This window comes from Salvia miltiorrhiza, chromosome 1 (genome assembly GCF_028751815.1).
Source record: "Salvia miltiorrhiza cultivar Shanhuang (shh) chromosome 1, IMPLAD_Smil_shh, whole genome shotgun sequence".
NCBI lineage: Eukaryota > Viridiplantae > Streptophyta > Magnoliopsida > Lamiales > Lamiaceae > Salvia > Salvia miltiorrhiza.
The window spans coordinates 34,702,198-34,774,286 of record NC_080387.1 but is presented as its reverse complement, the minus strand read 5'-3'; the positions used below and the strand labels follow the sequence as shown (position 1 = coordinate 34,774,286).

The 72,089-nt window shown below is 37.4% G+C and overlaps 5 protein-coding genes and 1 non-coding gene across 10 annotated transcripts in view; 2 read left to right on the top strand and 4 right to left on the bottom strand.

Moving 5' to 3' along the window:
- LOC131022148 (serine/threonine-protein kinase Nek5-like) overlaps positions 1–2,030 on the bottom strand; it is a 4,497-nt gene extending 2,467 nt beyond the window's left edge. Inside the window, exons 1-9 of one of the 4 annotated variants that reach the window (XM_057951590.1) lie at positions 1,773–1,985; positions 1,502–1,611; positions 1,311–1,377; positions 1,128–1,180; positions 709–774; positions 558–604; positions 419–464; positions 212–292; positions 79–121 (exon numbers count right to left, since the gene is read on the bottom strand). In XM_057951590.1, the coding sequence (XP_057807573.1) occupies positions 79–121; positions 212–292; positions 419–464; positions 558–604; positions 709–774 (283 nt within the window). In that variant the 5' untranslated portion in view covers positions 1,128–1,180; positions 1,311–1,377; positions 1,502–1,611; positions 1,773–1,985. Of the gene's footprint in view, positions 1–78; positions 122–211; positions 293–418; positions 465–557; positions 605–708; positions 775–1,127; positions 1,181–1,310; positions 1,378–1,501; positions 1,612–1,698 lie in introns of all 4 variants that reach the window. The other 3 variants (XM_057951582.1, XM_057951566.1, XM_057951575.1) reach the window with 3 other exon arrangements.
- Positions 2,031–32,178: 30,148 nt separating this feature from the next.
- LOC131022133 (uncharacterized) lies at positions 32,179–35,263 on the top strand. Of its 2 annotated transcripts, none has more exons than XM_057951548.1 (4): positions 32,179–32,620; positions 33,150–33,406; positions 34,251–34,702; positions 34,780–35,263. In XM_057951548.1, exons 1-4 carry the CDS (start codon positions 32,496–32,498, stop codon positions 35,050–35,052), a joined length of 1,107 nt encoding a protein of 368 aa, XP_057807531.1. In that variant the 5' UTR covers positions 32,179–32,495; the 3' UTR covers positions 35,053–35,263. The 2 variants fall into 2 exon arrangements, with proteins under 2 accessions (XP_057807531.1, XP_057807539.1); XM_057951556.1 differs by having other exon boundaries at positions 32,335–32,565.
- Positions 35,264–44,300: 9,037 nt separating this feature from the next.
- On the top strand, positions 44,301–46,288 carry LOC131022123 (protein CLAVATA 3). Its single transcript, XM_057951536.1, has 3 exons — positions 44,301–44,554; positions 44,645–44,691; positions 44,767–46,288. Exons 1-3 carry the CDS (start codon positions 44,497–44,499, stop codon positions 44,932–44,934), a joined length of 273 nt encoding a protein of 90 aa, XP_057807519.1. The 5' UTR covers positions 44,301–44,496; the 3' UTR covers positions 44,935–46,288.
- On the bottom strand, positions 45,304–46,939 carry LOC131022116 (pentatricopeptide repeat-containing protein At1g05750, chloroplastic-like). Its single transcript, XM_057951523.1, is given in 2 exon segments — positions 45,304–46,139; positions 46,141–46,939. Coding segments are annotated over 2 exon segments (1,527 nt in total). The 5' UTR covers positions 46,876–46,939; the 3' UTR covers positions 45,304–45,347.
- Positions 46,940–49,859: 2,920 nt separating this feature from the next.
- On the bottom strand, positions 49,860–53,104 carry LOC131022109 (receptor-like kinase TMK3). Its single transcript, XM_057951511.1, is given in 6 exon segments — positions 49,860–50,429; positions 50,507–51,065; positions 51,067–51,702; positions 51,704–51,850; positions 51,852–52,622; positions 52,802–53,104. Coding segments are annotated over 6 exon segments (2,589 nt in total). The 5' UTR covers positions 52,847–53,104; the 3' UTR covers positions 49,860–49,998.
- Positions 53,105–53,700: 596 nt separating this feature from the next.
- Positions 53,701–53,772, bottom strand: TRNAE-UUC (transfer RNA glutamic acid (anticodon UUC)). The gene has a single exon. It is a non-coding gene; the product is annotated as a tRNA-Glu (tRNA).
- Between the last annotated feature and the right edge of the window lie 18,317 nt (positions 53,773–72,089).

The following is a 72,089-nucleotide window of genomic DNA, read 5'->3' as shown; positions in this document are numbered from 1 at the left end:
GGATAACAACATCAGTTTGTGCATCGAGGTTTCATTCAAGCTAAGCTAAAAAACGACCAACTGTGACTTCAAGCTTACCTAGACGAATATCTTGATCTTTGGTGAGGAAGATGTTGGAGCACTACCAAGAAAGAGCAGAGATAATAGTCCATATAACCATTTAAGCTTGATCACAAAAAAAAACAACTGGGTTTAACACTGAGATGCTTACTTTGAGGTCCCGATGGAGAACAAAACCAGAATGAAGATACTCAACTGCCAGCAATAGCTGAGTGAACCACTTCAACAGTTTCTGCATCATGATTATAATATAATTTAACTGGCTAAGACAAGCCACGACAAAAATAAAACGAAGAAAACCATATCTGCGAAACAGCATAAAAGAAAGCCTAATCTTCGGAGTGGAAAAAAATAAAACCTCCTCAGGAAAGTAGTGCCCATTGGCTTTCTTCATAAGCTCAGCCCTATTGCAGTTTCCATGACCAAACAACTGAATTAAATTCGCCAAAACCGTGCATAAATTTCCAGCAAAAAAAACTACATATGCAAATACTTACATGTCACCACCTTCACAATAGCCAGTAACTATGCAAACAAAGCAACCCTGCATACAAGTAATAACTATTGAGGAAAGAAACTTAGCTAAAATGTCTAAAACATACTAATCACAAAATGTATCTTTTTGCTGACAGTTAGTAGCTGCATTACCTTCTCCACCCAAGCTTCCTTGAACTCGACGATGAACGGATGCTGTAGCTGAGCAATTAGGGCCATCTACACATTCAAACAGCAAAAATGCAAGCACTAGTAAACACCATAAATCACATTTACATCAAAAAAATTACACTTCAACTTATTAAAGGAGATAGAATTTTGAAATGGCCCTTTTGCCAACAATTAGTAAAAACACCATAAATCACATTTACATCAAAAAATTTACACTTCAACTTATCAAAGGAGAGAATTTTGAAATGGCCCTTGCCAAGAACTAGTAAACACCATAAATCACATTTGCATAAAAGATTTACACTTCAACCTATCAAAAAAGATTAAATTTCGAAATAACCTTTTTGTCAAGAACTGGTAAACACCATAATTCACATTTACATAAAAAAATATACACTTACATCTGATCAAAGAAGATGGAATTTTGAAATGGCCCTTTTGCCAAGAACAGTAGCTAGAATACAAAATAGGCACAGAATCAACAGAAAAGCAAGCATAGGCCTCAAGAATCGAATGGTTTAAATTCAATAAAAACAAAATAAAACAAGACAAAGTCAGATAAATATAGTGAAACATGAATGCACCTCCTGATGAGCTGATCTCCTGCAACGTTCTGTTTGTCTAGCCAATCGAATCTTCTTCAGCACATACCTAATAAATTACCAAAAAAAAAAACATATAAAATCTACATTTTTTTCCATAATAAATTGAAGAACCACCATTCCAAAATCTTCGGAAATCAATAAATTTAACATAAGGTCTAAAAATAAACTACTTTTTTCTTTCCAACTTGTGATTAACCAAAATGGCTGCACCAAAAGCTCCACGCCCAATCTGCTCCATGATCTCATAATGGTCCATCTTTGACTCCATCTTCTCAGCAATCTGTCCGCATAAAAAACAAAAATAAAATAAAAAAGGGAAAAACTCTTGAGACGTTGAGACTGCAGATATTCTGCGATATTTATTAACCCCGAATAACTGAACTGCTGCAGGCAGTGGCTATGTGCATGAGCACAATAAATGAGAATGTGAAATTAATTAACCTAATCTTTGGATTTTCTGCTGCTTCTTCTTCTTGTGTAGATTAGTTTCAAAGATTTTGTTGAATGGCATAAAGAGCAGAATTAACAGACCAAGAAGAAAAGCATGAGCACTAAATTTTCGGAAATGAAGTAAGCATTGAAATGATTGAAAATGTAGTTAAATCTTTTTTCATAAAATGTACTTAGTTAAATTTTGCACTAAGAAATACAGGTATTTTTTTATGGGTTGAATTAAACTAAGCTGGGAAAAGTGGGCCTGAAAGAATTTATGCTCCTATTTGAGTTAAATTTATGTAAATCTTTACTTTATTAGGGTTGTCGCATTAACGCTTTTTTTATTCTGAACAACTGTGTTTTTGTTCGCCGGGGTAGTTTTGTCTAAGTTTTAATTGGGCTTTAAATTTAGATTTAATTATTTCAAAGGCCCTGAGCTTTTAGGTGTTTTTCAATATAATGAGATACGGTATTAATCATCCATCAAATTTTTAGACAATGAATCTAAGGTGTTTTGAAAATTAATTAACACTGAAATTTTGTTTTTTGAAAAGTAAATATAAAATTTTCATTCAAATTGTAGAGTACCAGAAGTACTCAAAATAAATATCTCAAACAGTCTTGATATCAAAAAAGGAGAAAGAAGAAACTAAAGATCTGTTGGCATACAGTTGATAGGATGTGAACTCCACTCATGCAGAGATGCACAAAAAGATGCTAGTTAGTGAGACTTCAACCATTTCCATGAGCAGAATTCAATACTCTCCACGATGTTCTCAACGATCGGTATTGAGTTTTTGAAAATCTTCTCATTTCTTGCCTTCAAAATTGTCCACACAACACATTGCCATATAAGGCCAAGAATTTTCTTCTTCACGTTTCCCAAATCAAAACTCACAAAATCCCCGAAATGCTATTTCAAAACAGCCGCATAAAGCAAATGAGTCATTCACATACCTTAGACCACATAAAGAGTGCCTCGTAACATGTAAGAAGAACATGTCACGAAGATTCATTTTGAGCCCAACACATAGCACAGACACCGTCTTTTAGTGAGAGTAAAATTCCTCTTTTAATCAAGTTATCCTTCGTTGGTAATCTGCCTAGCATTGCTTTCCAAACAAAAGGCAAAATCTTCAACGAGATTACTTTTCACCACAATCTTGGCCATTGATCTGTAGCTTCTTCCTCACTTGGAGCTGCATTTGCAATGGCGAAATACAGGTCCCTTGGATGAAACATCCCATCGTTTGAAATCGCCCAAATTCGAGAATCTGGTCGATTGTGATCGAACTCTAATTTGCAAATGCAATTCCAAAGCTCCAAAAAGTCATAAAAATCATAAGCATTGAAGACACGAAGCTCCATTAAACTGAAAGAACTCATTCACACTACAATGTTTTTGCCTAGACAAAACATATAAACCCCTAAACCTTTTGCACAGACTGCCGACTTGTTTCAGCCATGGATCTTCCCAAAATTTAATAGAAGACCCATCACCCAAAGAAATATCAATGTTATTACAAAATAAGACCCCCTCTTTACTTCTCAATAAACCCATCAAGTCTCTTCACCACAATGACCTGCTATTAGACTCAACATTAGACGCCCAAGCACTACTAATGGGTCCATATCTTGATTTGAGAATCAATATCTAAAGCGACTCTTCACCCGACAACAGTTTCCACAACCATTTACACAGAAGACTCACGTTAAAAATTCTAATATCTCTCACTCCTAATCCCCCGACACTTCTACTTTTGCACACTTTGTCCCATTTTGACCCAATTAACTTTTTTAGGACTTTCTTTCCCCCCCCCCCCCCATAAAAAATCCCTCTGAAGCTTGGTTAAAGTTTTCAAAATGCACACAGGAGCTTTAAAGAAGGAGAAGTAGTAGAGTGGAAGAGCAGCCAACACGGAATTCAAAAGAACAATCCTTCCTCCAAGAGATAAGAACCTCTTTTCTCATCCCAAGAGCTTCTTTAGGAATTTGTCGATGAGTGGTTTTCAAACTTTTTTTTTCCTGTGATTCGCTCCAATCGGTAAACCAAGATAGGTGAAGGGCAGCTATCCGATTTTACACTGACATTTTGTTTTGAAATACTTGGACAAAAGCATTTTCTTTAGATGTGGTCTTGGGTACACCCGAGTTGACCGGTACCTAGATCCTGACCCGTATCCTAATTCAAACCTGTATCCTGACTCAAATCGTGTAAATGACACTATTCGGTTATACAAATGACACTGCATATAAATGGCACTATTCTGTTATACAAATGACACTGCCTATAATTGACACTATTATGTTATACAAATAACACTGCATATAAATGACACTATAACATTGTAAATGACTGTGTGTATAATTGACACTATTTAGAAATATAAATGACATTTCCTATAATTGACACTATAAGATTGTAAATGACACTAATATTTTAAATAACACTAAAAGATTGAAAATGACACTATAACATTTTAAAATGTTACAATGTCATTTATATAATTGAATAGTGTCAATTATAAGCAGAGTCATTTGTATAATTGAATAGTATCATTTACACAATTTGGGTCAAAATGCGAATTTGGATTAGTATGCGAGTCAGGATTTGGGTGCAGGTGAATTTGGGTGTACGATACATCTAAGTGTAGAGGAGATTTTGTGCTTTTTAAACATGTTTCGATTATTTCTATTAGAAGTTTGATTGATATCTCTAATTACTGTATACTGTTCAATTAAGGAGATATTAAACGAGATTATACGAAATAACTATTTTTTGAAATAAGAAATAGTCCTTTGTATACAGTTATACAACATAAACATTACTATACATTCAATGTAATTCTATTTTTATTCTTTAAAAAAAATTATTGTGTGTGTATACGTATCATCATTTTTTTTAGACGGTATATCATTATTATTACTTGATAGAATCCTAATATATTTTCTATTTTTTTTAAGTCAGAAAATCATTAATGGATCTTTCTTAATTACGTTATCCAAGTGAGCAGGGTGGAAGTAATATTTGCCTTTATATGCCATTAATAAATGCATTTGTTTCTTGTGGTGCTCCATTTATTACCAATTTGAACAAGCAATTTACTGTACTCACTCTATAATATGGACTAATATTTTATTCTATATTTCTCGCACTATTTGCACACTTATGAGATCATGCAAAAACAGCTGAAGATGAAATGCCATTCACAAATATAAGGATGTCATACATTAAATGCTACCTATAAATAGCTCCCAAACATATGTACATTTTTTATGCATGAATAAATAACCCCTCAAAGAAAATAACATTCTATTCGATTTGTTGGTCCCATATTGTAATTGAACAAAGTTACAAAGTTGCTTGAAATCTAAGTAAACACGATTGCAATAGCATTATAGATTCAGTGGGTCCGTCAAATATGTTTTGATTTATTAATGAAATTACCAAAAATAATTACGTTCTATGGCAGTATCATTTTATTATTTTCTCATTCACCGTGGAGCTTTAAATAAGTAGAACTATGCGAACGTTGTTCAAGATTTTGTTATTTTAACAATTAACTATAATTCCAGCCTCAAGCACAACACTTCTAGTATTCAACTTATTATTAATTGACAAACTCATTTGATTTATTTAGTATAATTTTTTCTCGGATTGATTGAGCTTGAGTTCTGTACAAACTTAGGGATCTTCAATTCTTCACATCTTGTAATGACTGCGTTTGAACACACGAATCTATATGTGTTATGCTTGGCAATCGGTAAATACGTCGTATTTTTTGCCATGATATTTTCTGCTTCTTCTCTGTTAAATTTATATATTTTTGGTCAAATAAAAATTCTCAAATTTATTTTGCAGTTATTGGCAATTGATTTATTCTTATTCTTTTGATATTGAAGAAATGCGTAGGTCGAATAGTTAGTGGTGAAGTACGCCAATTGGCGCACTTTAGTTTGGAGCGTATGATATTGGCAAGCCGGAGTGGCCATCATTGCTGGGCCGACTCTCAAGTCTCACCCCTTTTCGGTGGGGTTGTCTGTCATGCGCACATGGTGTTCCACGACACGACGCTGCCGTCTGCATTAAATTTAACACAAATTCTTGCGTGCACCATCGGTGGACGGTGCACTCGGGTCAAATCTAACCCGAATCCGTAAACGATAGAATATTTATTAAATGGCCTAGAGCATTTACCAATTGAGCAATTAGCTAAGCTGGTTTGGACGTATTCTCATATTTTTGAGGTCGAGTGTTTGATTCTTAGTAGCCGCATTTTAGCAATTTTATTCTTTCTTGTTTTTTTTTTTTCGTTCTTTTCTTCTTCTTTTTTGTTCTTTTCAATTTTCAGTTTTTTTTTTCTTTTTATCTTTTTCTTTTTGTTCATTTTTTTTTTAATTCTTTTCACTATATGAAAATGACACTAACATTATTATATTATATAAATAATACTATCATGTTCCACAAATAACACTATATAGAAATGACATTAACATTATTATAAAGAAGATGTTTCTATTATACAAATGACACTAACACTATATAGTTCTACAAATGACACTGTATGAAAATGATACTAACACTATCATGAATGATGATGTATAGTTTTACAAATGACACTATATGAAAATGACACTCTTATCTTATATAAATAACACCAACACTATTATATTTTACAAATAGCACTATATAAATGACACTATCATGTTATAAAAATAACACTATATAAATGACACTATCATTTCAAAATCTTAAAGTGTCATTTTGAAATGTTAAAATGTCATTTGAAATGTTAAAGTTTTATTCGTAATGACGTAGTGTCATTTCAAAATCTTAAAGGTGTCATTTCAAATCTCAAAGTGTCATTTTGAAATGTTAAAGTATCATTCCAAATGTTACTAATCTTATATTGTTGTTTGAAATCTTAAAGTATCATTCCAAATGTTTTAGTGTTATTTGAAATATTATAGTGTCATTTCAAATCATGTAGTGTCATTCGAAACGTTATAGTGTCATTCGAAAGGTTATAGTGTCATTCCAAATCTTATAGTGTCATTCGAAATCATGTAGTTTCATTCCAAATGTTATAGTGTCATTCGAAATCTCATAGTGTCATTTAAAACATCATAGTGTCATTCGAAACGTTATAGTGTCGTTCCAAATCTTGTATTGTCATTTGTATGTCGGAGTAGTGTTATTTGAAATACTAAAGTATCATTTGAAATATTAAAGTATCATTTAAAATATTGTAGTGTCATTCGAAATGTTAAAGTGTCATTTGTATATCGGAGTAGTGCCATTTGAAATGTTATAGTGTCATTTGAAATCTTGTAGTGTCATACTGTCATTTGTATGTCGGAGTAGTGTCATTTGAAATATTAAAGTGTCATTTAAAATATTGTAGTGTCATTCGAAATGTTAAAGTGTCATTTGTATATCGAAGTAGTGTCATTTGAAATGTTATAGTGTCATTGAAAATCTTAAAGTTTCATTTCAAAATGACATAGTTTCTTTTGAAATCTTGTTGTGTCATTTATATAACATGATATTGTCATTTAAAATGTTATAGTGTCATTTGAAATGTTATAATGTCATTTGAAATCTTGTAATGCTATTTTAAATGTTAAAGTGCCATTTGAAATCTTGTAGTGTCAGTTGAATTGTATAGTGTCATTTGAAATCTTATAGTGTCATTTGTATATCGGAGTAGTTTCATTTAAATTGTTATTTGAAATATAAATTAAAAGTGTCATTCAAATATAAATATTGTATCATTTATTAATGTAGATTAGGGGTGAGAAAAACCGGACCAAAACCGACGGACCGGACCGAATCGATCGGTTTTTTCGGTCCGGGTCGGTTTTGGTCCATGTATTGGTCCGGTCCGGTCCTATTTTCTTGGACCGAAAATATTTCGGTTCGGTCCTGATCCCGGGGAGGCCAAAATCGACGAAAACCGGACTAAACCGAATATATATATTTTAAATATATATTTAATATTTTAATTAATATTATTAATATATTAATATTTTTATTAATTTCTAATATTTTTATTAATTTCTAATGTTTTTATTAATATTTTTTATTAATTTTTAATATTTTAAAAATGGTCGGTTTTGGACCGAACCGGACCGAGAACCGACGGCGGTTTCGGTCCGATTTCGGTTCGGTCCTAGGGTTTCAGTTGGTCCGGTTTGGTCCAAAAAATATTGAAAATTCGGTCCTCGGTTTTGTCGGTTCGGTCCGGACCGACTGCTCACCCCTAATGTAGATAGTGTAATTTACTAAGAAAAATAGTACTCCCTCCGTCCCAAACGAAATGTTCTGTTTTCCTTTTTGGGCTGTCCCAAACGAAATGTCTTGTTTCCTTTTTTGGCAATACACTCTCTCTCTATACTTAATATTTAAATAATTTCCACCAACCCACTTTATCTACTTTATACACATTTCTTAATCTCTGTGCCGAAAAGAAATAGGACATTTCGTTTGGGACGGAGGGAGTATCATCATACATAAATTAAAAGTGTCTTTTAAATAAAAATATAGTATCATTTACAAAGAAAAATAGTGTCATTTTTAAATATATTAAAAGTGTCGTTTACTAAAAAAACTAGTGTCATTTGGATATATTAAAAGAATCGTTTACTAAAAAAAAATATTAAAAATGTTATTTACTAAGAAAAATAATGTTATTCAGATAAATTAACACTGTCATTTAATACGAAAAATAATGTCATTTACTAAAAAAATAGCGTTATTTAATAAAAAAATTAATGTCATTTTAAAATATAGTATTAAAAGTGTCATTTACTAAAAAAATAGTGTTATTTAAATATATTAAAAATATTATTTGTAATATAAATATAGTACTCCATTCGTCACACTGTATTTGAGATTCTTTCTATTTAAGGAGTCTCACTGTAAGTAAGACTCTTTTCTTTTTTGGTAAATAATTTACCCTTTAAACACATTTTCACTTTTTCACCTACAAACAAAATACACTTTTCTTAATATCCGTGTAAAAAAAAGGTCTCACATACAGTGGGACGGAGGGAGTATCATTTATTAATGTAGATAATGTTTTTTATTAAGAAAAATTGTGTCAAAGAAAAAAACGAAAAAAAGATAGAGAAGAAAGGAAAAAAAATCAATTTAAAACTGTGAAAAAAAGATAGTAACTGGACGAAAAAAAGAAGAAGAAGAAAGAAATCGATTTAAACAAGAAAAAAAAATGGAAGAAAATTGTAGCAATACAAAATAAATGAATAAAAGGCGCTGGGGGAAAGCCCAACAAGCTAAGCTAGTAAGCAAATTATTACATAATCCATGCTTTTTATAACTGATGGTTTTTTAGTTTTGATGCGGGTTACTATTCGGGTCAAGGTACAACCCGGGTGTACACAAGACTGCCTCTAAATTTAATTGCTCCAGGCATTGCACAATTATAATGTTATCATATTAATTTAATTATACAAATAATTTAATTACTCTTTAAGCCACTTTATCTTTTTTTCTCCTTATGAGCACTGCACATGGTAGCTTACTAGCATATACCCACCCCATTCTCAAAAACTAAAAACAAAATATACCCGCACAAATTAAAATATATAAATAATATTCATTTTTTAAAGAGCTTGACATTTTATGCTATTAATGAAAATATAATTAGAAATAAATGATCTTTCTAAATAAAAAATCATATCGCCTGCGGCCTCTACCCATATCTCTTTATCTCTCTTGACCCGCCACCTCCTTTCCCTCAGATCGGATTCTCTGATGGCCTCCACCTCTCCGCTTTGCCTCACCTCATCGACGCGATACGTCTCACATAGTCTCCCCGCCTTGTCTCCCGTAGTCTCTGTTAGGAAATAACCACAACAACAACCACGAAAGAAGAACAAAACACACACGAGAATTGTTTACCCAGTTCGTTACGTTATGTAACTACGTCTGGGGGCGATGCCAAGCCAGGGTTTTCACTATATGATTTTTCGAATACAAATTACAATGGGAGAACAGCTATATATATATATATATATATATATATCAATATTAATGAGGCCCTAACCTTAGTCAAACTAGGAGACATGCTTGGGCCCCAAGAATACCACAACCCAAATCCAATCAGGCTCCATACTCAACAATCTTCCACTTGGAGACTGATACCCCAAGTAATCATATCTTCTTGTTCTCCTCCTTGCTCTGCTTAGCATCGCCTAGCCTTATCTTCAAGTTCCAAGGCCAATTGAAGCTATGCATAGCTTCAATTTCTCTAAGGTCACCACCTTAGTAAACATGTCGGTAGGATTCTTGCTTCCTAGTATCTTCTCAAGCTGCAGGATCTTTTTCTCCAAAAGGTGTCGAATGTAGTGATACTTCAACTCCACGTGCTTTGTTCTCGAATGAAACGCTGAATTCTTTGCCAAGAAAATAGCACTTTGACTATCGCTGTAGGAGTGCTACTCTTGTGTTCCTTCCCAAGTTCACTTAAGAAATTCTACAACCACACCATTTCTTTACTTGCCTCCATCACGGCTACATACTCAGGTTTCGTAGTAGACAAGGCAACGACCTTCTGTAGCTTGGAAGTCTAAGAAACAGCAGTACCACCATAAGTAAATATGTACCCCGTTGTACTTCTTCTCCCATCGAGATCATTTCATGCCAAGTTCGCATCGACAAATCCAACTAACTCAATACTCTTGCCATCTAAATATAAAGCTTTGTCCGTGGTACCTCTCAAGTAACGAAGAATCCACTTGACTGCTTCTCAATGTTGCTTGCCCGGATCACCTATGAATTGGCTCACTACTCCCACTACATGCGCAATATCTAGCCTTGTACACATCATGACATACATTATGTTGCCAATTGCCGAAGCATAGGGAACATTCTTCATTTGGGCGCGTTCTTCCTTTGTACTCGGTGACTTCTTCTTCGAAAGCTTGAAGTGACTACCCAACGGCACACTTACCAACTTCAAATTATCCGTGTTGAATCTTTCCAGGACTTTCTGAATGTAAATAGCCTGCGAAAGATACAATTTCCTCACCACCTTGTTTCGCTCGATTCTCATGCCCAAAATCTATTTGGCCACTTCAAGATCCTTCATTGAGAAACGTTCAGACAATTGCTTCTTCAACTTATCCATCTCCTTTGCATCAGTTCCTGCGATCAACATGTCGTTAACATATAACAAAAGGATAAAATAGCTTTTGTCGAACTTCTTGTAGTAGCAACAATGATCAGCTGATGAGCCCATGTTTGTGCTCGTTTTTCGTGTCTGTTTTAGGTCTAGATAGAGTTTTTTTCCTTTGTTTTGCTAGAGTCAGTCGCCTGGGAGGGCGTAGTTCCAAGGCAGGCCCGTTCTTTGGGCAGAAGGTGCTTTTAAGGTATAATGTTGCTGCATTCCGCGAAAGAGGCATGAGTTTGAAGTAGGGTTGTAAACGAATCGAATAATTTTGCTCGATTCGAGATTCGATTCGAAATTGCCCGATTCGTATTCGAAATTATTCGATTCGTAATCGATAACAAATATTCGATTCGATTCAGTGAGACCCCATAATTTTCGTGAAATGCTAGGACAATGAATAAGACATCTAATACTAATTAACAAAACGTATATCTAATGAACAAGATGTATATACTGATGAAAAATAAAATTTAAAAACTTCGTAATGAATAAGACATATATACTGATGAACAGGGCCGTATATACTGATGAACAATGCAGTATATGCTGATGAATAACAAAATTTAAAATATTTTGCTCCCTCCAGGATTCGAACCCTGCGAAAAAAAATCACCCTTCAGATACAATATCAGCCATAGGATTGATAAAATAAACGCACCAGATCGTGCCCTAGATCTCACTAAAATTAGGGGGTCTCATTGGAGCGGCCCCCTATATATATATATATATATATATATATATATATATATATATATATAGGGTTGGGCTAGGGTGAAAACACCCTTTAGTGTATAAAATAGGAATACATCCTAACCATTAAATTATAGATACAGACGGTCAAGATTAGATTTTAGATTAGTTTTTAATTCAAAATGGTGATTCGACTGATTCATGCAAATCTATGGACGGATGGGCATTATAGGCATTAAAATTATGACCGTATATCTCCAAAAAACTCATTCCCGAAATTAGTGTTGATTTAAAAGGAAATAAATCGTGATATGATTGCAGATTAGTGTTGGGTTTTTTGGAATATCCTATGGTGAGAACTACGAATAAGTTATGTATGAATTAGGTAAAAAAAGATTGGACTCATATTGGGCATAAGCAAATACGTGGTAAAATCAGATGTCAAAGTTTGAAACGTGAGTTAATACATAATCTCATCATTTATAACTTATAACAATATGAATTAATAAAAGTGAATGTATGAATCATAAAAACAAATTCTAAAGAAAATATAAATTGAACGAATTCATGTTCAATGCTAGATCAATTCATGCACTTATATCGTGAACAAATATATTATCATGTATGAATTGAATATGTATCTCAGCACAATTCGTGCTAAATCGTAATATAGTTCATAAAACTCATGTCTTGAACTACCACATCAAAGTGTATGAATTAAAAAAAAAACAATCAAATCACCCATGTTGTATAAATCGAGCAATCTAAGAAATCTTTTTTGACAATAATATGTATACTAAATAAATGGACATGGATAGCTTCAGCAACGACTCCATATGAATCTTCAAGCAACGACGAGATCAAAGGAAATTATGCTTTATTGCGTTTTTGGTCTACAAAACTTCAATGCGCAGAAAAATTCATAAAAGCTTAAAAGATAATCCACGGTTAGGTTAGGGATTTAATGATCAAAGAAGATTTGGTGTAGATATGGAAATAACTTGCTAATAAAAAAACGTATCAAATTAATGATTTATAAAAAGCTAAAATGACATGAATATCCTCTAATCAATGGAGCGTGTATATTTGTGCTAGATTGAAGGAAAAAAATATGACCGTGAGATCTATAAGAATCAATGGGTGATATGTATTCCTATTTTATACAAAAAAAACTGTTTTTATTTTAGCCCAACTCTCTCTCTCTCTCTCTCTCTCTCTATATATATATATATATATATATATATATATAATATTTTAATTATAATTTTATAATATCTTATTTTGATCCTAATTGTATATATATATATATATAGAGAGAGAGAATATTAACATTTTAATTATAATTTTTGTAGAATTTAATTTTTTAACCCTCTTTTTAAAAAATAGTAAAAAAAACTATTCTAATTTCTAACCCTAATTGGATTCTAACTATCGCCCCCCCCTTCCCAATTGAAGATTTGAAACCATTTCAATTTCCAAGCTTCCAGCGGCGCTTCTTCTCCTCTTCTCCACGCACGCCGTGCCGTCTGCTGCTGCCCCGTCGTCTGTTGCTGCCTCGTCGTGTGCACCCAGCCGCCCTCTCCGTCTGCACCTCTAGCGCCGCCCTCTAGCGCCGCCCTCTCTGTCTGCCTCTCCGTCTGCTGCTGCCGTCGACGTCAGCCTCTCCATCTGCTTCAGCTGTCAACGTCTGCCAGGCTCGTCGCACGCCGCCGGTCGCCCTCCGTCTGCTGCTGCCCCGTCGTCTGCTGCTGCCCTGTCGTGTGCACCACGCCGCCCTTTCCGTCTGCTGCTGCCCCGCCGTCTGCAGACTCTGGACCCGCCGCCCTCTCCGTCTGCTGCTGCCGTCGACATCAGTCTCTCCATCTGCTGCTGCCGTCAACGTCTGCCAGGCTCGTCGCACGCCGCCGGTCGCCCTCCGTCTGAATCATGTGAGCATATTTTGTTAGAAATCTGTGTGTTGGGCTGTTGGCTTGAATCTGTTTATTGAATCATGTTTATTGAATAATGTGAGCATATTTTGTGAATCATGTCAGCATGTGAGCATATTTTGTTAGAATTTTTTAGAATTCTGTTTATTGAATCTGTGAGCATGCTAGAATCATACGCCTCATCTACTACTTAAGTTTGAATAATTGTTGGTCTTAAGTTTGGCCTCATCTACTGTCACTTGAGTTTAGCCAATTTTCTGTCACTTGCCACCTAATTTGTGAGCATATTTTGTTAGAAATTATGAAGTTATTGATACTTGTGATTTTATGTTTGTTTGGGCAGAATGGACAACTCAAATTTAATAGAAAATACACCTCAAGAAGATGAGATTATGATGGAAGAAAATGAGGTGGAGAAAGAAGTTGTGGATATAAATGATGATAAAGATGATAATACAATAGAAGGAGATGATGGAGAGAAAGATAAAGAAGAAGGTATTGATGGAGAAGATGCTAAAGATGGAGACAAGCAGGAGGAGTTTTACAAACTTTTAAATTTGTGGCTTATATTGAGGATTCCCATAGTGGAATTATCACTTGATCATTTATTATTGTCCCTTTATTGTTATGTGTTTATTTGATAAATATGTTGAATATATACCTATATTATTGAACGTTTTTTTTTTTCCTTCAGAATTTCGAATCGAATAGTATAGAATATAAGTCGAATACTCGAATCGAATATTCGAATCGAATATTCAAAAAAAAATTAAGGTACTGTCATAAGACGAATCGAATACTCGAATCGAATCGAATAATTCGAAAATAGCAACGAATCGAATAACGAATCGAATTTGGTATTCGAAATCGAATCGAATCACGAATCGAATATTAGTATCATTTCACGAATACGAATCGAATATGGTGATATTCACTTCGATTCGATTCGATTCAATTACAACCCTAGTTTGAAGTAGAGGAGTTTGGGACACTCAAAAGCTTGTTTTGAAGATCAAAAGTTCGAGAAGCAGGAAGATGGGCAAATCGACCCTTTGCCCATAAGTACCGCATGGGATCCAATTGCACCAAAAGATGATCGAGGGCAGAAGGTACAGACGAGGGTAGAGAAGAAGAGTGCAAGAGATGAAGTACATAAATTCGTGTTGAGGGCAAAGGCACAATCTAATAAGAAGATGTAGATAAGGAAAGAAATCCAAAAACCTTATCCCTTGAGATTTGGATAAGAACAAATCAGCTTGCTGACCTGGATGCAATCTCTGGCAGAAGAAGCCCTAATTTCAGCCGACTCCTTTAGGCCCAGCCTGCGTAGCCCTAACTCATGCCTATAAATACCACATAGCTGTGAACCATTCAAAGTGCAAAGGTAGGGGGATTTTGAGGACGAATTTTGAGAGACCACTGCTGTAGTTTTACTTTCCATTGTTAGGTAGGAGTACTCGCCCCTTATGGGCATAGTTGTTTAATTTTCTGTTCATGTTTTCTGCGGCACTTTTGGCCGTAAGTACCCTTTGCCTTAAGTAAGTTTCTATTTCAGTTTTTACTTTATATTTTCCTTTATGTCTTTTGCCTTTGTTATTTATTTTATGTTTGGCTAGTTTTATATTCTGATTTGGGCAAGATGATTTAAGCATGAACACTTAACTCGAGAGGTCTAATTTAGGCATAACTATATAAGCATATTCCCTATACACTAGGTTTGATTCCAATAAGGTTGTAACAACTTGGTTAATTAATTGATCGCTAGTTAACTAGGGAGTTTTGACCACAAGTAAACTTTGGGCAAAGGCGAGACGCCATCGACCTCCAAAATAGTACAACGAGTGTTGGAGTCGTGACTGCGGTGAAATATCTGCGTAAGAGTCAAGTGGATCTATCTAGTTCTTAAGGCATTCTGGGCAAAGCACAACCAGCGATAGGCCATCGCAGAGGACGTGGATGTTGTCCGGGGTAGTTGGTTTCCATTAAGGATAACTTCTAAGGGATCATAAACTGAAAGGATAGATTGGGCGAAGGGTTTTTTGCGTACGTGACGAGTAACAATAGGGGCGCAATAATTCTTATGCCTATAACCACTGGTATGCGAGTATAGTAATTTATCTTTGCACCGATGATCGAGTGCCTAGTTCATGTTTAGTGATTCGAACCCAAGTCAGAATTATTTTGTTATTTGATTAAGTTACCTTTGTTATTTCAGTTTTAGTTGGAAACCCTGTTCTGCCCTTAAGCACGCTGTGGTCAGAACCCGTCAGAATACAAACTCTTTTTAGTGATACCCTTGCAGGAGGAGTTACTGCTCAATTCTCTGTGAATTCGACTCTGGACTTACCACTAGCTAGTCTAGTTGTGGGCACAGGATATTTTATTTGCAGCGAAGCTCAAACGACGGCTTCGTCATCAGCGTGGCATCTCACGTAGCCAATCTCCAACATAACACTGTCAAACTTCTTGTACCACTATTTCGGAGCTTGCTTCAGGCTATACAAGCTCTTCTTCAGCTTGCACACAAGATTTTCTTTACCCTTTACCATGAATCCCTCGGGTTGTGTCATGTACAAGTTCTCCTCCAAATCACCATGAAGGAACGCCGTCTTTACATCCATTTGATGTAACAACATGTTTTCTGCAACTACCATGCTCAACACCAAATGAATAGTGGTAAGTTTCACGATAGAAGTAAACACATCAGTATAATCAATACCATATCGTTGCTCAAACCCTTTGACAACCAGCCTGGCCTTGTAGCGCTTGCTGCCATCAGCTTCAACCTTGATTCGATAGACCCACTTGCAGTACAATGCCTTCTTTCCCTTTGGGAGCTCCACAAGTTCCCAAGTGCCGTTTAGAAGAAGAGATGTAATCTCATCATCCATTGCAACTCTCCACCTCCGCTTGTTACTACCAGTACATGCCTCTACATAGCATTCAGGCTTACCACCGTCAGTAAGTAGCAAATAAAAGTAAGAGGGCGAGTACCTATCAGGTGCACGTCGCTCTCTAGCTGGTCTTGATAGCGGGTTTTTAGTGCGGTGTTGAGCTTGGAAGTTGCGAGAGCTCGCGCTTTGTTCATACCACCGCCGTGGAACAGGTGTTTCTCTGCCAGATTTCTGGAGGTCTTCATGTTTCAGCGCAGCCACTCTCTTCGCTGCCCTGTCCAGCGCAACCACTCTCTACTCTGCCCAAGGCCATAAACCTCCCTTTTCGCCGCCTCTCACGATGATTCAGTTTGACAATGCCAATAATCAGGGATGTTTTCTACACTCTTCGTATTTTTTTATGCCCTGAGGACATGGCATGCTTTAAGTGTGAGGGGGTGTTTTGTTGCTTTTATTTTTTCAAAAATTGGGTGAGATCAATCTTTCTATGCTTAGTTTTTGGTCTCGAATCTTGCTATTTTTTATGAATTTGTGGAAGAGAAAATGGTTTTCGATGTGCATTTCGAGTTTGTGTTTGTTTGGTGGTTATTCTTATTTTACTTTTAATATATGTTTCTTGATTGTGCAAAGAATTATGAGTTTTGTTGCAACACTTTTGTAAGTTAGTAAAACGTGATTTGTCCGGTAGATGCTTGAAGGAGTGTTGTCATTGTGATTGCCTACGATCATATCTTATCTGTGAAAAATGAAAGTTGGACGAATTGCCAACTCTGAAATTGCCAGATCTGAAACATTTGGCCTGTTCTGAAAAAGTGGCAGCTCTGAGTCTCTGCTCCTCTAGTCTGACTATGAGCATGGGAAACCACGTGAAAAGACTTTGGATTACATCCAAATGGTTTTATTTCATGAATTATGGCTCAACTGTCGAATATTTTGAGCACAAAAAGTGTGGAAAAAAATGGTGATATTGATTATAAAGGCGATCACATTAGAGAATTCACTTCTAGCGGAGAATTGGGTCTGATCGAATTACTTGCATTACTCTTTTGTTGCTTCTTAAACTTTGAGTTACTTGCATGACCGAGAGATGTGTGTTGATTGTAAAGTTTTGAATTGACTTTCTGAATGTTTGGATGGAAATTAACATTGTCGAAATCAATCTCTTCCTATGATTCATATGGATTTTGCTTGAGGACAAGCAAAAGGCTAAGTGTGGGGGAGTTGATTTATGCTTAAATTACTCTATTTTTAAGGGTTTGTTTGTGCGTGTTTTAAGATAATCTTCTGGAAATTGGTGCGTTTTATGGTGTATTTTATGCTTTGCAGGAGATTTAGGCTTTCGAGATGGAAGAATGCAATTTTGGAGAATTTTGGATGAATTTGGCGTTTTCTAGGTGTTTTGGTCTCCAGAGCAGAGGAACCGACATCTCCAGAGCAGAGGAATCACCCATTCCTCTGCAGAGAAGCGCCAGCATCAGAGAAGTAAAGCCCAGCGCTCAATAGTCAGAGAAGTAAATCACCGCGCCAGAGCAGAAGCCACGCGCTGCAGAGCAGACACAGTCGTCAGAGAAGTAAAGCCCAGAGCAGCGAAGTCAATTCTCCAGAGCAGAAAAACCAATTGCCAGAGAAATCAACATAAAAGTCAAATAAATCAATCTCCAGAGCAGCGGAACCAAGTCAGAAGTGAAGTCAGAGCAGAGGAGAAATAAGACAGAGCAGAGAAATCACCATTTTTTCTGAGCAGAGGAGCAGAATGCAGAGCAGAGAAATCACCATTCTTCTGGCGATAGCCATTTCTCTGGCGAGGTCCATTTCTCTGACGATAGCCGTTCCTCTGGCGAGAGCTGCGAATTCGGCAAGAGTAGGAGTATTTTCCAGAGCGCGCATCCAGCTGGAGAGTTGCCTTATTTTACACGATTCTATTACCTTTAGAATTCTACTTTGCATGGCAACTTCCATGGTGATCGAAGGAAATCTGAAAACTATAAATAGGTCCTCTTTTGACCTATCTAGGATATAGCGGAGGCACCCAACATTCATATTGCAGTTTTATAGCTTTAAAATATTTTAGCTTTCCAGTTTTCAAGGCTTGGATCAAGATTGAAGATTCAAGCCGCTACAATCGTTTTCATTCGGTTTTTATACAATTTGTTTTTATAATTGCGTTCAATTTAATTATGTTTATGTTTGATTTTATTATGTCTGGCTAGTTCTTTTGTTCTGAACCTAGGGTTTGTACATAGCTGATTAATTATGTGTTTTTGATTTATTGATATCAATTTGCCCTCCAACTTGTGATTCATGATTCCTGGTCCTTATTTTCTTGTGAATTATCTGATCAATGATTTACATGTCTAGCTGTTCAGTTTGAGTCTTGAATGCGATAATTGTTCAGCCGATTCAGGAATGCATGATATAGTGTTAGCCTTGAGTCTTGAATGCGATAGGTGAAGCTATAGGAAGCTATTCTTTATGTGCTATTTAGAGTTAATTTATTCCTTGGAGTCTTGAATGCAAAAAGGGGTTAATTAATCTACGTTCATAGGTGTTCGTTAGAGAAGCTTGTGAATAATATAGTGATCTTTCATCAGGGTTGGATTAAAATTGGTAATTGAATCAATAGGTTGAATGCATATAATTGATTAGTAAAAGTACATCCCTAGGGTCAGAGTTTTTCTTATATTTGAGTTAGTTATCAGTATTTATATGCTCTTGAGTTTTTCTTTGGTTAAATTTAGTTCGTAATTCACCTTTATTTTTTTGTTTTGCCTGTTTACTGTTAGTGTCTGTTTAGGAAATAGATAGAGTAATTTAGTTTTACAGTCTCTGTGGATACGATACTCGATTGCTACGTTTGTGCTACAATTGCACCGTGTTAGTTGCGGTATTTTGTTGCTAATAAATTAGTGATCAACTTTTTGGCGCCATTGCCGGGGACTATTAAGAAGTTGCTTTAATATTTTCGATAGGACTCTATAGTACTACAGGTTTTATTTGTTTTTATTTTTCTTTTCTAACTTTTAAAAGGTGTGTTTCTGTAGGTTGCGTATGAACACTAGATCTCACGAAAATCCTCTTTTTGAGTTGGACCTTGAAATCAACAAGACTTTGCGCGATCTTAAGAAGCAGAAGAATCAAGTTGAGAAAGATACGATGGCTACTCCTGAGCAAATCCAAATTCGAGCTCTGCAAGAGCAGTTGAAGAAGCTGATTGATGAACAGGAAACGAGAGAGGCTCAGAAACAACCAGCCATCAATGAAGCGTTCATACCACAGTATGTGTATCAGGAGCCTCCTCGAGTGAACGTTAACAACTTTGAGCTGAAAACAGGTTTGATCACGATGGTCCAACAGAGCCAATATGGTGGACAAGCGATCGAAGACCCCTAATGCGCACCTGGCGCATTTCCTGGAGCTGTGTAGTACGGTGAAGATGAATGGTGTCCCTGATGACATTATCCGTCTTCGTTTTTTTCCCTTCTCACTGCGGGATAAGGCGAAGTCGTGGTATCATACGCTGCAGCTGGGAGATAATATCATGTGGGAAGATTTAGCTCATGCATTCCTACGCAAGTTTCATCCGCCTGGCCTTACGTTGAAATTGAAGATGGACATCGTGCAGTTTCAACAGTACGACGGAGAAAAGCTAGCGGAGACTTGGGAGCGGTATCAGGAGAAGCTCAGAAAGTGCCCAGGCCATGGATTTGATGAGGGCACACTCGTGATAATGTTCTATAATGCATGCGGAGAGCGTACAAGGATGCACATGGATACAGCTGCAGGTGGCTCCCTACTCCAGAAAAGCAGTTCTGACGCATGGAACATTATTGATAGTATGGCTTCTACGAGCTACCAATGGCCATCTGAGCGAATTCAATTGAAGAAGGTTGCAGCTGCGTCAAGTTCTGATCCTATTGCAGCAATGGTGACTCAACAAGCAGCGATGGCTACACAACAGACAACGATGGCTACACAGCTGGCAGAGTTGACTACGAAACTTGGTGAGTTGAATATTGGACATCCTGAGCAAGCTGTGATAGACCCATCAGGCATGGAAGATGTCAATTATGTGAATGGCAGAAACTATGAGAATTTCCAGCGAGGACAGCCAGGAATGTATGGCAGAGGTCAACAATTTCAGCAGGGTCAGCAGCAGTTCCAGCCAGGAGCACGCCCGCATCCTAACCTTTTTTACGGCAATCCGAACAATGCTTTGCAGCCTCCACCTGGATTTTCTGTATCTAGCGGAGGAGTTATAAATGAGCCGAAGAAAGTATCACTGGACGATATGATGCAGCAGATGTTAACAGAGATGTCTAGCATGAAGACAACTGTTAATTCAAGGATGACTAATTTGGAGTCTCAAGTGGGAAATATTGGGAATAATTTTTCATCACTGTCCAAGCAAGTGCAGATTTTGGAGACTCAAGTTGGTCAGATTGCCAACCAAGTAGCTGCACAGCACACACCAGGAAAGTTTCCTATCAACACTGAGATCAATCCTAAAAATCAGTGTAATGCGATTCATCTAAGGAGTGGGACTCAATATCAAAATTATACAGAGCAGCGGGATCATACAGAGCAGCGGGACGGCAAGAATGGAAAGGAAAAAGATGTAGAGATTATGGAGGAGGATGACCTGGAGACGATTGTGTGCGATTCGCCACCTACTTCTAAGGTATCGTCAAATACCTCTGCTGTTAAGAAGCCTATTCCTACTCCTACGTTTCCCAGGCCAGAGTACAAGCCTGTAGCACCCTTCCCGAATAGCCTGGCAAAGCCGAAGATGGATAAGAAGTTAGCCAAGTTCGTGGAGATGTTTTCAAAGCTACACATCAACATTCCTTTACTTGATGCTTTGAGAGATATGCTAGGCTATGCCAAGTTCCTCAAGGATGCAGTCTCCAACAAGAGAAAGTTGGGGAAATATGAGATGATTAATCTTTCCGAGGAATGCAGTGCAGTGCTACAAAGGAAGCTACCATTGAAGCAGAAGGATCCTGGCAGCTTTACAATCGCTTGTGTGATTGGAGGGCAGAACTTCTCCCGCGTTCTTTGTGACTTAGGGGCAAGCATCAATTTGATGCCTCTCTTTATTTTCAACCGGTTGGAGATTGGAGAAATCAAGCCTACCTCTATTGCTTTGCAGATGGCAGATCGTTCCCTAACTTATCCCAAGAGAGTTGTGGAGGATGTTCTAGTGTAGGTGGAGCAGTTTATTTTTCCTGCAGATTTCGTAGTCTTGGACATGCCGGAGGACAAGAATACTCCATTGATCTTAGGACGTTCGTTTCTAGCTACGGGCCGTGCGTTGATAGATGTGCAAGAGGGAGATCTGACTTTCCGCGTCAATGATGAAAAGATGACGTTGTCCATTTATGACGCGATGAAGAAGCCAGCTGAGCCACAAATCTAGGATTGCAATTCAATTGAGTCTGTAGTGGATTTTCTTGCAGCCGTGGAGGATCCTTTGGAGGAGTGCATCACACAGTCATTATACCCTTATTCTAATCTAGACGAGGCGTGTGATGAGATCTTAGATTATATTGCAGAGCTGGAGGCCGTAGAGAGACATCCCATCGATCTTGTACCTTACATGGATATTCACAAACCTGTTGATGGGGGAAGCAAGTCGGTGGAAAAAGAAAAAGAAAAAGAATTCCTTGTGCCATCAGAATCATCCAGAGCAGAGGAATTATCCAGAGCAGCGGGATCATCCAGAGCAGCGAAATCATCCAGAGCAGAGGAATCATCCAGAGCAGCGGGATCATCCAGAGCAGCGGGATCATCGGGATCATCCAGAGCAGTGGGATCATCCAGAGCAGAGGAATCATCCAGAGCAGCGGGATCATCCAGAGCAGCGGAATCATCCAAAGCTGCAGCCGCACCCAAACTTGAGCTGAAGCCGCTTCCCGAGCACTTGAGATACCAATTCTTGGGTGAGAATGAAACTTTTCCTGTTATTGTATCTGCCTATTTATCTCCGTTAGAGTTGGAGAAGTTGATGCGAGTTTTGAGGAAATACAAGTCTGCTATAGGATGGTCTATTTCTGACATCAAAGGAATTAGTCCTTCTATTTGCATGCATCGTATTTTATTGGAGCAGGAATACAAGCCTAAGGTGCAGCCGCAGAGACGGTTGAATCCGGCGATGCAAGAAGTTGTGAGAAAGGAGGTGCTCAAGTGGTTGGATGCAGGAATCATATATGCTATCTCTGATAGTGAGTGGGTGAGCCCAACTCAAGTTGTCTCTAAGAAGGGAGGCATGACTGTGGTTAAGGATGAGAGAGATGAGCTCATAGCTACGAGGCTGGTCACAGGATGGCGCGTGTGCATTGATTATCGAGCCTTGAATGCAGCCACACGTAAGGATCACTTTCCTTTACCTTTTATTGAATGCGAAAAGGGGTTAATTAATCTACGTTCATAGGTGTTCGTTAGAGAAGCTTGTGAATAATATAGTGATCTTTCATCAGGGTTGGATTAAAATTGGTAATTGAATCAATAGGTTGAATGCATATAGTTGATTAGTAAAAGTACATCCCTAGGGTCAGAGTTTTTCTTATATTTGAGTTAGTTATCAGTATTTATATGCTCTTGAGTTTTTATTTGGTTAAATTTAGTTCGTAATTCACCTTTATTTTTTGTTTTGCCTGTTTACTGTTAGTGTCTGTTTAGGAAATAGATAGAGTAATTTCGTTTTACAGTCTCTGTGGATACGATACTCGATTGCTACGCTTGTGCTACAATTGCACCGTGTTAGTTGCGGTATTTTGTTGCTAATAAAAATTGCTTCTACTAACAGGATCAATATGAGCATAAGCAACACAACCAAAGATGCGTTGGAAAGATAGATTCACCTCTTTTCCCATCCACTCTTCCTCGGGTATCCTATTCTCCAACGGAATTGATGGACCTCTATTGATTAGCAATACAACTGTGCTGACTGCATCTGCCCAAAATGACTTAAGGCAACCCACTTTTCAGCCTCATGCATCTAGCTCGCTCATTCAGCGTCCTATTCATACGCTCTGCTACTCCGTTTTTCTGGGGAGTTCCTTCCACAGTTTTCTCCTTGCGAATCTCATTCTCAGCACAATATTCTTTGAACTCCTTAAGTTCATATTCTCTTCCATTGTCGGACCGCAGACGCTTCAACTTCAGCCCTGTTTTAGTTTCTACAAGGGCTCTCCACTTCCTGAAAGCATCATATGCATTAGATTTATTTTTAAGAAAATAAATTCATACATTTCGATTGGAATTGTCAATGAAGGTTCTGTAGTATTCCAAGCCACCAAGGGACTTTACAGGCGCAGGTCCCCATAGATCACTATGGACCAGCTCCAACTTCTGCGTCTTCAAGGTTCTGCCGCCTCTCGAGAAGCTTACTCTTTTCTGCTTCCCGAACACGCAATCCTCGCATAGGTCAACTTCAATAGTTTCCAAGCCAGACAGCCTACCCTTCGAACACATTATCTTCATTCCCTTTTTGCTCATGTGGCCAAGCCGAACAATGCCACAAATCTGCATTATTCACTGCTCCTGCAAGATCAATGCAATCTTTGGAGTTAGTTGTCATATACAACGTGCCCTCCTTCTTTCCACGAGATACAGTCATAGCTCCCTTGGTTATCTTCCAATTACTACAGCCAAACATCACTGTGTAGCCCTCTCATCAAGTTGCCCAATCGCAAGCAAATTCATTTTCAGTCCGGGAATATGTCTGACTTGACTCAGCTTCAACACGAATTCGTTGGATGTCACAACTCGCACGTCTCCTTTTCCCACGATTTTCAGGAGCTCATCATCAGCAAGATACACCTGTCCAAAATCGCCAGGGACGTAGTTTTCTATTATTTCGACATTACTGCAGGAATGGAACGATTCTATCGGACTACTCACGCTCAAGACCAACGCATCACCTTCATCGTATGATGTGATTGCGTTTGCTGTCTTCTTGTCTTCCTGATTCTTATTCTTATTTTTCTTTGATGGTGCTTTACATTGACTCTTATAGTGCCCGTACTCCTCACAATTCCAACACTAAATTGAACCTTTATCCTTTCTGGATTGGCTCTTTCCTCTGGACTTTGACCTTCCTCGATTTCCCTTCGACTTGCCTCTATTTTCTATGCTTAGTGTTGATCCCGAAGAAAAAGATGTAGATTGTTTCCTACGGATTTCTTCGCCAATCATCAGATCCCTTACTCTGTCGAATTTCAATTTTGCATCTCCAGCACTAACTGCAGTCACTAAGTTCACCCAACGGTCTGGCAGAGAAGATAGCATAACTAGCGCACGAGGTTTATCATCGAACTTGATATCGACCGAGTTCAACTACGCGGTGATCATGTTGAATTCGTTCAGATGTTGATGCACCGGTGTACTCTCTGACATGTTCAGATTAAACAAACGCCTTATCAGATATACCTTGTTCGCCGTGGACTGCTTCTGATACATCTCCTCCAGGATCTTCAGCATCTTCTTCGTCGAGTTTGCTTCAGTCGTGTGATAAGCCACGTCCTTGGACAGCGACAAACGAAGCTTTTCTGTCCAGCAGCTCCCACTCGTCCGCTGACATCTTTTCTTGTTTTGGTTTGAGGGGCAAGTACAGATCTTTACCATAGAGGTAATCTTCGATCTGCATCTTCCAGAAGCTGAAATCTGATCCATCAAACTTCTCAATTGCAACCTTTCTGTCGTTCATCGTAACTGCTCCCATCGAACCCGATGCTCTGATACCAGTTGTTAGGAAATAACCACAACAACAATCACGAAAGAATAACGAAGCACACACGAGAATTGTTTACCCAGTTCGTTACGTTATGTAACTACGTATGGGGGCGATGCCAAGCCAGGGTTTTCACCATATGATTTTTCGGATACAAATTACAATGGGAGAACAGCTATATATATAGCAATATTAATGAAGCCCTAACCCTAGTCAAACTAGGAGACATGCTTGGGCCCCAAGAATACCACAGCCCAAATCCAATTAGGCTCCATACTCAACAGTCTCATTGTGTCTCGTCGGATATGTTTTTCAGATACAAACTTTGACGTATTTAACCGAACTGATATTTATTTTCTCCGTCTTTAAAAATTATGGTCTTATTATCATATCGGCACGTCTCTGAAAATTGTGATATTTCTTATTTAGAAATTACCTCATAAATTTATACTAATAAAAAAATCTTATTCTATTTACTATTTACAAAAAGTGTGAAACATAATCTCTAATTAAAATATAATTATCACACTTTTTTTTAAAATTAGTATCATCTCTATTGCACCATAAATTATAGTAACAGAGTGAGTATTTATTTGCAACTTATTCTCATTATAAGGGCTCTACAAGAATATGTCAAGAATTGCTTAAGAACTCGAATTAAACGGACCAAGCTTAAGAATAGAATTAGCCTCAATAGAAAGTTATGTGTCTGGGGCAAAGTCCATATATATTACATGGGCCACTCTAGTAGAGGTTGATTCAAACCATCAAGAAACAAGTCCCATTGCTATCTAACTCATTTAACATTTTATTATTTATATTTTCTTTTACTCCTTAATTAATTTAGGGGTTATGGCCAAAAAATACATGAACTTTAAAAAAACGTTGTAATTTTCACCTGAACTTTCAATTAAGCCTCAAAATACATGAATTTATATTTTTGTTGCAATTTTCATCTAAGTTTGACTTTCAACGAAATTAGAGCTTAATTGACAGTCGAAAATTCACCTGATGTTGATCTAACTTCTAATGATGATGAGTATTTAGAAGATCGGAGGTCTAAGAAGGCAAAAATTAATATATTTGACTTAATTTCAATTGTCAATTAAGCTCTAATTTCGTTGAAAGTCAAACTTATGTGAAAACTACAACAAAAATATAAATTTATGTATTTTGGGGCTTAATTGAAAGTTGAGGTGAAAATTGCAACTTTTTTCAAAGTTCATGTATTTTTTGGCCATAACCCCATTAATTTATGACGATTTTATTTTATTTCTTAGGGCGAGTTTACTTTTTATCCTTCTAAATAAAAGAATAATATAATAAGGTTTAAATTTATCACTGAAAGTGAGGATCATACTTTTATATCTTGTTTGATTTAAATGATAGTATATTCAAAGCATCTCCAATGCATGGCGCTAATTGGTGGTCCCCACCTTAGCGTCACCCCTCCTCAGTGCATTGGCGCAATAAGTGGTGCTATAATTTTCATTTTCATTTAATCCAATTTTACATTTCTATTTTAAAATTCAACATTTCATTTAAACTAAACATTCAACATTTCATTAATTAAAATAAAATAAAAATTACATAAATTTAAATAATTAAAATAAAATAAAAGTTACATAAATTTAAATCAATCCTCTACACCTCATCACGTCTTGGAGCATGCTATTGTCCACTGCCAATTGAGCATCTGACATACCCGAAGTGTCTGCGAAGAGGATTTTGTAATCCAGCTCCTCCCTTAGTACTTCGGTTTCTTTGTCTCGCACCTCGGCTTCTTTGGGTCGCACGTCGGCTTGTTTGGATTTCGCCTCGGCTTCTTTGGATTTTGCATCGGTGATGGAACCAGTTTGAATGGCATGCTCCTTCATGCTCTCGGCGACGTGCTCAAGTGCCATATAGTACGTCGACTTGTCCGACGATGCTTTCACCTTCTTCCCATTTCCTTTCTCGCACTTCGCCACTTTTGGCCTTAGGGTCTCGTCGTGATGCTCAGCTCCAACAATGTCGTAATGGCCGCTCCCTCAGACCCCTTTGATTTCTTTGAGGGAATCTACATCGTCGCCCTGAGATGCGAAATTTTTTATATTCGCACAAAATCATCCAACATTTGATTTGCTTGAATCTCACTGTATGGTTGGACTTGTAGATCTCTTGCGCGGCTTCAGTGATTTGTTCATCGCTCATCCCGCCTCCCCAGTTGGCTTTGCACTTGTCGAATATGGCTTCCCAAGCTTTAACGTTCTTCTGAACGCATTGGAAATGTGATTTTATATGCCTGAGCTCACGAGCAGGAGTTCCTGATGGCCTTCTCGCATTGAACTTTTTCGTGATGCCACCCCAATATTCGGTTATCTTTTGATCATCTCCAAGTATAGAGTTGTGGGTAGCCTCCACCCAAAACATGCATATCAGCTCGGACTGGGTGGAGGTGTAACCATTACGGGACCCTTTTGAAGCCTTTGGCTTGACTTCATCGGCGTCGATAACAGGCGGTAGGTTCACCGAGGGTGGAAGGTTGCCGGCCTCGAACACGTTGGACACTTCAGAGAATGGGGCGAACCACATCATCGGGTTGGTACTTGGCACACCCGTATCTTGAGAAAAATTCTTGAAAAATTCGGGTCGATCCGGGTTCAGTAAATTCGAGCGAGTTAAGACCCAGACCGACCCAAAACTTATTTGGTCCCGAAAATCATACCCGGACCAAACCGTATGTGCCTATCGGGTCAGTCTAGTCCGGACCTAACTCGTAGGTCCAGATCGGTTTAACGGGTTCGGTTTGAGTTTGCTCACCCCTATTTCCTAGGCATTGAAGTAATAAAGAGTGATCATGGGTTTCATTTACATCAAGTAAAATATGCTAAAGATATTCTTGCAAAAGTGAATATGCAAGCAACAAAAGCAAGCAATACACCTATGGTTTCCTTAAGTCATTTGTCAAAAACTGATAGGTTTTCTATTTCAAATGCGAAGGAGTATCGCAGTATTGTTGGGGCTTTGGAATATCTGACAATTAGTCGTCCCGATATTTCTTTTAGTTTGAACAAAGTTAGTTATTTTATGGCTAATCCTCTAGATAGTCTTTGGAAAGTTGTTCAAAGAATCCCCAGTTATGTTGCATGGACTATCAATCATGGAATTCTTATTTCTAGAGCTTCAAATTTGAATTTTGTTGGGTTTTAAGATTCGAATTATGCCTCCGATGTTGATGATCGACTGTTTTACGTCAGATTTATGTGTTTATCTTGGTAGGAATCTGGAATCATGGTGCTCGAAAAAGTAAAGTGTTGTTTCACGATCCAGTATAGAAGATGAGTATCATAGCTTGGCTCTAGTTGCTGCTTGATAAACATGCATTTTTCCTCTTATAGTGCGTTCTCTTTGGTTGTAAATTTATCTTGGAAAAATGAGGGATAACCAAAATTTCACCCTTTAAATCATTCCTTACTTTTCCCTCATTTCCTACTTAACCCTTACTCATTCCTCATTTTTACTACAAATGAAGGATAATATTATCACACCATTTTTGGAGGGATAATATTATCCCTCCTTTGTAGTGTAAAGGATGAATGAGTTTGGGTCAAATAGAAAATGAGGGAAAAGAAAGGAAGGAGTTAAAGGGTGAAATTTTGTTTATCCTTCATTTTCTCATGATAAATTTATAACCAAAGAGAATGCACCCTTAGTGTGTCATATTTGATGCTTAATTGTGATGATTTTGTGTGTTTGATGGTTATTTGAGCATATATTGATTTTTTTGTCGAGAATTTATTACTTCTTTGTTGTTTGAGCAAATTCTCAAGAATATTTAAACTTATTTTGGCAAAATGATCTAAATAAAAGTAGAATTTCATCTCGATACGAGTTGGTGAGCACAAACAGATAGAAAATCGAACATAGGACAAGGGAGAACGAGCCAAAATAAAATTATTGTGCAAAGTTGAAAGAACCCCGCGGTCCAGGATGTGGACGTGGGCCTGATCACGTCGAGTGCGGGCTGGTCGTGCGGCTGCGTGCTGAGTCGCGCCTTTGCTCAATTTTTGCACGTTTTTGAGTTTTTCACCTATTTTTCAATCCTACATAGTTTTGACCTATATTTTGATACCTAGGGCATATAACTAATCCCAAAAAGCAAATTAAAAAGACTTTTGCTCATATTTATACTTGGACAACTTGAAGAGACAATAAACTTGAAGATTGGAAGTAAGAATTGAAGATGATGGTTTTTTGACTTTATTTAATTCAATAAATCAAGACTTGTTTTATAGGGAATGGTTCCAATGATCCCTCATATATGGTGAGATTTTAGATTGATTTGTAAGTGTTAATTTAATGTATCCTATGGCTGATATTTTATGTATAGGTTAATTTGTTTTACATGAATTCGAATCCCCAAGGGAGAAAAAATTTTACAATTTTTTTAATATCGTTATTCAACACTGTATACTGCCTTATTCATCACTATATACTGACTTATTCATTAATTAGTCTCGCATCTCACGAAAAATAACAATCTCACTAGAACCTAACCCCACATATATATATTAAGATATATTGCAAAATATCCACATAAACATATGTACTTTAGAGAAATCGTAAAATTAATAACAATATACATCTTATTACGAGCCTTCAATTAAAAAATATTATACATAAATCATGATTTTTTTTTACCAGATATACATATTATTCACATAAAAACACATACTTTACAAAACCATAATATGAATACAAATATACATTTGATTATACACATTTAATTAAAATTATATAGTGTATATAAATTATGAATAGTTTTCTTATCATACATGTAAATTTTATTTTTGTCAGCATAAAATAGAAAATAAAATTTATTAATCTATATTATGTGTAAAGATAGTACTTCCTCCGTCCACGAAATGAGTACCCATATTTCCTTTTTCGTCCGTCCACGAAATGAGTACCCATTTCCCTTTTTGGCAACTGTACCCCACACATCTCTTTAATTAATACACTAAAAAAGTGGGACCCTTAAACTATTTACACTACACTCCATACATTTCTTAAAACCCGTGCCTTCCACAAATGGGTACTCATTTCGTGGACGGAGGGAGTATTACATATATAGAGAGAGTGGTTCAAATGTGAATTAACCATTATATAAAATGATAACGTCAAACCATTTTCAAGCTTTCGATCATCAAGATCCATATGGAAGCATCATCTTGTTGGATGAACACTGTTGGAATATAGAAGAAATATCCTAACCTTGTTTTGATGATCCCAAAACCCTTAGATTTTATTTTCTAGACTAGACTCGTTTCGAACTCAAGTGTTAGAGTTCTTTTTCTGGTTAGACTGAAGCGGCAAAGCTTGAAGACTGAAGACTAATAAAGACCTGACTGAAGAATCTCGACTAAAGTACTGATCAACTGAAGCTCACCTGAAGTTATTGCAACAACAAATGAAGGACTTGTACTGAAGTGAAGAAGAAATCTTTAGTCGAAACATTCTCTAGAGATTTATTTAAGGATCAGAAGAATACAATGGACTGAAGCTACAAAAAGACAGACTAAAGGTGCATTAAGTACATATCACTTAGACGAATAAAGACAAAGGATATCGTCTGGTACACGCCGCATTAAATGCAAAGGACAATGCATTAAATGCTGGGATATGGCAAATCGTCCTTCACCGAGCAGAGTTACTTCATTCGTGTTACTTTTCACTGTAACACCATCTCCCCATGCCTGAAGACCTTACTCATTTCGGCAAAAAGGGAGATAGAGGACGAAGACCCTGAGCACAGATCAAATCAAGTGTCAACGACAGTATTTGAAGAAGGACCTCCTCCAACGGATCTATTCTTCATCCTCCGGGACCCAACAAACACAACATCTGAGTTCGAATTACAATTTTTTTTATGTGCATTAATTTTAACAGCAGATACATTATTATCACATTCTCATGAACAATGCAGTTATTATTGTAACAACATTTTTCATTTGAATGTGAGAACTATATACATGGGGTTATATTATTGTGAGAATAAATATTTTTGTGAGAAATGAAAATAACAAATAAATCAATATAAATTTACAAATTTGATGCTTGTAATGCATGGGATTATAGTTTATTTTCATATTATATACTCCCTTCGTCCCAATTCTAGTAGCCAATTCTAGAGGCTACGAGCATGTGCACGGATGTGAAAAATGAATACTTTATAATAAAATAAAAGAGAAATTTTAAATTTCATAAAGGTATATTTGTTAAAAAAAGTTAGGAGAGATAAATGAATAAATTCTTTTTTAGTGAAATGAAATAATTATCTGTGAATTATAATGACGTTTGCTATTAATAAGTTATATAATGATAGTATTTGTTATGTATTAATTTTTTATTTTAAAAAATAAATTATTAAAATAAGACACTCAAATAAAAAGATGTACATATTATTAGAATGAAGCTTGAACAAGTCAAATAAGAAGTTTGTACATGCTCCCATGAAGTCTACGTTGACCTGAAACGATCGTCTCTTAATTTAAATTATAGGTCCACTGCATATGTCGGCACGTCAATTTATAATCTTCCTAAACTATTACCACGTTTTGGTTTACTTCAAGGTACAAAATCAAATGAAATGATTCGGCTTATAATTTCAAACTAACTATTCTAGATGCTTAATTCATGATTTGGCTTATAATATATTAAGTTGATCGAAAAAGCACGAAGCTTGAACATATATGTATTTGAGTTAATTATATTATAAACTTTGAAATAAAATTCGATCGCGAATGTAATTTACTCAACATATTTTGAACATTTTCTGTTAAAATTCAATTAAGGTTATCAGATAGTGGCTTAGGCCCCTCAATCTTTTCTTAGAAATATCCATTACCCATCTGGAAAAACAAAATTCTCTTCCGATAATTTTCGTATGAAATTACTTTAGAAATAAGGGTCTTGTGTCCAATCTATGAAATTATAGCAGTTGATTTTTCTTCAACGTGAAGTGGGCCCACATTGTCATCTGAAAATGGTAAGAAAATTTAGGCGGCGCAAATAATTTTTGGATGGTGAATAGGATTACTTAATCGCGTTGTTTGATTCCTAGATTTCACCAAGTCTACGTCGCGACAAACCACAATGGAAGTTGCCGTATACAGACCGAGTAAACTACAATTTCGTCTTCTCTCTCTACATTTATATATGAAACTTGACACAGTCTCACACACAACGTGAGGTTGTTTTTCTCGATCATTATAGCTGTCACAGGCCTGGGGGAGGAGTATTATCGGAATATGGACGAGCGGCCACCGGAGCTCGGCGGAGAGTGGAAGAGGGTGGTGGTTGTCGGCGGCGGCGTCGCAGGTTCGCTCATCTCCAAAACTCTTCAATTCCATGGCGATGTCACCCTCATCGACCCGTAAGCTCAATTTTTAGGCATTTTCTCATTTTCAATATAATATCTCTCACGTTTCATCACAATTGGTTGAGTTAATTCTGCTATCCACTTATTTGCTAGTTAATTGAGGTTTATGATGCAATCAATGTAGCATTCATTTATGATTAGGCCAAGCCTTAATCCACCATATATGGCTTAATTAAATGGTAAAAAAGACTTTGGTTTTATACCAAAATATGAAATGTTCTATCAGATTTTAATGTTAAGATGTAATTGGTGATTAAGTCTTTGTTTAGCTCAAGTGGCTTATCAATTTTCATGTTACTCGCTTCATTTTCACCTTCATTAGCATTGCAAACGAGTCGAATTTTAAGAATTTCTCCTTCATTTTTTGAATTTGATGCATTGTTCACTAATAAAATCCTCTGCATTTTATGGTTTCTTGCTATCAATTAATAAGCATATAGGGCTGCAGCTGCAGTGTTACAATTACTTGCAGCATTAGTTATTTATTTTCATATTAGTAACTCGAAACTGTACCTCGAAATAGGAAGGAGTATTTTGAGATTCCGTGGGCAAGCATGAGGTCAAAGGTGGAGCCGACTTTTGCAGAGAGATCCGTGATTTACCACAAGGATTACCTCACCAACGGGCGTCTCGTAGTTGGCAAGGCTATAAGCATCTCCAACTCTCAAGTATTGACCTCAGACGGCCATCAGATTCCCTATGACTACCTCGTCATTGCCACTGGCCACAACGACTCCTTCCCTGAAACTAGATATGAGAGGCTTCAAGAATTCCGATCAGGTACTGTTGCATAGCCGCAAAAGCCCTAGTTATCATGTTGAGTTGTTGAAATAACTAGTGGAATTGAATCATAAACCTCCAACTTGCTAGAAGCTGCAACGTTTTTTTGTGTTGAGACGTGATTCATCATAGGATGTAGTAAATTTAGTACACTAGTCAAATAGTCTATATATAGTTGTATGAATTTTTATTTTTTTTCGCGTTGAGACAAGATTCACCATAGGATGTAGCACATTTAGCACACTAGCTAGTGGATTAGTGACAATAGTCTATGGTTGTATGAATCATTGATATGTTTTTTTTGTCGAGACAATATTCAGCATAGAATGTCGTTAATTTGGCACAGTACTAGTCGAATAGTCTATAGTTGTATATGAATCATGATATGTTTTTCGTGTTGAGACAAGATTCATCATGGGATGCAGTAAATTTAGCACATTAAGTCGAATAGTCTATAGTTGTATATATGAATCATAATAGTATGTTTTTCGTGTTGAGACAAGATCATTCACCATAATTGAATAGACTATAGTTGTAATGTTGTTTGGGGCAAGAACTAGTCTTAGTCTTAGCTAGCTCTTCGTGTCCTCAAGAATGTGCATAGAAGAGAACTCGTAGTAATATGTTTTTCGTGTTGAGACAAGATCATTCACCATAGTTGAATAGACTATAGTTGTAATGTTGTTTGTGGCAAGAACTAGTCTTAGTCTTAGCTAGCTCTTCGTGTCCTCAAGAATGTGCTTAGAAGAGAACTCTTTCTACCCTATAGGAAGGTTGTGATGTTTGTTGTATAGGTTCAAGTCTAAAATTGTGATGGATTATCGTCTTATCCTTTTGTATGCAGAGCACGAAGAGATAAGATCTTCCGACTCTATACTGATAGTCGGAGGAGGCCCTGTTGGAGTGGAACTAGCTGCAGAAATAGCTGTTGATTTCCCGGAGAAGAAGGTCACTCTCGTCCACGATGGATCCCGGCTGCTGGAGTTCATGGGGCCAAAAGCCGCGGACAAGGCGTTGGGGTGGCTGAAATCGAGAAGAGTGGAAGTTAAGCTGCAACAATCAGTTGATCTCAACAACTTCTCCGAGGAAAGCAAGATATTTGTGACTTCATCGGGGGAAAAAATCAGAGCAGACCGCCTTTTCGTGTGCACGGGGAAGCCCCCCGGCTCAGCTTGGCTGAGGGAGACCATGTTAAAGGACAGTATCGACAGGTTTGGAAGGATCAAGGTTGATGAGAATCTTAGAGTTAAAGGGTTCAAGAATGTCTTTGCTGTTGGAGATATTACAGATTTTAAGGTAATCACTAAATTGCAAGTGTTTGATAGGCTTCGTTAGCAACTGCTTTGCATTAAACAAGTCGAGCTATCTTTCAGGAAATCAAGCAAGGTTACTTTGCACAACAACATGCTGTGATTGCTGCAAAGAACTTGAAAGTGTTGATGGGCGGAGGGCAGGAGAGGAAGATGGCCATGTACAAGCCACGTTCGGTCAAAGTTATCGTCTCGTTGGGGCGGCAAGATGCAGTGGCTCAGTTCCAGTACACGACGTGGATCGGACTGGTACCAGGTATGATCAAATCCAAGGATTTGTTTGTCGGGAAAATGAGGAAGCAGTTAGGTCTTGATCCTAGGATTGTGGATCATTGAGTTCCATTTTTGAACTACTTAGAAATGCTTTCATTTTTTGAGTGGCCTAGTTGGTGAGGGACAACCTCATGACCGGTCTGAGAGGTTATGAGTTTGAATCTCACCGATGAAAAGAAATAAATCTTTATTCATATTTACATTTGTTTGTATATCGTGTGAAATGCCATATGTATAAATATATATAGATAGATGATGACTTTATTCAACTTTAGTGATTTGCAGTTTTCTGGGAGTTGAAACTGAATGTTCGTGCTTGTGGTTTTAGCTAAAGATTTGTAGTGAATCTTGTTAGCAATATATATCATGTACAGTAATTAATGTAATGATCCACTTGGATCATATTTATGTATTTATTTAAGATATTATACATCAAATTGTATATACAATAACTAGATTAAAGATAAGTTTAAGCTTTAAACAACTCGTATATAAAATGAGCCACCAACTACATAGTGGCAAAAATTGGTTCAGTTTAATCTCATAACATCATATACTCTCTCCATCTCTTAAATCATGCATCTTTTGCCCTTTTTGGATGTGTCTCACAAAAATATGCACTTTTTATTTTTAAACATTATCTCATTACAATCACTTTATTTTCTATTTCTTTCTTTTCATATTTATTCACAAATATATAAGAAACAATAGGGCCGGATGGCCCTATTGAGTTGACAAACACAAATTATGGCCCTCACTTGAAATAAACTAAAAATTGACCATTTTTTATACTGTATGCCTATTATACCCTTTAACCCCCTCTCTCTCTCGCTGCACAAAAAAGAAGAAAAACTCTTCCTCTCTCCTTTTCAAATTGGTGCCGGAGAAGCTGCCTCCGATGGTCGTGGCCAATTCCCTCGACTGGTCACTCGCCCATGGTGACGCAGACGGAGGGCTCTCGCATCGAGCGGCCGCGGCGGAGAAAGTGAGCGGCGCCGCGGAGGCTGAGGAAGCGGGAGCGATTGTTGGGGCTCTGGTCGCCAATCAAAGGTGTAGTGTCGACAGCGGTTGCCGCCGTGGGCGACGACATGCTGTCGTTGTTCGACGACATCTTTTCGGTCTGGGGAATTTCGAGTTTCTGGTTTTTTCTAATTTTGGGTGTGTCAGTGATGATTGTTGTTGCTGTTGTTTCTGTATTTTGTGCTGACCATTTTAAACACTTCCCCCTAGGGTTTAGATATTTCATTTAGGGTTTAAATGTTTCATTTATGGTTTAGATAATCCATTTAGGGTTTAGATGTTCCATTTAGGGTTTAGATTATCCATTTAGGGTTTAGATAATGATGTTGTTTCTGTATTTGTGCTGCACGTATGGCACTTATGGCACTATTAGTGCCATAAGTGCCAAAATGATCATTTTACTTAATTTTATTTTGGATTTCCGTTGGCACTTATGGCACTATTAGTGCCATAAGTGTCAAGATTTTACTTGGTTTTATTTTGAATTTTCCTTGGCACTTATGGCACTATATTAGTGCCATAAGTGCCAGAAAGATCATTTTAAATGGTTAATTTTTTTTATTTCCCTTGGCACTTATGGCACTAACAGGACCATTTTACTTGGTTTTATTTTGGATTTTCGTTGGCACTTATGAGACTAATAGTGTCAAAAGTGCTAACGGAAATCCAAAATAAAACAAAGTAAAATCTTGGCACTAATAGTGCCATAAGTGTCTAACCCGACCCGGCACGCGACCCGCATGCCTGATCCTACCCAGTCCGCCTCATTAAGGGTAAAAACGTCTGAAATCAATAAAAATTGTCAAATTTTATGTTTTTTCAATGAGTGGCCATAAATTGTGTTTTATGTTTCATTTTGGCTACTTCAAAATTTTACTCAATATATAAACTATCATGACCCGCCACAATATACTCTCATCTAACATAACACCTTATAAAGTGAAACTTCTTTTTGACTCATTATACATTCTCATACTCCCTTCGTTTTATTACAAATAGATGATTCGTTTTTTATTTTGGATCGTCCTATTAAAACTGGTTCATTTTCATAAAAAATATATTTAATTTTTAAAAATGTAGAGAGTATAATAATTTTTAAAATTTTACTCAAAAATAAATAAATACTCCCTCCGTAACTCCGTCCACTAAAGAACTTCATATTTTTCCTTTTTGGGACGTCCACAAAAGAACTTCCTACTTATTTTTGGACTATATCTCATCACTTATAATCCTCTTACTTTTCACTTTTCACAACTCTCAATATTAATTATAACACATTTTCACCACTCCCAATACATTTAACATTACCAAAAAACGTCATATTACCGACGGCATTTTGCCGTCGGTAATCGGACACGGCCGCCGGTGATAACCATTACTGACGGTCCGCCGCCGGCAATTCGCCGTCGCTAATCGGCTCGTCGGTAACGGCGTTAACAACGGCGACCGCACGCCGCCGACAATTAACGACGGTGATGCCACCGCCTTCACTCGTCGGAGAACGACGGAGCTTTGTCGAAGATTTACCGGCGGTAACCGCCGTCGCTAATTACCGACGGCGTGGTTGCCGTCGGTAAAATTGGCCGGATAGTGGCCGAGAAGTCGTCGGGAAATAACGTGGCTACTGACGGCGGTTGCCATCGGTAATTACCAACGGCACTGTTGCCGTCGGTAATTTTTTTATTTGTTTATTTTATTTTATTTATTTATTTATTAATTCTATTTATTTATATATTGTATTTCTATAATTTTTTTCCGTATTTATACTGTATTGCATAAGTTAGCCAAACTTCCGAGTCGGTCACCCAACTTCCCAGTGGGTCACCCATCTTGTTTGTGTTCTGTGTCAAGCACGTTTAACTTTGAAATTCTTTTCAAGTGGTCACTAGTACAGAACACTTGTATTATTGATATATCCACACCTATTAATTCATTTAAATGCTATATACTCACTCATATATTTATAATCTTTGCATATGTAGAGATAATACATGAAAGATGTTGTTAATTACTGATCGAGTTCGTTTACGTCCTTACGTCCTTTTCAAGGAAACTCTCAAGTCCCGTTTCAAATGCAGTACGATCATTGTATCTCGCGTACATCCACATACGATTATCACTCATTCTTGCAAATTCTAATTGAAAAAAACAAATAAAATATAATAAATTACTTGGAATCTAACAAAATTTTGACAGCATAACCCCACTATCCTAACTACCAATTGCTCGACTCTACCAACAGCTATAGTGACCATAGCGGTCCTAATTTACTAAGCATATACTAGGTCTACCCGGCCCCCCAATGTCGAAGCAATAATACAATACAAATAAAAGCAATAAAAACCAGGGTAATTAAATAAAAAACAATCATTTGTTGGGAGAAGATCCTTAAGAAATAATCAATTTCTATCCCAAAGGAAGAAGATCCTTTAGAAATTGATTAAATCTATCCCACAATATATAATAACATAACATTTCATAAACACATAGCACATAACATTTAATTTAACAAAATTATCCAACATATATAAATTATTCTAACAAACAACTTAAACTAATTGATTAAACTAATTACACATTTCATTATATATAAACTAACAACTTAAACTAATTGATTAAAATTAATCATGCTTAATATAATTTAAAATTAATCATGCTTTATATAATTTATTTATAAACTAAGCCAATTAAAAATTAATTCTTCATAATTAATTAACTAGATCTAACAAATAAATCTATTTAATTAACATAAATACATAAATAAATTCATAAATAATTAAATAAATAAATAAGAGAAACAAAAAACGTACGGTGGTGGTTTTCGGCGGAGTGTCGTGAAGAAGGCGGCGAAACGAGGTCGTCGAACTACAAGGAAAATAAGTGAAAATTAAATAATTATATATATAATTAAAATGAGAGAGATCTAGAGAGAGAGAGAGACGCACCTGGGCACGGCGGCGGCGGCGGGTGGCGACCGGAGAAGGAGAAGCAGAAGCAGCAGCAGCAGGGGAGGGTGTGCGGCGCAAAAGTGGGAAAAGAAGGGGTATTCACGCCCTAATATTATTTAATTACCTACGGCAATTACCGTCACTAGTTAGCGACGGTAAAACGCCGTCGGTATTCATATAAAATTAAATATATAATGTGAATAATATAATTACCGGCGGCGTCGCCGTCGCTAGTTAGCGACGGCAATTTTGCCGTCGGTAATTGGCCGGTGATTGAGAAAGGGCGGGTCGCCTGAAATATCGTTGCCGTGCCGCCGGTAATTACCGACGGCAAAATCGTCGTCGCTATTTTTCGTTGTTATTTACGCGTTTTTTTGTAGTATAATTACCTTTTATCAATTCTTAATACACTCAATAATATTTTTTTTTAAAATTCATGCCGCTTTCTCGTAGGAAGTTCTTTCATGAACGGAGGGAGTATTTCTTAAAATTGCCGTTCATTCCGCCAAGAGGAAAAGGAAGGATGAATCTTAGAAAAATATGTTTATATATGAAATAGTTTGATGGTAATTACGTAATGTAAGATGATTGCAAATCACCTGGGTTGACCACTATCACAGTAATGGCAGAGGTTTGTACAGTTGGCGATAATATCCTTTCATATCAACATTAACTCGCCTTGATTCCAATCCAATCTACAATGACGTCACAGGGCCATTTTTTTCCTTTGCCTACACCTATCAAGAACTGGTTGTGGATGTCCTCAATCCTTTTTCAAATTTCTTATGGATCCTTTTAATGTTTTTACAACTTGTAAGTATAATTTACACATGAATAAAGATAACCCAAATTCGACAAGGAGATTATTAGTGTGATGAAATGAAAGTGAGAATAGAATGAGAGCATTGGCAACTCCTTACACGATATATAGCACCTACTCGTGTAAGGTGTTGCTCGTATAAGGCGTTGCAAGGCAGCCTGCCTTACACGACGGCTACACGATGAATCGTGTATATTCGATAGCGTTATTTTTTCGGCGCGTGTTTGGGGATTGAAATTCTATCCCTCATCGTGTAGCGTTATATAGATATAATATATATATATATATTGAAATTCGATTTTTGAAATTTGAAGGCAGCTTTGACTATCTTGGTTTGCGTGTTTTTTTGACCGTTTGAATTTATTTATTTATCTAGAGTAGGATTTTAATTTATGTAATTTTAATGATATTTTTTTTATGTAATTTTTAGATTTTTTATTTTAATGAAATTTTAATTATTAGTAAAATGTGTTATTTAAATTTGCGCAATTAAATTTAAGTGAAAATCATAAAAATCAAAACTAAAAAAATCATGTAGGCTATCATGTAATCCCAATGCAGTCTCCTTACACAATGTGGTCCCCCCTCATCAAGTAAGATATCATGTAGGTTATCATGTAACCCCAATGTGGATGCTCTGATGATTTTTATTTTTATTTATTTCTTTGCTTGATATATATTTGTGGTAGGAATTATTATTTTATTGAGTGTGCATTTACTTTGATGGATAAATTTATGGTGGGAAAAAGAGGGAAAATGAGGGATAGTAAAAATTTATGCCTTTAAATATCTCATTTTTTCATATTTTACACAAAAGAGAAGTTCATCATTTTTTTTTTCACTTCAAAGATGGAGTAATATTGGATATCGTACAATTGATGAAATTCAATATTGTTGTTAATCATATTATTTAAAATGTCATCTATCTATCTATCTATTATATAGAGTAGATTTTGAAAATAGCCTATTTCTTTTAGTAAACTTAAAAATTGTTTACTAAGATAAAAACTTAAAAAATTAGCAACACTTACCATTTTACCCTTGCATATAAAAATTAAAACATTACCCTTTAGAAGATTCGCGCATTTCACAACCAGGATTTATTTTGGTTGTGAATTCAAATAGTTGTGAATTTGAGTTTTAAAGTTTGAATTCACAATTAAAAACATTAGTTGTGAATTCACTACTAGAAATATTGTTAGTCGTGAATTCAAGTTTTAAAACTTGAATTTACAACTACGAATATTGTTAGTCGTGAATTCAAGCATTAAAACTCAAATTCACGACTACTTGAATTCACAACTAGTAATAGAGTTGGTTGTGAATTCAAGATTTAAAACTCGAATTCACAACTAACACTAGCAATTCAGTCGTGAATTCATCAAACTGGTTGTGAATTCGAGCTTTAAAACTCGAATTCACAACCAACACTAACGATTCAGTTGTGAATTCATCGAGTTGGTTGTGAATTCTAGTTTTAGTTGTGAATTCATATATCTGGTTGTGAATTCATAGATGTGGTCGTAAATTCAAAAACATTAAGTTAAAATTATGAATTCTAGTTTTAGTTGTGAATTCATAGATCTAGTTTTTCATATCTTGGTGGACGAAGGTAGTAAAAATTATGAATATATTACTCCCTTCATCCAATAAAAATAGAGCACAATCACTATTTTTGACATCTATAAAAAAATGAGACATTTTTCTTTTTAGTACATTACCTCACATATATTTTTTATCTTTTATTCTTAAAAATATTTTTTTTTTAAAAAAAGCTTATTTTTCATCCAATCTTAACCACTCATTCCATATAATTATACTTTTTTTTTACTATATTAAAATCACTATTTAGTTTATTAAAACCTATGCATAATAAGTCCACGTTTGGTTGGGTGTTTTTAGAAGTTGGAAAGGGATTCAATATTACTTGTTGTTTGGTTTGTGTCATGAGTTAACCATTACCCTTATTTGATGGTAACACAATCACCCAATTTGTTATCCCTCAAAATAGAGGGGGAAAAAAAAAAAAAGAGAATTCCGTACTAATGACTCATTTTCGTTGCTAAATAAAACACTCAATAAAAATAATGATTATTGTTACCATTTCACTCCTAATTTCATTTCCTTTTCATTTCTCTACTTGAATTAAACGTTGAATAAATGTATTCCGTTTTTCGTTGACGGAGGAGTATTGCATTCCTATAAAAATAACAAATTAAAGTGATCGCCACCTATATCACATTTTTCAAACTAAAGTATTTTTGTTTTCGAAACCAATGTTGTTTGATGTTTTAAAGACGCACAATCTAATCCTGAGCTTCTAGAAAAGAAATTAGAAAATCTAATTTAGCAATGAGCATAGCTATCAAAAGTCCAGGTATCATACAGAATAATCATATCTAATAATTACTATTTGACATCAGCATTACCACTGTCAATATCATAAAAATAAATGCGGACTCATCGCGATAAATAATTTTATTTCTTTAAAAAGAAAATAAATAAAAACAGCTGCTTGATTTGACTGTATGGTCAGTACTTCCCAAAAATATGAAAAATACCCAGATCCGTTGTATTTTTAATGTACTTAAATCTGCAGAAGGTCAATCAAATTCATATTTCACCTGAAAATAAATAAATAAATATAATTTGAAAACTAATGTCCTAAAAGAGATTCGCAGAGGAAAGTACCAAAATTAGGAATATTCTTTCTTTAACGGAAACAAGGCCTTATGTCAACTTCATGTACTTTTTATTCATATATTTATATAAATCAAGATTGTATAGAGATTTTTTCAAAAAAAAAAGAAAATGTATGGGGATTGCTTTTATATTTTGTTGGAGCATGTTCAAAATAAGATATCGAGGTTGTTTTCACGAGTTTATAAGTTTTTAAAAATATTTTATAAATTATTTAAGAATTCATAATTTCTCTAAAATATTTGATAAAATAAATTTAAAAATAATTTATAAGCTATAAAAATAAGTTTTAAAAGCTTATAAGCTCTCTTAAAAATAAATTTATTTATTTCAACTAATTTTTCCATAATCATTTCTTCCTGCTCTTGGAGCTTTTTTTACTCTCCCTAGCCAAACCAAGTTTAGTGAAACTTAGGTTTTTTTTTTTAAATAAATTACATAAGTAAATAAAGAAATTTAAAGACCATTCGACGAAGGACTTTAACCCAAGATCTCAAGTCTTGTGCATTAACATCCTAGCCCTAGCTAGGCCAACAAACTTAATAGTTGAAACCATGTTAGATTGTCCAGCATCCACATTTTGATTTTGAAGTTCAGATTTTAGAAATACATTGCTTTGAATTCTGATGTTTTAGTTAATTTTGAAGTTCAGATTCTAGAAATACATTGTTTTGAATTCTGATGTTTTAGTTAATACTCTTTTCGTATATAATAGGTATAAAATATTCAATATGCATATCAAACTAAAGATCATGAAATTAGCTTTAATTTGATATATAATAGGTATAAAATAGATTTAAGATAATAAAGATATTGAAATTTAAAGTTTCAAACTAAATTATTTGTTTCTCTCTCATCTCTCTATTTTACTTATTTTTCTTAAATGGTCTATTTTCATTTGATAATAATAATATGTAACGCTAAATTTATCAAATAATTTTCAATTATTTAATAATTATAATTATCATCACTTTATACAAAGTTGAAAATTTATTTTTTCAAATTTGAGTTTTTATTGAGTAATTGATGTTGATTATTGTATTTTAATTTTAAAATATATTTAGCATTTGCTTATATTTTGATTCTCTTTTATATTAATATTTATTTATTTACATGTCGTTTCATTTCGTACTCGCCGTGCATCGCACGGACGGGCATACTAGGTTTCAAAAATGGTGGGTCTGCTAATGACAACATGTGTAAATACAACAGAATTGTAAGGGTGATAATTAGTGGAATTATTTTTAAAATGGACTAGGAAGATATTTTATAAACAAATGAAAAAAAAATAATAAAAAGGAAGTCATGTCGCGGACAAAAAGAATATTCATTAAAGCACATTTCATAATTCACTTCTAGCAGCGAGATTGCAAAATCATAGCAATGCATGCTTGATTTGTTGAATTAGATAATGACTTAATTTCATGTTATGCTATTTAGTTGGGCTCGACTCGCTACTTTGTTTCGAGATAGTAGCATCAGTCTAACCTTATGAGTTATGATTTTCCCTTAAAAAAATTAATCTTATGTTATTTTGAATTAATTCAATTTCAAATAATTAATTTTAAAAAATTAATCTCATATTATTTCGAATTGATTTAGTCTCAAATAATCTCATCTTGTTCAATCTCAAATAATTTTAAGTTAATTGAATATTCAATTATCTTGGGTGGACATGTGGAATTTGTAGAAGATGTGGAAGATATATACCATGTTGAGGAAAGGGGGTGACGTTGTAAGTGTCACAGTCATCTGAAACGGCGCCGTCAAGCCTCTGGTTCGAATCACAACAGCTATGCATTTGGTAGAATCCACCAATTAAAAGCCTTTGTAGTTCTAGTTGAGAATTAATACAGTGTCATATCATATAAATATTTTGCTCATATGAAAAAATGGCTGCTCGAGCAATCATTTTTCCGCCCAAATCTCCCACTATAAATTGCTCCTCTCTACTCGTCTCTCTCCTCACTAGCTCTCTACCTGCAAATTCTCACTGCAAAAAACACTCTCATCTCAGCCATGGCGAAAACCATCTTCATCTTGCTACTCTTAGCTCTCTTCGTCCAACACTTCGCTGGTCTCTCTCTCTCTCTCCCCCTCTCTCTCTCTCATGCAGTTTTAATGCAGAAACTGTATTATAACATGGTTATATGTTGATGTTTTGCAGAATGCAGCAGCAGGGGAGCTAGCTCGGTGGAGATTCTGCACACACAGGTTTCTCTCCTTCACAGACACACATACACATATATATCATATATGGTTTCTTGATTTCTTTCAAATTGTGATCAGTTATTCATGGAGATGAAGAAGAAGATGGCCTTGAAGAAACTGGTCTCGGACCACAGCAGCTCCGGCGACAATGAGCTGCCGGAGGATTGGCAGCTCAGGCGGGTCCCAGCGGGACCCGACCCGTTGCACCACAACGGTCAGGACCCGAAGAAGCCCCGAACTCCATGATCAAGTTTTACTTCCCACTGCCATTTCTAAAGGAAACACAAAAATAGAAAAGATGTGTGTAGGTTTAATGACCATCTTAGGTGGTCTGTTTTTTTTTGGGTTATCTAAATCAGAAATATGTAATATGCAATATGCAATATGCAAGCAATGCAGGAAGCAGATTATGTAATATCACTACTACTTAATTTTTGCAAAAACCAACTTCTGTTTTAATGAAAATCAAATTGGCATGAACTCACATTCATGATTCATCCTATCTAATTAGACAAATGCTGCAGCACCGGGTAGATGTTTTTGGGTTATCTAAATCAGAAATAGTATGTAATATGCAAGCAAGGCAGCCACATTATGTAAAATTACTACTACTACTTTGTGCAAACCAATCTATGTTTATATATAACTGAATTTCTGTTTTAATGAAAATCTTCCAAGAAGTCAAATTGGCAAGAACTCACATTCATCCGAATCTCATTTGACAAATGCTGCAGCATCGCAAAGATATTCTCTGCATCCGCATGTGACCTATCCGCAGCCACGAACTCGTGAATGGTGCAATCAATCTCGATCAAACTGACCCCGGGCTGCTTCTGCAGCCCACGATCCTTCATCTTCCTCCTCACCTTGCCCGCCCCGCCCCAGCTCCCTGTGGAAGCATAGATGTTCGCCAGCAGCACGTAGTTGAAGTGTCCGTTCGGATCCATGTCGTGGATACGATCCATCACAGTCTCAGCCAAACCAATCTCACCAAAAGTCCTGCACGCCGCAAGCAGAGAGCCGAACACAACCTCGTTTGGCTTCATCGGCATCCTCTCCACCACCCGCATAGCCTCTCTCAGCCTCCCGGCCCGACTGTAGAGATCCACAACACATCCGTAGTGCTCGATTCTTGGAGTAATTTTGTGAGCTCGTGCCATATTTTCAAAGAGCTTTAGCCCCTCCTCGACTAGGCCGGCGTGGCTGCAGGCGGTGAGTGCTCCGGTGAAGCTCACGCCATCGGGTTTAAGCCCTGATTTCTGCATCAGATGGAAGTATTGCAGAGCTTCCTCTGCATATGCATTACACGCTAAGCCTACAATTATCGAGTTCCACGAAACTAAGCTTCGTTCAGGCATTTTGTCGAACACTTGACGCGCGAATTCAACGCATCCGCACCTACAATACATATCGATCAATGAATTGTTAACCCTAATGTTATCCTTAAATTGTTTGATCCGAAATAAATCGATGCAGCCAAAGCCCCAATCCGAGCGTTCCTATATTAGCAACGGCAGAGAGCACCGAAACAATAGTCACGAAGTCAGGATCTGTTCCTGCCAATTGCATCTCCTGAAACCACCCTAAGGCCTCCTCGAACTTCCCCTTCTTCACAAAACCATCGATCAACACAGTCCAAGAAACAGCGTCTCGTTCAGGCATTTCGTCGAATAGCTTGCCTGCATCCCAAAATTGGCCATTCCTCATGTAACCGTTAATCATGGTGTTCCAAGATACCTTATTCCTCACAATCATATGATCAAAACTCAATCTCGCCGATCTAATTTCCCCAAACTTTGAATACATGTCGATCAGAGCCGTCCCGACCTTCACATCACCAATATCCAACCCCATTTTTCGCGCGTAGCCATGGATGGGAGGCCCGAGCAAGGAACCCTGGGATGGGAAATGGGCGCAGCCGGAGAAGAGAGTGATGAAAGTGATGTGATTAGGCTCGACTTCGGATGTGCGCATGCGGTTGAATTGCGAGATCGCTTTCGATAAACGGCCGTTTTTACAGTGGTGAGCTATGGAGGAAGTCCATGAGGCAGTGTCGGCTTCGAGAGAAGTGTTTGGATTGATGTTTTGGGAGGTTCTATTGGAGATGCGGTGGTGCCGGCGGTCTGGAGAGTCGGCGACCGGCAGCGATTGGCCGAGAGGCGGCTGGTTGAAGGCGCGAATGTTCATTGTTTCGAATTACAGTTGAGAGTCGTTGAGAAAACAGGGATTCCTTTATATAGTCATTTCGAATTACAGTTGAGACTTGAGAGTATATTTTACCACCACCGTATTATAGCAAAAACCTTTTATTTTAGTATTTTTTTTGAATCGAGCAAAAACCTTTTATTAGTGTGCGTATAATCATCTAAGATAGATTAACTAATGTGTAAGGCTAAAAATTTTAGATTTAACTACACCTTAGAGCATTCACAGCATATTTCTCAAAATTTTACTCCAAAAAATACTCCTAAAGTCTTCCCTAAATTATTTTTAACCCCTATTTTACAATTTCACAAAGCAGCTCTCCTATTTTTTCATTATCTATTTTATAAATTTAGGATTAGATTTAAGAGGGGCGTAAATTTAGGATTAAATTTGAGGGGGTGTAAATTTTTTTGTGGGCCCAACTTAATATAGTTGATCTGTTGGATGATCATTTTATCTCACTTTTTATTATTTTAGCTCAAATTTAAAGTTAGAATTACTTTTGAGAGATCTGTTATGGATGCTCTTAGATACTCCCTTCGTCCCACTGTATCTGAGACTCTTTCTATTTAAGGCGTTCCACTGTAAGTGAGACTCTTTCCTTTTTTGGTAAAGATTTTACCCTTTAAACACATTTTCACTTTTTCACCTACAAACAAAATACATTTTTCTTAATTTCTGTGTCCAAAAAAAAGGTCTCACATACAATGAGACGGAGGGAATAATTTTTAAATTTAATTATTTAATTATTGATTTATAAAAAATATCTTTTAATAATAGGAAATTATATCCATATAGATAAAATTTGTTAAAATAACTATTAAAATAAATTTATATTCCTAATAATACAATTTCAACATTTTGTTCTTCATATTTTAATTTTCGTAAATGAAAAAAAAAGGAAATAAATAAAACCAAATTACTAAAATAAAAACAAAAAATCAAGATTTGGTGTGAAACTCATATACTCACTCTCAACAATCTTTTTCCCCAACAAGGTTAGACGATTGCGGCGAGCCACTTTCTGCATATTCCATACCAACCTCGTTTCCTTTTATCCCTTCAAGGCATTAATCCGTTTTTAGTTTTTCAAAATAGGTGGTCTCCTGTGCATCCGGGTGCACCGTGCACTCGGGTGTAAAATGACACTAACACTTACATTAAATGACACTAACACTAACACTATTTTGAAATGACACTAACACTATTTTGTTTTACAAATGACACTATCATGTTATATAAATAGCAGTGTCGCGAAATGACACTAACACTATATAGAAATGACACTAACATTAAATGACACTATCATGTTATCGAAATGACAGTGTACACCCGGGTGCACTGCACACGAGAATTTGTGTTTCCAGAAAGACATTAATCCATTTTTTTGTTTAAATCAATAAATATATTGGAGATGTTACAGTATTTGTAAAATGCAGCGTTTTTTATGATTATTAAGTTGAGGTTTCGAATTTGTTCTTAGTTACACAGACTATGCATGAACATACAAAAAAATCGATTATTACACCAAAAATTCAAAGCTTACACAAAAATTAAACCAATTCACCCTTTACAAGAAAACTTGTGTAACAATTTCACGAAAAATCGTGTAATAACAACGTTGTTATGATTTGATAAACAAAGCTATATCCACGATTGGAAGAAACAATGTACTCAACAAATCCAGCCACGAAATAAATACAGAAATAACGAATGCGCATGAGATGTAGCTGATCATAATTCTCTTTTAACGTCAAAGTCATGTTAGATGTTAGTAGTTAGTTTCACATTCACTCCAAGAACCACCTTATCTCTCCATTTACCAAATCCACCTTATATCTCCAATCTCCAATTCGCTCCCAAGAGGGATCGAACCCGGGTCACTTCACTTAAGTGAGGACCTAGTGGCCAGTGGGCTAAGCCCCCTGGTTCATAACTCTCTTTTAACTAACTTATAGAAATATAATATGTTGTGAACTCTATAGCGTGCACCAGACTGTTGGACCAATACCTTGTTGAACATATTCATTCTTAACTATTATTCGAGTTAAAGGTCACCATTCATCACAATTCTTCACCTTTACCAAAATAAAGAGAATATCACAGACTGCCTTCCAAACTTAGCTAATACCTTGAACCAAAATGACTTGCTCTTCATTCAAGAGCACAACCCAATCGCCTTAGTATAATACCTAAATTTAGCCATTGGTGATGCTTTAGTCAACATATCAGATATATGTCCTTAACTTTCACAACTTTGGCACCTCTATTTTTCACAATGTCTTTAACAAAATGCATTCTCACATTTATATGTTTGGTATGCTCATGGAAGACCTGATGTTTCTCTAAGTGCACTGCGTTCTGCCTATCACACAAGATAGTAATAGAATCTTGTTGAATCTTAAGATCTTGTAACATTCCTTTCAGCCAAATACCTTCTTTCACAGCCTTTGTGATTGTTATATACTCTACTTATGTAATAGACAAGGCAACAACATATTGTAGCATTGAAATTTAGTACTCCCTCCGTCCATGAAAGAACTTCCTAGGAGGGAGTGGCACGGGTTTTAAGAAAAAATATTGTTGAGTGTATTGAGAGTGGATAAAAGGTAGTTGAGTGTATTGGGAGTGGTGAAAAAGTGTTATAATTAATATTGGGAGTTGTGAAAAGTGAAAAAGTAAGAGGATTATAAGTGGTGGTGTATAGTCCAAAAATAGGTAGGAAGTTCTTTTGTGGACGTCCCAAAAAGGAAAGATAGGAAGTTCTTTCGTGGACGGAGGGAGTATTAAATAAGGAAACATGCCAAGTCAAATGGAACAGTCCTAAAAAAAAATTAAGTGATATGGGGTAGAAGAAGTATATTTTACTAAATTTAGGAGGACTCGTCTCGATTTTTATCTAATTGATATAGCCAGTGGTCACTGAAGCAAAATTCGAGTATAATTAAAGAATAACACATCCGAATTTCATCAATAATTAATGTTTCATATGAATCATATGAAAACAAATTATCCCTTTTATGCATAAGAAACGAATTCCAAACTTAACAAAACATTACATTAATAAAACCAAGTGATAATATTTTTTTTGTTTTTCAATGAACATCATGAGATCCTAAAGCTGCAGGCCAAATCCTCCTCTTGCCAGCTCCTGACCAGCTCGGGAAGAGGCAAGTCCGACCTATTGCTGGAGCAGCGGCTGGTCCCCTGATGTGGCCTCCACGTGTCTACCAAGCGGGCCAGCACGGTGACCGCGTAGCCCATGTCAGCGCGGTGACTAGGATCCTTCACGGTGCAGTGCCCCGCCAGGTCAGCAACGGCGATGATGCTGTCACGTGTTTCGTCATCCACATTGAGAGCAGGATCAACGGCAGCCAGCATCGTTGCCTTATCATCCTTGATCTGCCAGAACCATTCCACCAAGTACTGCTTCTCCTCGGGGCGCCGCTCGTCCACCGCCACCAGCCCCGTCACCAGCTCCATCAGTATCACTCCGAAGCTGAACACATCCACCTTCGTAGTGATCTTCCCCGTCACTGCAATGCATAGAGCTTCACAATTAGCTAGGTCACATCAATATAAACAGAGAGTGGGAATATAGGTGGTGGCCTACCGGCATATTCGGGGGCGAGGTAGCCGAACGTCCCGGCCAGCCTAGTGGCGAAGGATTTGCCCGTGTCGAGGGCGAGCTTCACCAGCCCGAAGTCCGACACCTTGGCCCGAAACTCGTGGTCGAGGAGGATGTTGGAGGACTTGAGATCGCGGTGGATGAAGCTGTGGTGCGCCATGGAGTGCAAGTACTCCACCCCTCTAGCAACATCAAGAGCAATGGTGAGCCTTTTAGGCCAACACAGGGGCTCCAAATTCATCATCTCATAATAGAATAAGTGCCTGCTTAAGGCTCCTTGAGGCATGTACTCGTACACAAGAAGCTTCTCGTTTCCCTCGCCGGAGTAGCCCAAGAGGGACACGAGATGGCGGTGCCGGACAGTGGAGAGCACGGCGATCTCCGTTTGGAACTCGCTCGTCCCCTTGTCGCCCATCACGCCCGATGGAAATTCCATCCTCTTCACGGCCAGCATCGTGCCATCTTCGAGCCTCCCCTTGTACACCACGCCGAAGCCTCCTCGTCCCAACACGTTCTCCTGCGCAAAGTTGTCTGTCACCTCGCGCTAGGGCCTCCACAGAGAAGCTTAGGGTGGTGCCGCTCTCGAGATTACTCTTAATCTCACCACCACCACCCTCCAAACCATAGGATTTTACATCACCATTTGAACCATTCTTGCCATCTTTTCTCTTTCCAAGACACCAAATGATCACAAACACTGCAACAAGAGTGGAAACTGCAGCAATTGCAGCAGAAGCCAAAATGATCCCTAATCTTGATTTTGGCGAGTGTACAACAACATCACTCGATTCATTAGAACTTGTAGCACCAATATTGGCATTTGGAGAAGAGGGTGTTCTTGAAATTACATGATCAAAAACCACATTCACATTGCTAGAAAATTTAGGCAGTGGCACCTCAAAATCATTGCCTCTCAAGTCCAACAATCTAAGTGATCTCAACATAGTCAGATTGCGAGGAACTCTGCCATGCAAATAGTTCCCATCCAAGTGAATCTCCACAAGCGAAGATAGCTTGGCAATCGAAGGGCTAATCGTGCCATTAAGCCTCATATCCTTCATGTTCACGACAGAAACCTCGTTCCTCGGGTTGCAAGAAACCCCCCACCACGGCCCTGCACACGGATCATTCCCCTTCCACTCCGAGGCAAGCCTAATGGGATATTCCACACAACCCAGAAAATTCTAAAAGCGCGTCAACCTGTGGATCACATTGTAAGCCGGGGCCGGATTGACAGAACGAGTTAGAGCCATATGAGAGACTAGCAGCATTGAGCTTAGGCATTGGCCCCATGAACAAGTTGTTGCTCAAATCCAAGACTTTCAAGGTTTAAACGGGTTAGGCTCGGGGGGATCAGGCCAACGAGCTGATTCCCGTTCACATTGAGCTCTCTCAACGACGCGAGATAGCCAATGGTATCAGGAATCGGTCCTGTAAACTGATTCCCATGTAGCCATAACTGAGTTAACAAAACCATGCTACCAACCACACTTATTGAGCCATTCATGCCACCATTCTCTTGATCATTCAACCACAGAATCTGCAGCAACGAGCCATGGAAACTCGAGGGGATCCCACCACTCAACCTATTAGACGACAGCCTCAATGAATTCAGAGATGAAAGCTTCCCAAAAAATAAAGGAATCTCCCCAATTATGTTGCAAAACGAGCAAGAAAAGTTCACCAAACGAGTGCACTCTGCTAGATCATGCGGTAGAGCCCAACCTGAGCTCTGATTTAAAGGGTTGTAATCCAAAGCAATAACCATCACATTGCTAAGCCCGTGGAAGAAATCAAGAGGGATCGTTTCGAATTCGTTGGAATTCAAGTATGCATGCTGCAAATTCGATAAGCCACTAAATGAGGGCAAATTTCCATTGAAATAATTCTTCTGCAAGCTAAGATTCTTGAGCTCGCTTAGCTGATTCAGATTCGGGGGCAACGGGCCCGTCAGCCCGAGGCCCGAAACTTGGATCGAGATCACTCTGCCGTTGGAGCAGCCAATGTGGGGCCAGATCAGGGGCCCGCATGGATCGTTGCCGGTTTTAGGCCATTTCAGAAGATCTGGATTTTCCAAACCGTTTCTGAAATCACTCAGAATCTTGAAATCGTTCAGATTTGTCGCGGCATTGACACATCCAAGTAGGAAAATTAGCAACAACAAACTACATGATCTTTTCATTACATCAAATTTTGTTCAGGATTGATTTTCAGACATTATGGGAAATGGTAAGAATGCAACATGAAGTGATCGAGAAATTAACATAAGACGCGACAAACCTTGGTGGTGATGAGTGATGAGTGATGAGTGATGAGCTGTTGCATGCATGCAGATTTCTTCCAAAAACGGATTGGTAGGGTTTTATTATGGATTATTAATTTTGTTTAGGCAATAAATTGAGAAAAGGATGAGATGCGGGAGAATTTGCATGGTTTCCGTTTCTTGTTTGGGGGTTTTGAGTGGTGACAGTTTGAATGCTCAAACCCTAAACTCGATTTGAACATAAATTCTGTCGTCATCACTGCACCTCTCCCCATTTCTCGTTTGAGTTGTTCTGATCTTTCTTGAGATTTTTAAGAATTTATTTCTCGAGCATATCGTCTTTTCATGGTGGTTTTTTTTTTTTTATGAAATATTACATTGGTGTATTAATTACTATATGACAATATTAACTATACGTGGCGCTTAATGCATACTTATAGATCGATGAAATTATGGATGTTACGGTTATTGTTCTCTTTTTCGGCAAAGGAATTCTCTCCTATTTATGTGATATACTTGAAAAGTTCAAGTGCTTTACTACTATGTTTCGTTATATGTGGGAATAATCTCTTCATAAAAATTTTATAGCGACGTGCGTCGAATTGCTATTAGAATAATTGATATCGTAAAAATGTTAGGTATCATCGTCTAAATAAATAAAGATTGAATTATATTGGTTTAGTCGGGTTTGGGCCTCCCGGCCGACTCTGACTTCCCTATATATGTTATATATTTGTATTAATTTAATACTCTATATATATATCTATGTGTATATAAAAGTATTTAATTTATTTGAACTACTGATCCATTGACGTTTTCTTCTTTTTAAATAATTCGTAACGAAAAAGATATAAGGGGAAAAAAATGGACCGAAAAATTGGTGGCAAAAATATAGAAGAAAAAGGAATAAAAAAAGTTCCGTTGCCGGGAATCGAACCCGGGTCTCCTGGGTGAAAGCCAGATATCCTAACCGCTGGACGACAACGGAATAGATGTTAGCTATAGTATGAGTCCATTTATAACTAATATTTTAAAATAATAATTTTATTATTGGACCCCTCGTATATTTATAGTGTCGTCAAAAATAGATGACATTAGAATAGAAAAAAATTTCGGGATCTTAAAGGAAGGGGACGTTCCATCCTGCTTGTAATGCAATACATGAGCCCCGTTATGATGCTGCCACGTGTAAAGTAGTTTTAAGTGTATTTTTGCTTTAGTTTTAAGGCTATAAATTGCTTTACCACAGTCAACTCATCAACCATGGTCGGACACGTATTTCGAGAATGGCTGCTTCCATTTTAATTTTTTTTTCGCTGCTACATAGAAGAAGTCGTGTGTTTCCTAACACGTTTTTTCTGCTTTGTTTTATTTTACTAACTACTTTGATTTTATTTAATATGGTAAAAAAATGTTTTATTACAATTTGTTCACACTAATCTAAAAATTTGTGGAAATTTGTTCACATTTTTATTACTGTGTTGACTTGACTTTCATTAAAATAAAAATTGAATACAAATTTGTGGAAATTATGTGTAATTTAAATTTATTAAGTAAATTAAAATGTGATTAACACATATAATTATAATTAATTCATGATTATCATAATACACTGCTAAGGTGTTACATCCTTATAAAATACAAAATTGAATATTGACTTCTACATGTATAACATCGTTACCTCTAGATTAGACTAAAGAAGATTTTAAACTCTCTCTATCATATCACAGCAGCCTTTGACCAACAATAATACAAATAATTTTCAACATTATTGGTTGTACATTAGACAAATCAATTCTCAAATAACTTGTACACTATGATCCAAGTTGTGATCATATATAGAAACTTGGTACTAGAACTTGGAATGAGAACTTGGAACTTGGAACTTGGATGCCTTGACAAACCAAGGGCATTTGTGAGGATTTATCTTCTTAATTAATGACAAAATCACGGGCTTCCTCTTCAAGCTGGACTTCCTCTTCCAACACTTGCTTAGTCTGCCCCTAGTGTATGTGGTTGTATCATTGGCAGGGAGAGAATATGAGGGGCGGAAGAAATCAGATAGCTTTATAAAACGCAACAACAAAGCTTCATGCTAATGGGAAGAAGAAACCTTGCTTTAACCTATGATGCCGTTGGAAGGTAATATTGATGCCATTGAAATGAGACTACTAATCTAGCAAATGGTTGATCAAACACTAAAAGCATATATATATATATATATATATATATATATATATATATATATATATATATATATATATATATATATATATAGTCTGCTCTAGTGTTTGTGGTTGTATCACTGGCAGGGAGAGATATGAGGGACGGAACAACAAAGCTTCATGCTAGTGGGAAGAAGAAATCGGCTTTCTTTGGCAATGCATTGAACGAGATGGGTTTAGCTTGTGTGCAGCGTTATGCAATAAACGAGGCTGTTCAATTGTTTGAAGAAGCAAGGAGCATTCTACAGTAAGAAATTTATGAGTGCTTACCATTCAGATACACTTGGAGTAACAATGTAAGGGTGAGCATTTGGTTATTCGGTCACCGATCATAATTAATGTCCAAATTTGAACCGATCATGCTTAAAACCAAACAAAATTGAACCAAAATATTTCGGTTCGGTTTCAGTTAAAACCAAATAATAACCGAAATAAATACACTATATTTTTTGATGTTTAAATAATTAATTAATATTCAATATACAAGATTCGAAATCCATAAAAAATAATAATCCAAAATTTCAAAACATCTTAACCAAATATTAAAAGTATAAATTAAGAAACCATATTGACTATTTTATAGAATAGTGACCGAAATTATATACGTATTTTTTTAAATTGACCAAGATTAAGAGTATAAGTTAAGAGTGATTATTGACTATTTTATAGAATAGTAAAAATTATTATTTTAATTTTTAAATAATATAGATAAATTATTAAATTAATTATTATTTCGGTTCGGTTTTCGGTTAACCAAATTTTTTTTCTTAAAAACCATAACATAAATTCGTATATTGAAATACCGAAATACCGAAAACTTCAAAATTCAAAACCAAAATCGAAGCGAAAACCAAATTGACCGAACCGAATTAGTATTTCGGTTAGGTTCGGATTTTCGGATTTAACTGGATTTTGCTCACCCCTATTTATAGTAACCTTGCTGTAACCTATGATGTCGTTGGAAGGTAATATTGATGCCATTGAAAGGTAATATACGCAACTCACTGCTTATCATATAATTTGTTATGCAAATTTTATTAATAAATACGTATATTGACATGTCACAGTCTTACAAGTCTAACTTATTTTTAATTTCTTAGACTACAACCAACGATGACCCTATGTGCGGGTCCCCCTAAACAAACGTAATGTATGTCGGGGGGCTGTTTTTCTGCGCGGGGATGACGACCGCATAGGGCTCCCAAAAAATAGGGGCCCCACAAATACATAGATCCATATATATTTGTATATGATAATAAAAACCCACCAAATTAATCATGTCTAGTATAATTGATTGGTTAAGTACTTTGTCTAGTTGTCTTAGAATCTATTCACGCAAGATCGATTCTTCTTAGAAGCATTTTTTCCTTTTTTTTTTATTTTTTCCTATTGTTTTTTGAAAACTTGCAATGCATTTAATTATATTGAAATGAGACTACTAATCTGGCAAATGGTTGATCAAACACTAAAAGCATATAAATATATATATATGTTCAATATGGTTGGCATCAACGCACGAAATTACAACGGCATTATCAAAAACTAGAAATTAATTTGTTCCTCCAAAACAGGACGGCCCAAGCCCTAATTTTGCAGGATTCTTCCCCAAGGCACCGACTCGATTGCACTTCCCTCCAGCACCTCCTTCATCGAGGCGTAGTGCTCAAACTCATCCAGCCGAAATTTTGTTTCCTTCGGAGTCTCCTACAAAAGCGTTATTTGTTATTACCAATTGGCGTTGCTAAAAATTGTTAAGGGCATGCAGAACGAGATTTTGAAATGAATGTGGGTTTTTACCCTTTCCATGTCGTAGTTTCCCTGGATGTGAACACGGTTACCCTCGACGTCGTAGGCAACCTCTGGTTTGGAAATGAAGGCAACGAAATGGTGGTACTTCCGTATCAAAGTCCTTATTTTGCCTAGGATTTCACCGCGAGTACGGCGAAACACTCTCGGGGTTAAGTAACTCAAGCTCAATTGTATTTCATCGATGATAAGCCGCACCTCCTTGGGGTCAGACATGTCCCGGTCGACGTCGCCGGTTTGTTGATGAAGCACGTTCATCAACTCGTGAAGTTCAGTATTGGTCCACGAGCCAAGCTTCCGAGTAGCCATTTTATGAAAGGGGAAGTCTTCACCCAGACAATTGTGTTCCTTCTCTCTTAAGTCCTAATTACTCGAGGACTTTAATAGATGGTGAAAAACAGCTGGGTTTTTCGATTTTTAGGGTTTTGCACAATATATTTGTTTTTTTTATTTGGGTGAATTGCTATATAATTATTTTTCGTGGATAGGTTAAAAATCACTTTTATTTGGGATAAGCACTTTAATTTTTTTGGGAAGAATCACGAAAATCACCTTTATTTGGGAGAGAATCACTTTTATTTTTACGGAAATCACTTTTAATTTGGAAAATCACATTTATTTGAGAGAATCACTTTTATTTTAAAGGAAAATCACTTTTAATTTGGAAAGTCACGTTTGTTTGGGATAATTGCGTTAGTTTTCTTTAATTTTGGAGAATAACTTTCAGGATTCCTCGAGGATAAAAAATAGATGGTGAAAGACAGCTTGGTTTTTCGATTTTTAGGGTTTTTGCACAATATATTTGTTGTTTTTATTTGGGTGAATTGCTATATAATTATTTTTCGTGGATAGGTTAAAAATCACTTTTATTTGGGAGAAGCACTTTAATTTTTTTTGGAAGAATCACGAAAATCACATTTATTTGAGAGAATCACTTTTATTTTAAAGGAAAATCACTTTTAATTTGGAAAGTCACGTTTATTTGGGATAATTGCGTTAGTTTTCTTTAATTTTGGAGAATAACTTTTAGGGTTTGGCACAATTTTGATTATTTTATATATTTATTCTCACAGATGTCAGCATATTTTGAAACCACATATATACGAAAAGTGTGGTACTTAAATGGAAGCAACATATACATATCATAATTACTTCCTCCGTCCCGGCTTTTGGTATCCAGTTGAAAACGGCACGGGTTTTAATAAAGTGATTGATATGTTGTGAGTGGAATAAGGGTCCCACATTTTATGTGAGGGTTAAAATAATTAAAGTGGAGTAAGGGCCCCACCTACTTTTACCAAAAATAGAAATGGATACTAAAATGTGGGACGGCCAAAAAAGGAAAGTTGGATACTAAAAGCTGGGACGGAGGGAGTAATATTTAACTAGCATCGATTGCATAACAAAATGGAAGCCTACAAACATAAGATTTCATGATAAATGTACATAGTTGGGGAAAAAAATTAGGCTTCGCAACCGATATATGAACAACCCAAAAAGAAAACCATTTCAAGAAAAGAGTATTAAACCCCAAGGCACCAGCTCAATGGCACTTCCCTCCAACACCTCCTTCATCGCCGTATAGTGCTGAAACCCATCCAACCTAAATCGCGTTTCCTCCGCCGTCTCCTACAATACAAATGCTTCTATGTTTATGAATAATAACAGTATTCAGTTTAGTAATGAGCGTTTACCCTGTTGTAGTCGTAGATTCCTTTGACGCGAACGAGGTTGGACTCAACATCGTAGATGACCTGGGGTTTGGAAATGAAGGAGACGAACCTGTTGTACGTCTTGATAAAATCCTTGATTTTACCCAGAATCTCGCCGCGGGTCCTGCGAAATTTGGTAGGAGTGAAGGTAGCCAAGCACGATTCCATTTCGTCCAGCATGAGCCGCACCTCCTGCGGGTCTGACATATCTTTGTCTACGTTGCCGGTTTTGAAATGGAGCACTTTGATCACTTTGCTTGTTTCGGCGTCGGTCCATGAACCGAGGTATTGCTGAGTCTGAGCCATTGGAACGAAATAGGTGAGAGGAAGAAGTAAAGGGGAAGATTTTTGCAAAGTGTGCCGCAGTGACTGTCTGGAGTTCATACTAAGGCAAATATTAGGGCGCATATTAGTAAATACTGAGTTAGGCTTCATGAATGCACGCGTCTCTCCGAAATGACCTGCATTTAATACGATGCACAGCGGGTAGATGAGGAGTTATGGCCGAAACGTGTGTCAGTTGTGAAAACATTGACCTTCGGCGAGATATGGATCGACATCGACGGGTCTTTTAATAAAATGTGGGAGTTAATTATATTTATGTCCACTACGCACCCCTTCGGCAGATCTCCATTCTCGCTATTTAATTGCCAGACCACAATTCTTACAAAACACATACTACCGCCGATTCTATTCGCATTTATGAACACATATCAAAATATGGCGATGCAAAACGAAAGAGCATGGTCAAAGACAGAGGAAGAAACCTTGTTGCACATCCTTCACTATCGTGCCACAGATTACGATGCAAATATGGGGCAACCTAATTTCATGAGCACCGTAATTGACGACATCGAATCTTCTTTGGCCTGGATGGTCCACCCGCACCTGCAAGCAACTCGAGGTGATATCATCTCTAAGGTACGGTCCAACATAGATAGATACACCAGCTTCCAAAGGTTCCTTGCCCTTGAGGACGTCCTTCGTTACAATGAAAAAAACAACACGGTCATTTTGGGTCCAACTTATGATCGTCCAACTGTAAGTCATATGTGTCATGAAGGTCTTGAATTTTAAATATTATTGAAATGTAATATTAATATGTATTAATGTATATATACAGGAGACAGCGGAGGAAGCAAATTTCAGGCTGGATGGGTTTCTGGACTATACGCGCATGTCTCAGATCATGGAAGCTCATGCAATCGAGTATGTGCCATGGGACCGAGTGGTTTGAAGAACTGTTATTGTAGTTTATGAACTATATATGTTTAATTTTCTCGAAATGATGGGCAATTTATGTTTAATTCTGCATTAGTAATGTATTAATTAATTGGTACTTAAAAATAGCTAATTAATTAGTTTCGTAGTATTGTATGGACATTAATTTATGTTTTAATTTTGCATTAGATTAATTAAGTTTAATTCTGCATTAGTATGGACACTAAAATGTGGTACTTAAAAATAGCTAATTTATGTTAAATTCTGCATTAGTATTGTATGGAAATTAATTGGTACTTAAAAATAATAATTAAATAATAATAATAGTAGTAAAAGTCACTCAAGATTATATGTTTTTGATTTATTTTATAATTTTAAGTTTTTGTCTTTTCCCATGACTTTGGTGACAAAGTCACCGATGGGAGTAGTTAGAACCGTAGTATAGTATTTTATAGAGGATTGATGATTGTTCATGCATTTTGCTTAAAACATTTTGTGAATTTGAAAACATTGTGCCTTCTATTTGGATCATGTGAATTTGAAAACATTTTGTTGAGCTTTTTCACAAGAATATACATATGATTATTTGTGATTTCTCCAATTTATTTTTACGATTTGGCGCTATATAGCAAAATTTAAAAGTTTTAAATTATACTCCATATAAAAATTAGTAGGAGGAGAGAGGGAGTCATATTTTATTTAGTGGATGTCATAATTTAATGATAGAATGCATTGAATTTATAAAATAAAAGAGGGATAGATTTTAATGCAAAAATTAAGTAATTAATAGGCCAGGTTACAAGTGTAAATTTAATACTGGTATACGTTTTTGGATGGCAGGGGACACTTATAAAAAATCGGAGGGACTATACTTTATAAAATAAATTTACCTAAATTTTTTTAGAAAAATAATTTTTTTTTATATTTTTTTAGTAACATTTTTAATTATTAGTATTATTTTAATTTTTTTAGAAAAATAAAAAAATGTATATTTTTTTAATAACATTTTTAATTATTAGTATTATTTTTTAAGTACACAAACTATAAATAAAATAAGAAAAAAATGTTAAAAATTACGAAAAAAGTACAATTATTTTATTTCGGACAAATTTTGTCCAAATAGCACTACTCTAATATTTTTTGTGTAGTGCTATCTGCCAAAAAATTGACCGGACAAAAAAAGGTTAAAAACACTTTAAAGCTAATTTATTTAACGTTATTTGCTTCAAGGTTAAAAAGGACCTAGTTAGTTTTATTGTTTTCTCTATAGTGTCGTGTTTCTTTTATTACTTTTTTTTTTCATTTTTTGAATTGCATTTACTAAATTGTAATCTCAGGCAATTTCGTGAATTCTAATGTTAACGTGTATTTAATTTAAATCAATTCCAGTGTTAGCACTTACTAAATATAATCGCCGTCTTCAAATCCAAAAACCTGAATTATAAAGGACGGTAGTGTGTTTACTTCCATAAATCCAAAATCCATTACAAAAATTACTAGCTAGCTAGCATGCATCATTAATAATCCAAAAACCGTCAAGCCGGACTTCTTTTTCTGCGCGCAGCATAGAACACTTGGGCGCAGTAGTATTCACGCCACTTTGAACTATCACATTCATTGAGGTAATCTAATCGTCTTCCTGCAGCCAGGCATTCCACTCTTTTTATGGCCATAATCCCACAGTCGGAATAATTTTGTTGACGAGGAGTGTCAGGGTATTCTTCAAGCCGAAATTCATCTAGAATAGGACGCTTCAACTTCCTATGTTTGAAAACCTTCCCAACCTTGCAAATGTAAGCTATGGATCGACCAACATATTTGAATTCATCCTTAATTTTGCTCCAATTCCCGGGGCTAGAAAGGGAGTCATAAACAGTAACCCGCTGCTTGTCGAAATTTATCCCATAAGCCACCCAGTGGCTGTTCAACACGTGTGCTATTCCATACACGACATCAGCATTTTTCCGGGGTATACCTCCTTGCTTGGGTAGGGCTCCGTTGATGTATTTCAATAACGTAGAGTCCAATTCTATTGACTTCCGCTTCAGCTTCAGCTTGTGCTGCAACCAATACACGTACGTGGACCATCAATGCCATGTACATTTCCACGAAAATAAATCATTATAATTTATGCAACTAATAGCAATTACCCAACATAATATGTCCACGCACGTCCACCCGAGCATGAAATTTTGCGGCTTGTGAGTATACTTGAGCATCAACAAGTTCATTAACACGTCCATATGCTTCATGTGTAAGAAGGAGTAAATGCTTTTATCATAATTCCAGTTGTAAGAAATGTGAAGGTAGAGTTTATATTTTATAAACTCCTTACTTAAATGTTTACCTCATTTGTCAACCATGTGTTCTTGGACCACAACCCTACGAAGAATTCTCGATCAACACAGTCGATATATGGAAGACCGATGCGTATTTTCCTAAACAACACGTATAATTAATCAGTAAATCATTATTGATTTCATATATATGTATTAAAAATCACTTTTATGTATTATAACGTACCGGCCGTGTGAGACATCAGAGTCATCCCAATTCTTGAATGATGAAACCAGCTTCGAGGAAATTTGTTTCAAAGGGTCAAATTGTTTGGCGTTACCCCATACCTCATCAAATTCCCCTTGATTCCACGTGAGTTGCTTTGGAATGAGTTGTTTTTGAGGAATGGCTTTGCCAAATAATTCTTTCGGGGCCTCGGACTTTAGTTTATTACGTGTAAACAGCACTTATTTTTTGACTTCATATTTCTCTATAATAATGAACTCTATTTAAGTTTTGCAAGTTAAATTAAAAGAAACACCCCCTTTGATAATAATTTCACATTAATTTCTCTATAATAATGAATAATTATTTAAGTTTTGCAAGTTACATTTCTAGAAACGCCCCATTTTACGCCATTTTCACATTACTTCACCGTATAATATTGGCTGGTACTCCCTCCGTCCACCAATTAAAGGCCTATATGAAAAAACACGGGTTTTAAGAAAAAGTGTATTTTTATTAGTTGAGTGGAGAAAGGGTCCCACTTTTTTGTAAAGAATCTTTGACTTTTTTGATTAAATAATGATTAAAAACTTACCAAAAATAGGTAGGCCTTGTTTTTGTGGACGGACCAAAAAGGCAAGTAGGCCTTGAATTGGTGGACGGATGGAGTAATATTTAAGTTTTGCAGTATTAATGAGACGAAACATCCCCTTTGACGCCATTTTCACATAATGATTTCTAATTAGTTGGCATGCATATTGACATGACAAGGTTCATAAATGCAAATTTATCTCCTGCAAATAAATTTAAGGGCCTGTCAAGGAAGCTGCAATTTTCCATCTCTCACGCAACAAAAAATCAGAGAACTTGAAGATGGCTGGTAAGAAATCTTCAGGCGGCATAGCACCTCAGTCGTGGTTCTTGTATCCAGGAAAGTGGACATGGGCGATGGACGCCAGACTCATGCGCTACATCATTCGAAATGCCAGAGGGTGCAAGTATCAGCCACCACACAAATGTCGCCATGCACTTGAAGCTGTAAGGGATGAGGTCAATCGCTACTATGAAGTTGATTTTGACTTGGAAGCAATCATAGAGCGTGTTTCCTTTCTAGAGAAACGATACATCACATATAGATCCTTGATTTACCATCCGGAAATGAAATATGATGTTGAGGAAAATCGCGTCGATGCTAGTGATGACGTGTGGAGGAGATTGTTCAAGGTAGGAGAATTTTGCAATTTTCTGCATTATTGATTAGTTATGCAATTTATTCACATACAGTCATTGTTTTCATATTTTTTTAAAGGAGAAAATCTTCAACCAAGCCTATTTCTACGCTGGAGATCCTGAGTACTACAAGCTAAGCATTCTCTTTGGTGGTAATGTGAAAAACTGGCTCGGACGCCCACCAGTGATGGCAAGCTACGGATCACCATCTGATTCACCAATGGAGCAATCTGGTCCTTTCTTCTCTTCATCTGACTCAGAGGAAGAGGTTACATCAAAAGATCCCAACCCTCACCAAACTACCACAAAAGATGCCGGGAAATCGCAGGTGTCTGCCGCTGCTCCGATTGAAGCTCATGGCCGTGTGGTAACTAGAGGAGAATGTGGGAGCTCCGTTGGTTCATATGCCCCTCACTGGCGTATAATGGATGTGTTTATGTTTTAGTAAGCTTTTGATATGTCTGTAACTATGAACTATGCTATGATGCCCTCATATGTTTTTAATTTCCATTCTATGTTTTAAATGACTCCTACAAGCTCCCTGTTGTATGCAGCCATGAAGGGGAGAATTTTACATATTGTAATATTGAGTCATTACTTTTTGAGAATGGAATATAAGTTAATGCTTATTTATGTCACACATCTCATCTCTTATTGGTCTGTATTTTCTCACCCCTATAATGAAAAAAAATGTGAAAATATGTATTTTCTCTTTTTCCGTCAAAGTAAACGCACCCTAAATATAAAATATGTTTAACAATTTACTGCATAATAATTAAAGTTTATTGATTCTCTCTCTCTTTGATGGAATTCATATTCTACTTCACAGAAAACAGCACGCCACTGGCGAAAAAAAGATGAGAGAGAGAGCACGCCACTTTTGAACGGAAAAAGTGAGATAGAGCACGCCACTTTTGGCGTTTAGTGAGAGAGAGCACGCCCGCCTGTCCGAACCACGCCGTGGCTCTACCCGTCATCGGCCACCTCCACCTCCTGAAACAGCCGCTCCACCGCAACATCCACCGCCTCTCCCAGCGGGCCGGCCCCATCTTCTCCCTCAAGCTCGGCGTCCGCCGCGCCGTGGTGGTGTAGCGCCTGTAGCGCCTAATTTCCTTCTCACGTTCGGCGCATCTTCCAACGGCACCGGCGTGTCTTTCCACCGGCACCGCTGCCCCCCGTGCTCAGCTCGAAGGCGGCAGGCTGCACTCGATCTCCCAGCCCCTTTCTCCCATCCGCAGATCCGCCGTTGCATCTTCCATCACCGACTTTCGCCCGCCACCCTCGGCTGCCGTCGCCGGCTTCACCATCCCGCCAGCCCCTTTCTTCTCACATCAGGCGTTCAAGGCTCTGCCCACCGGCGTTCAAGGCGCAGCTGCTCTCTGGCAGGCCGCGACTCCGGACTTCCACCGGTGATGACGGCGCCGGAGGCTCTCGCAGCCCCGAACTCCTCGGCGGCCTTGCATTCACGTTTTGATTTCCCTCCTATCTCTAACAACTTTTCCCCGAACTCCCATCTGGTGAGAGATGCGAACCATGGAGCCAACTTGGCACAAAGTGCGGCTACCACACCGACGCCAAAGGCTGTTCACACAAGTGTTGCGCCGATCGCGGATACTGGAGACAGTGGGTCTGCTAAGGCTACGAAAAGGACCTTTGCATCTCTGCTTCATACATCGTCTCAGCGGAAGCCTGATTTACTCATCCACAAATTCACTTCGCTGAATTCCGAGAGAACGGGGAGCGGTTTCTCACTCACCATCCCTAAGGCCCTCATTGATAAGAACTTGGAGGGCTTTAAGCATGCCGCTATTGGGCGACTTTTCCTTCAAAAGGGTGACAAACCGAGATCTACACAAGACATCAAATTCGACTTGCAACGTTTATGGAACCTGAAAAATGGTTGGCAATTGATTCCGATGGGAAAAGGATTTTTCACGCTGAAGTTCGGAACGCAACAAGACAAAGACATAGCCAAGGCCAAAACGGTTTGGGATCTTTCTTCTGGCTCACTTCGATTGCGTGAATGGACTCGCAACTTTGATCCTCATAAGGAGATCTCTTCCCTCAGTCAAGTTTGGGTTCGCATATATTATATGCCCGCTGAATATTGGCACCCAGAGGTTTTTGCGGCCATGGGACGTACGTTAGGATTTCCTATCAAATTGGATGGCGCTTCGGCGAATCGGGAAGTGGGAAGTTTTGCTCGATTGCTTGTTGAGATTGATTTGTCTCTTCCTTTAATTGACTCTATGACAATTGATTGCGATATTACTTCCTTTTATGTGGAATTTGTCTATGAACATTTGCCTCGCTACTGCTCTCTATGCAAAATAACAGGCCACGTTCTCGAGGAATGCAAGCGGCTTAAAATCAATGCCGATGGTAATGATTCCAAGCAGGCTCCAACTAAGGAAGGCAATAATCAGGGGATGAACAAGGATGCCAATATGCCAGCGAAGGAAGTCAGCAAACAGGTGTTGAATACTTTCAAGCCTCCTGCTAAAGTTAGTAACTGGAAGCCTAAAGAGCAGCAGGAGTCTTTGGCCACGGGAAAAAATCAATTTGCTGGTCTCGATGTTGAGGAGGGGGAATTTTTGATTGAAGAGGAAGCGGATACTCCAGAGCGACATGACACGCAGCCTTTGCCTAAGGGGCCGTTTGAGGATCCTCACCCCTCGGCGTCCCTTTCACCTCGGGAACCATTTCCGACGGGTTCTGGTGGGCACCCTGTTCTTGATGCCCGACCCAGGTCTCCCTCTTCTGCGGTGATTCTGCATCAGGTCCTCCCTGAGGCCCAACTTGGGTCGTCTTCCTCTGCGGAGACTATGCTTCAGGTCCCGCAATCGGATCTAGCTTTGGTGGTGATGCCAGGAAAGGCGATGCTGGAGGATTCACCCATACCTCGCGGCCGTGGGCGTCCAAAGGGTTCTACCAAGAAGGGAAGGGTTTCCGATTCCTCTATAAAGCACCGGCTCCGGCGTATAATCAAGAATGGTATGGATATGAGTAAGAGTCGTGCGGATGGTGCCGTTTTGCAGGGCGCAGGAGCACATATTGTGCCAGTGGAGTTCTTGAATAAAGTCCAACATGCTCAGGATGAAGGTGCGATTCTTCAAAATTTTGTGATTCATTCTTCTTCCGACGCTGCTCGAGCTATGTCGGCGGTGGTTTCTAAAAGATGGGGAGATATGTTGGACGACGACGACTCTTTGGATGAGGATGAATCTCTAAATATTTTCTCATAGTTTGGGTGTTTGTTTTCGTTTACCCGTTGTTTCTCGCGGGTGTTTTAGACTGCTTTTGTTTTGACTCTTGTCTTTCTTTTTTTCCTTTCTAATAAAATTTCTATTTCAACAATTAAAGTTTATTGAGGATTGTAAATTTAAAAGTTTAAAAGTTTATTGAGGATTGCATAATAATTAAAGTTTATTGAGGATCGTCAATTTGAAAGGAAAAGAAAATGAAATAAAGCCTAACAAAGTAGGCGCACGTATAACTCTAAAAAAAAGTAGGCACGCATAATCAGAGCAAAATATTGCTCATTTAAGTGATACTGGGTTTCGAACACAAGACCTGTCAATTGAAAAACAGCGCCCAAACCAAATGTGCTAGCAGCTCAATTGATAATATGTATATATACATATACTTACTAAAAAAATATTTAAAATTTGTGGGGGCACGTGCCCCCAGAGTGGGGGTACGTGCGTCCGTCTCTGACCACCAAACCCCAAACCCCCTCTATAAGAGAATTAGGTTAGAATTCAATCCTTCATTCATTTGTACTTCCATGGCTGCCCAATCTTCGGCTTCGGCCTCGTCCTCCGACGCTTCTACCATGAAGGCACCATCGACACCCGCTTCAGTGAAGCGGTGTTTCTGCAAAAGACCCGCGGTGATGAAGACATCGCGAACCCAGCTTAACCCTGGACGGGGGTTCTGGCGATGTCCTTACCAAGAGAAAGAAGTAAAGGCGTGATTTCAGTTTAGAGTTTTACTGTAGTTTTTTATTTGTTGATTTTTATTTTGAATCGTATTTTGCAGATTCAGTGTAGATACTTTGAATGGGTTGATCCAGAGATAATTTCGACTCAAGGAGATGAAGATGAAGGCGATTCAAAACTCAATTTTTGGATTGGTGAATGTTTTCGGCTACAAATGTACGTTGAAGCTGACTTGAAGAAAATCTGGATGTTAGAGGCTGAGATCAAAAGATTGGAGGAGAAAAACAGCATGAAACAGTTCATAATCGGTGCTTGTTTAGGTATTCTAGCATATGTTATTTTGGTGTCAATTCTTGGTTAGTTCGTGTTTGAAAGCAGTTGGTGCGTGGTTGTAGCTTAATGTACGTAGTTGCTTATGTTATCCTTCCGTCTGTATTCAATCTTCAAGTTGGAAATTAAAGTTCAGGAATTACATAAATTCCTTATTAACAGCAGATTGGCCGTCAAAAATTCAAATGTTTAAGATATGATGCCAAGAAGAACCTAAACAAGTTCAAGAAGAAGCTTGTCCACACATTCATTAACTCCTTACATTAAGCTAACTGATTCTGGAACAACAAGTTCACACATTATATAAGCCGTGTAACTAAATCCTCGTTCAAACTTCCACAGGTGTCCTGGGAGAAGAAATTTATTGTCTTCTTGGCCACGGATTCTTGAGTTGCTTCACCAGATTTCTTCTTCGAAACACCTTGCATGTAATTTTTTTTTTTTCAGTTTATATTGTTATTACTTCTAAAAAAGAATCAGCACTACAAAATAATTAATTCCGAAACATACCATTACGCCGCGGAGTGGTCCTCTTGCGGGCACGCTGTGCTGCTTCGAAGTGGTTACCTATTTTTCGAGTATATCGTTGTCTGATTTTCTTCGGATCTCGAAATTGACTCGAATTGTTACGCTTCTTTGTCTTGGCCCCAACAATGTCATTTTCATTCTCAAGTTGTGCCGAGACTACCAGTCTTAATGTACGTAGTTGGTCTATGATCAATTCTCGAGCGGCATCACAATCCTTAGTGGAAGAAGCTATATCATACACTTGTCGCATACATTGGTTCACAAAGAGCATGTACTCCATTATACCACCATCAACGCCCACATTGGCAGGTAAAGATGTACGCTGCTTCGCCGATTTAGACCATCTCATTAAAATGAAATGTTCTGGAATCTTAGCTATATTCTTCACATAGTACACCTTTAGAATATGTCGGCACAGTATTCCTTGATCTTCCCACATACCACAAGTGCAGAAAGCATGGTTATTTTGCGGATCAAACGTAATCTTCCTAACACGCGACTCAGACACTGTTGAAGTACTCCAACATCGACCCAACCTCATCAGGGTGTTCATTCAGAATAACATTGAAAGAATGCGTGACCTCGCCTTCGAATATTTTGTATACAGTACGCGTGTACACATTGGCGATCTGTTTCGCTAGCTCGTTGCCTTCAACAAATTGGCCAGGTAGAAATAAACAATGCGTGTTTTCCTCCCGTTCTTTAACTCGCCATCTTGTTTGAATAGCTTCGTACTCCTTAACAAACTCAAATAAGGAAATACTGGCCCGACTCACCTCTTTTATCACCCTATTCATCGACTCACTTCTTGAAGTTGCCAACAGTCCGGCAGTGAAAATACCTCGCGAGAAAACAGCCGCCCACCTTCGACGAAGCCTATAAATACCAGAAAACCAGCTGTGATTCTGTAAGTCATATGTTTCAATCATCTCGTTCCAGGTTTCCTCAAACTCCATCTCAGTATCTGATATGAGGCTCGCCGGTAACCTCTTGAACTTCACCGAATTGAACAAATAAAGATGCGCGGAAGACTTGAAATGAAAATTAACATAAAGATAAAGAGTGGAGTTTTGTCCCAAAACCCCTGAATCTATTCTACGTCGTTTCTAGAGAGCGGATCCCTAACCCCAACGTATGAATGATGCAGCAACTCGGAGACGCTGAATGACACACGGCGAGGGATGAAGAACTCGTCGATTCGTCGATAGGTTGAATTCTTGTTTGGATAATCAAGAAGAATTCGAAACTTGAGAGAGAATAAACTCACAATAATATTATCAAAAATCGTCTAACCTTCGTCCAACACATAACAACCCTATTTATAGGGAACAGGAAACCCTAACGTAAATAAGGAAACAAACGTAAACAAAGAAACAAAGAACTTGTTCGGTAAGTCAAAAACAATCCTAGCGAGAAAATCCATCTGCTCTGGAAAAGTGCAGAGGAATCAAGTCTGCTCTGGCGGAACGATTCCTCTGCTCTGGCAAAGCCAGAGGAATCAAGTCTTCTCTAGCAGGTTGATTCCGCTGCTCTGGCAAAGCCAGAGGAATCAAGTCTTCTCTGGCGGGTTGATTCCTCTGCTCTGGCAAAGCCAGAGAAATCAAGTCTTCTCTGACGGTTCGGCTCTGCTGTGCGGCTCTGCTCTGTAAGTAATAAGGTTTACTACCTTTGAGCTCTGGTCCGTCGGTCCTTCTCCAATTGGTCTTTTCAGCTCTTGCCTCCAGATTTCTTCCACCAATGTCATTAAATTAGCCTTGAACGTCTTGGCTCTAGCTCTCGTCACCGGACCAACGGGCACATGTACCGGATCTTCACTCTGTGCAGCATCTGAAACTCGGCTCTGCTCTGAACTGCATCAGTATCTACACGATTCATGCATTTATACCACAAGCGTTTAAAATCCACATTCCCATTTAATGAACCGAAATGGGAAGGAACATTCTGGTTTATGTGCCATTGACACAAACGATGCCTCGCACTTTTGAAAGTTGCGTCAATAGCTTTCATCATCGCCTGACACTGATGTGTGAATATCACCGTAGGTTCTTTGCCATTCATGGACTCCAAAAATGTCTCAAACAACCACTGGAAAGATGAAGTTGTCTCATCAGACATAAAAGCCATTCCAAAAAGAACATTGCGCCGATGGTGGTTTATGCCAACAAAGGACGTGCAAACCAAATTATAACGGTTGGTGCGGTATGTGGTATCAACGGATAACACATCACCAAAAGCCTCATAATCCACAAGACTGCGTGAATCGCGGAAGAAAAAATTCATCAATCTTCTGTCATCATCGAGCTCGTATTTCCAGTAAAAATATGGTTCCTCATTACTTTTAGTAGTGAAATATTTTTGCAACTCAATAGAATCACCATTAGCAACTTTGGTTGCCCTCTTCAAACACTCCATGTGATGATAAGCATCCTTCCTCGTGAAACCCACGTTCCCTACCCCTCCGCTTTCATTCTCCATAAATTTGCAGGCAATACTAACAGCGATACCGGCAGATTGCATAGCTTCAAGCAGGGCCTTGTGGCCATAGCTCAACATACGATTTGATCTAAGTAAGTAAGCCTGATCCTTTGGTACCAATTCATGATTGTGCTCGGATTGAAAATCCAATACGCTAAATGGACCTAAATCATACCTTTGAACAATTAACTTAGCTGGACAATCAGTCCTAGTAATCATTTTCTTGTATACAGGCCCCCTCGAACTCAACCTACTTGGGTCAGTCAATCCGCTACAAGAACACAAGAATTCCTTGAACCGAATCGGACCATCCTTACCAAAATACCTTTGCTCGCCCTTTCGAACGCTAAATCCCGTAAGATGAGCGTAATGACAGTACAAAACATGAATTTTCCACACTTCGTCTACTAGTATGGTACCGACACAAAATTTGGTTCTTAATTCTCCAACTAAGTCTTCATCTGTTCTCAATTCTGGAACACTTTCGTCATTAACACATTCAGTACTCTTCTCACCTGGACCAGATGGAGCTTTACCAAATTCGTTATCCATTTCATCACTAAGATGTCTAGGTGAAGGTTCTCTGTCATAATTATCGCTTTCGTCCATACCCAAAGCATCTGCACCGAAGGGAGCTTTACCACATTCATCATCAATTTCATCGTTACAATGATCATGTGAACGTGCTCTGTCATAATTATCGCTGTCGTCCATACCCAAAACAGTGGTGATAAAGGGAGCTTTACCACATTCATCATCCATTTCATCGTTACGATGTTCATGTGAACGTGCTCGGTCATCAGTATCGCTGTCGTCCATACCCAAAACCACATTTAAATCGAATTCAACATCATATGGGTGTCTACCATTCAAATCCAAATCCAAATCCAAATCCATATCCGCGGGAATATTCAAATCCTAAACAGGGGAATCCTATCAGCAAATTGAAAATACAAACTCGAATCACATGTAACTATATGTCAAATAAACATAAATAATTATAAACTTTTAAATTCTTACTTGAGAGGTCTTCATAGAATTGTTTACCAATAAGAATTTCAATTTCAGCCTTCAAATTTAACTTCATCAAATCGCACAAGATAATAAAAATGAGCAAAAACAAATTGGGGAAAATAAGAAATTAGGGATCATAACAACAATACTTGGGACTCCTACACGAGTAATACGCCGGTGAAATCCGTTTTCAAAAATACACAATACAGTGTTCGTACCTCGGCGGATGCCGCCTACTCAATTCGAAATGGAAAAAAACAACAAACAAACACGACAACAGCTTTTCAGCACATTAAATTTAAATGAAATAAAAAATAAGTT

What these genes read in the sequence shown, in the direction of transcription:
- LOC131022123 (XM_057951536.1), top strand. Translation starts at nt 44,497, where the DNA reads ATGGCGAAAACCATCTTCATCTTGCTACTCTTAGCTCTCTTCGTCCAA. An exon ending in CTTCGTCCAACACTTCGCTG is followed by an intron (nt 44,555 to 44,644) that starts GTCTCTCTCTCT and finishes GATGTTTTGCAG; the next exon opens with AATGCAGCAGCAGGGGAGCT. An exon ending in TGGAGATTCTGCACACACAG is followed by an intron (nt 44,692 to 44,766) that starts GTTTCTCTCCTT and finishes AATTGTGATCAG; the next exon opens with TTATTCATGGAGATGAAGAA.
- LOC131022133 (XM_057951548.1), top strand. Translation starts at nt 32,496, where the DNA reads ATGGACGAGCGGCCACCGGAGCTCGGCGGAGAGTGGAAGAGGGTGGTG. An exon ending in GATGTCACCCTCATCGACCC is followed by an intron (nt 32,621 to 33,149) that starts GTAAGCTCAATT and finishes ACCTCGAAATAG; the next exon opens with GAAGGAGTATTTTGAGATTC. An exon ending in GAGATATTACAGATTTTAAG is followed by an intron (nt 34,703 to 34,779) that starts GTAATCACTAAA and finishes GCTATCTTTCAG; the next exon opens with GAAATCAAGCAAGGTTACTT.